Source organism: Watersipora subatra, chromosome 7, assembly GCF_963576615.1.
Source record: "Watersipora subatra chromosome 7, tzWatSuba1.1, whole genome shotgun sequence".
Taxonomy (NCBI): Eukaryota; Metazoa; Bryozoa; class Gymnolaemata; order Cheilostomatida; family Watersiporidae; genus Watersipora; species Watersipora subatra.
This window is the reverse complement of record NC_088714.1, coordinates 19697765-19769853: the sequence shown is the minus strand read 5'-3', so window position 1 is coordinate 19769853 and position 72089 is coordinate 19697765. Positions and strand designations below refer to the sequence as shown.

Sequence of the window (72089 nt, the reverse complement as noted above, 5' to 3'; positions counted from 1 at the left end):
TATTGAGCTTTTTATTGGCCTTTCAATTCACGTGAGAACATCATGTGACAAGACAATAACCAAACTGTCATGGCTACGTCAGAGAAATAAATAGATTCCAATCTACGGCGGCTTTTCGTTTTTGAGCTTTTAAGAGCTTGTAATCACTTTTCCACACATTTGGCACCTAAAACACAACAGAGTAAGGCATGGTTAATCTTTTGATACCAAATAACTGTAATGTGAATTTTGTTGCAAGTCAACCTTTAAAAAACTTGATTGCGGTGTAGCTGGCTTACCGACAAATTTGTGCATGATTCAAACCACGACCTGAGCTCAACTCCTTTTTAAAGCTGCTTACAGTGTTGCTAATAAAACTGAATTTAGAAATTTAAATTTCCTTTTTAATCAACTTGAAGATTGAATATTTTTTTCATTGACATCATGGCTTGTACTCCAACCGCTTTTTAGACATTAATTGATGGCTTGAGATAAGATAATTCCCGCGGAAAAATAGGCCAAAAAGATTTTGCTGTGTGATGGAGTTGGCCCCAACCGTGATCGCAGCATAAACAGTGTTTGTTAGGGCAAAGAAGCACTTTAAAACCTTATTTTTGTTGTGATATCTTGTCATCAGGATTGACCCCTGAGCTGCCAGTTGGCAATCCGAAGTGCCAATCTGACAACCTCTTGACCATGGGTGGGCACCCTTTTTGGGCATAAGACCACTTTTAGATGGTAATTTGATAGAAGGCCACCATCACCTATGTCCTCCAACTTTTAACGACCAGCGCAGGTAAAAGAGTGTTAAGTTTCTTATGTCACCATTTTTCAGAATTTTAATGCTCATAGCATGAATTTTCAGCTATTGCTTCAACATTATGAAATTTTAGAAACATGGAAATCTGAAAAAACTCAACTTTGTTCAGTTATTGCAATGACTGTATTATTCACCTTTATTTCTCCTTAAATGCTCATAAATATAAATAAGTATATATAATGTAATATATTATATATACTAATATATATACTATATATATTATAGTATAGAAAACCAAAATAAGATACTGCTAGCATGGTAACAGCAATTTATGTTTACACATGACATGGAATGTCATCCATGACATGAGTGTACCGTGGCGTAATGTCTGTAGCAGGGAGGTGAAGAATGTCATTGATGTGCTCATCTGTGAATTTTGTTCTGTATATACTTTTGACATAATGTGGTCGAGAGAAGAGTTGTTTACAGTTGTATGTGCTCTGCACATGCTCATGATTTGTGCCGCAAAGGCCTTCAGTTGGGGGTATTTCAAACAGAGAAGCATACGATAGGCGCGAGTAAGATCTTGGCTAGAGTTAAACAGCGGTGAGTAGAGGAGATCATTTCTAAGATCAATCACTTTGAGTTGAAAATAAGGTAGAATGTCTTCCGCATGTAGCATCGCTGAGAAAAACAAAGATCGCTTTTAATATTTTTGAAGTAAAAAAATCTGGCTTCAAATTCTTGCTTTAGATCACACACAACATCAGCGTACCTTTCTAGCTGTGGTTCACTTGGCTGATCACAAAGAGTTGGAAAGCTTTGTACATCGACATTGTCCTCTCTCAACTAGGATTCTCACATTTCAAGTCGACAGTGAAACAACCAACAGCATGATATATGTCACTAATCAGCTGATTTTCACCTTACAGTTTAGTGTTGAGCTCATAAAGGTGCAGCATCATATCCACAAGAAAGGCAGAGTCATTCAAAAACTGAACATCATGAAACTCAGGCAGCTGTTTTACTTGCAATCTATAGAATTTTTCATCTCAGTTTGCAGGTTGAAGGCTTGGTGGAGTAACATCTTTCCCTTTGATAACCAGTGGACATGAGGAAATTATGGAACATCTTCAAATTCTGATTTGATATTATTGGTAAACTGGCAAAACTGATGATGTCTCAACTGTTTCTGCCGCAGATAGATGACATCTTAGTCTTAGCAGCCTTAGCCTTATTACTTTGACAGACAGTTTTTGCTGATGTAGAATGCAGTGGAATTGTCAGAGTAGTGGATTAACTCACTTCTTCTTGAGCTCCTCCATTATCAAACTGCCGCACCTATAGACACAGCCAAACATAGCAGGAGTTCCATCTGTTGCTATGGAACATAACTTGTTGAAATCACGATTTTTCTGCTCTACCACTTTTTTTATTTTGGCCAACACATATTTTCCTGTTGTACGGCCATGCATGTTGTCCAGTGCAAGCAAGTCTTCAGCAATCATGAGCTTTTTGTCTACTCCACGAATAAAGACAGTTGACTGGGCTATATCTGTTGCATCTGTCATTTCATTAAGTGCAATGGAATGTGTTGTAAAACCTTGATATTTATCTTGTAGCTGTGGCCGCACATCTTGACTCAAAACCTCAGTTTGACAGCTACTGAACGACAGGAGACCTTTAAAACTTTTTTAATTTTCTCATCAAAGCATATAACACCTTCAAAACACTCCTTGATTAATTTCCCATCCATAAATGTCTTTCTGCACCTGCTGATTTAGTAAACTATTTTTATGCTTGCTAAAGTGGCCTTTTGACTGCTCTCAGTAAGAGTCTTCATCATACTCTGCTGCGTTCTTCTTTTGCTGAACCGCGCCGCAATTCTTGTCTTTTTAGCATCATTAGACATCTGTCCGTATACTGTTCCTTGTTTAGAGCTGACATGCGTCTTTGCATTGCTTTCATCATTATCTTTAGGTCTTCAAACATTTTAACATGACATTTCATTTTGATGAAATGTTACTGGCAATCGATTTCTGTGGTACTAAGATAAAAAAAACTCTTTCAATTTTTTTTATATTTAGCCAGCAACAAAAAGGCCGCATTGAAGCAGCAAAAAGGCCACAGTGGCCTGAAGGCCGCATGTTGCCCATGCCTGCTCTAGACCAAAGCTGCTCCTTACTTGAAAACAACCTTTGGCAATGTGTGCAAAATATCTTTGATAAAGTTTTATCAACAAGTTATTGCTACTGGGTGTAAATAACATGCAGGCATTACTAGCAACATTTTACAGCAAAAAATCCTTCAATATTAAAAGCCACCCTTAGATCTTGATGCTCAGAAAAAAAACTTTGGTTCTTTAGAGGTTATGCAGTCCACACCTTTTCATCATCGCTTGGTCTTTGATTATGCCTGATGAGTAAAGTTTATTTGAGAGGGCATGTTATTCATTGCTGTGGTCTTCTATTTGCAGTTTTGCGCGTTGAAGCAGACATATCATGTCACCGATCAGCGCCACAGGCAATTAACCGACTTCTTTTTTGCTCGGCCTCATTTGACATGTCAAATGATAAAGCGATGTTCTGCTACTTAGCTTGTGCTTGTAGAAGTCAAGTGTAAACTCTCGTCGACTTTATTTTGTAAAATTAGAGCTTAAAATAAATAAAAAAATTAAATAAAAACTTATTTAGAATTTTTGTAGAATTTATTGGAAACATTTTAGAAGTATTGTGTTTATTTTGCAGAAACTAATTGTGCTAAACTGAAAGAGCTACTGCCTTACTTATTTAAAACAGTTTGGTTGGATATAGGTAAATATGAGCTTCATTTATACTGGTCAAAGCTGTTCAAAGCAAATTAGACCATAAAACAGAAAATAAAAAGTTTAACAAAAAAACTCTTTTTGCATAACTAGTTTTATAATATGGAATAGCACTCTGCCAGTTCCGTGTGCCATGAGAGATCATCTTATGTAATAAGTATGTGCACAATTATTCTATTGCGTCGCAAGGTGGTTGAGTGATGCAGTTGGTAGCCTGCCAGACTAAAATGGAATATTTGCGTTTGATTCCTGTGTTCAATTCCTGTGTGAATCAATCTTTTTCCTAACACTCCTGGCATGGCTTTGGACTATATAGTATTTAGTATTAGCTTTGGATTATAGTAACAACTAGTGAATGCCCAACATTGTCCAGGTAATAAAAAAATCTTTGCAAAAAAATTTATTTTTGTTTAACATATAACAACAGTTACAATTCTATGAACCCTATTATGTTGGACTCAATTTGCATTCTTAATGCAAATGCATAAAGTCTACGGAAGAAATTTCAGAAAAATGGACATTATGACTTCTTTACTCCCCAAACCCTTTGATGTTTTATGTTTAACTGAAACTTTTATTTATGGCAATGAAACACCTTACTTTCACCTACTTAAATATTCTTTTACAGGTGTTCAGAGACCTGATCGAGCTGGAGAAGTTGAAGCCTACATACACAGCGGAGTGGCTGACAACATTGCAAGCCGCAAAATAGAATTTACAGGCTCTGAAGCCTTACAGATAACTTTAAACGAGAACATGTTCGGGCAACTTAAAATTGGCCTCACTCTCTTAATCATCTATCGACAACCATCCTCAAACAAATTAGAATTCTTAGATGAGCTGGATAAATTTCTTGAAAATGAAGGTGGAATAAAACAGATCGCACTATGAGATGTCAATATTGACATTTTAATATCTGCTCAGGTGAGTAGATTGTATAATATCATTTTAGCCCATTCCAACTATCTCCATACCGTCACTATTCCTACTCTCATAACAACCTGTCTTGACTACATTATCATAAACCTTGAAAATATTTCATAGAAAGAGATACCATTCATACTGACATCAGTAACCATTTGCCAACTTTTATTGCTCTGCACCCCATCAACTTCAGACCACATTCCTCAGACAATAATTCATATCATCACTCTTTCTAAACCAAAGACAAACAAGCTTCTACTTCAGATCTTTTTAACACCAGCTGGCACTCAATATATGAAACAAACTCTACTGAAACAAAGTATAACACTTTCTTATACATCTTCGAAGCGATTTCCAGCAAACATGCTCCTTTCATTAATACCCCTTCATCACCCAATCACACAACTAACAGAAAACCTTGGATTTCAGCCCGTTCAAATAAACTTATTTTCAAACGAGACTACCTCTTCTCTCAACTCAACTCATCACTTAACTTAAAGTTAAAAACTCGATATAAAAATTAAGGAATCAAGTAACCATGGAGCTCTGCAATACTAAATCAGGCTATTTTGAATCCCTAATAAAAAGTGTCTCTAGGCCTAAACACATCTGGCAAATCTTAAATAATTGGATTGGCAAAACTAAATCACCATCATCAGTCCCACAATCTATAATATACGATGAAAAATAACTGACTACAGAGATTGATATAGCCAACACCTTTATAACTATTTCACTTCCATCGGTCTGTTCCTAGCACAAAATTTTGAAAAGTCTAATCATAACCCAGAAGAGCTAACACAAAGGATGTCAACTAAAAGTTTAACTTTCAAATTATTACAAGTCGGTGTCAATGATGTCACTAAGTTTCCAAAAAGGTTAACTCAGCCAAAGCAATTGGATTTGACAAAATTTCCATCAAACTTAGTTAATGATGCGGCAGAAGCTATTGCTCCTGCAATAAATGACATTATAAACTCCAGCTTAACAACTTCTCAAGTACTAAGTAAAATGAAAATAGCTAAAGTAAAACCCTTGTTTACAAAAGGCTCAAATTAAATTTACTCTAATTATAGACCCATTAGTTTGCTACCAGTGTTAAGTAAGATAATTAAAAAAGCTGTGAATAAACAAATTATGAAATACCTTGACAGTAATTTACTGTCTAACGGTGGACAATATGATTTTAGGAGAAAGCACAACACCAAGGAGGAACTAATTAAATTGACTAACAATGTTTTAAAATCCTTAAACGATGGCAAATATGTTCTTGGCATCTTTGTAAATTTTAGCAAAGTCTTTGACACAATAGATTATAATATATTGTACAGAAAACTTTACAATCTTAATTTTGACATCACCACAATTAACTGGATCAAAAGCTATCTAACCCAACGTAAAGCACACACTATTATTGGTAACACTTTATCTTCCATACTAGATTTAATATGGGGTGTACCTCAAGGTACCATCCTTAAGCCAACCCTTTTTTTAATTTACATAAAATGATTTAACACATGTAACTAACCTTTTCACACCTTTGATCTATGCAGATGACACTAATCTCTTTTTCGAATCTTCTAACATCAACGAGCCCACAGGTTGTTTAAATAACAAACTTCTTGCTATTCAAAACTGGTGCACTTCTAACAAACTCACCTTAAATGTGGATAAGACTAATTTCATATTACTAAAAAAAACCAAAATAAATTTTATTTAGTTAACACTCAGCCCTTTTTCATTTTCAACAAACCAATTTGTCATACAGATCACACTAAATTCTTAGGTATTTTCATTGATTCTAATCTCTCTTGAAAAAAAAAACATCAAATGTTTACTAAAACATCTGAGACCCTTATCAGGCTTACTCTACTGCACATCTGAATATTTACCCCACAAAGCTCTGCTTTTATTATACCATTCTATGGTTAATTCCAAACTTTCATACTGCATTGAGGCATGGGGCAATGCACCGCCCAACCATCTTACGAATTTAATAACACTCCAATAGCACATGATAAGAAACATTCACCAAAAACTCTGCCTCACCCACACCAAACCTCAAATCATCATCCATACTACTTATCAGTTCACTATATTCATACCGCATTATACTTTTAGCCCATCATTAATTTTATTATAATCTCATCCATCGCACAATATATCAAACTCGATTCTCAAACTTCTGTCTAAATCTCCCACAATCTTCTTTTTGTGCAGGCCATTGCAGGGTAAGATTACCAACAGGACCTTTTTTGGAAATACTATAAAAACATGAAGAAGGTGGGCAGTTTCAAGAAAAAACTTGAATCACATCTTTTAACAAGTGAATAAAACCTACTCATAAAAATTGATCTTGATTACGGGATGCCGACAAGCCCGACGCCACGACTAGCTATGCTAATGCTTATTATGGGCTTCATTATTCTTCCAGTTTTTCTTTTTTATTTAATTACTATTGTTGATGAAAATAAATCAAATTTAACTTTCAACTTCATATCCTGAAAAAAGTGTTTTGGGCAATTCAAATAAATTAAGAGAAAAATAAAACAACTGTAACGGTTTTCGAACTTTTTTAAACAACTGTAACTTAAAAATTTTATGTCATGAAAAAAGGGTTTTGTTGAAAAAAATTCTAAGAAAAGAATAAAACAACTGTAAAACTGTTTAAATTTAAATGTGAAATAATTAGCAAGTAATGGCTAAATGAAGTCTGTTCTGCTAGGATTACAATGAAACATTATTTGGTATACACTTATACGATTTTAATTTGTTTCAAAGTTGGCATCGTGAGGCGAAAATGCTGTATAAAGTAGTATAAAAACCCATAATTATTATCTACTGCAAACACCTCCTGGTAAAAATCATCAAAATTTTATATGCATACTCTATATATTAAAATTTAGTAACAAAGCATTATGTTGACCTTAGTAATCATATTTACCTACAATAACTTTAATGTATTTAGTGGTTAAGATCTGTCACCTGAAAGAAAATGTAACACTACAATGCTACAATGCACTACAGACAATCCTTTGCTTTTTTGTGACGTCATTCTATCGTTGTTTGCCATCTTTATGGACAATTTTTATTGTTAAAAACACAAAGCTTCCGGAATTAATTATTGCAAACAATGCTTTTGTTTACAAAGTTTTTAATTTAGTATCACAACAACACCGAAAAATACTATTAATCAAGAGAATGGCGATCGTTTTCTATAAAGATGGCGGCTTTTTTGTGAACGAGCGCATGCGCAAACAGGGTGATGACGTAAAAAAATGATGGATACGTGCCGTTGAGAGTTCTTACCTGCAAGACTGACGTGTAACATAAACATTGAATTTAAATGTGTGTATAGTAAGCTAAATTCCTTTAAGTTAAAGCTAAGCTCTACAATGTATAATAAAATATTTTACTAAACTAACATTCAATTTTGTCGTAGGCTAAAATTTTATCACATATTTGTTTTCGGTTTCATTTTTACTATAACTAATAGGTATACCTAACTTATAACGAGTAACGCTGAATTGAGGTAGCGAGCATTGTATCTCTTTTAGGCGTTGCGGGGGAGATTTCGGCAAATAGCATATCGGCGTTTTCATTACTTCTTCTTAATCAGTAAACCAACTGCCAAACTTGAATTTCGAAAAAAAACTTTGCCTGTATCGTATGGCGGAAAAAAAGTCGAAACAATTTCATTCTCATAAGACGAGGATGAAAAACATCATATTCCATATAGCATGGCAAAAGAGATCTTATATAATATGAGCATCGTGACCTGAGGGTGCACTGTATTAATTAATAATTTATACAATATCATATACAGTATATGCTAAGAGTGATAAGAATGGTATGAATGATTTAGCCTTGAGGTTAGGTGCGTGTGTTTACAAACTTGTGGTTGCAATTTTCATGAGTTCAAATCATGTACAATGTGTATTTTTCATTTCCAGATTTTAATTTATATATCTATTACCTGTGTAATCATTTATTAGTGATTACACACGATCTCTAATGACACAAGGGACTGCTAGCCTACTACATGCAGCTCAATGCAATAATAACATTCATAAGAAGTCAATACCGCTATAGCAACTTCCACTTGTATCTCAAAACAAAGTAGCTATGAACCCTGATTAAAACTATATAAATACTTACACTATTTAAAACAATAAAAACATTTGCAATACTTTTTATTTAAGTATTTACATTCTGCGCATGGTTTCAACAGTTACAATCGGTTCCATAGCGACAGTTTTTGCAAAATTAATAACCCCCGATGATGCGTTTCAAGGTCTACCAGTGCCAGTACCACAGACTGATCTGTAATAAAACCTTAACCGGCTTTGATTACATAGACCAGACAATGATGCTGTTCATTATTTATGGTTAGGCAATTAGTTAAAAGCTAAAATATATTTTTCAATATATTGATTATGTCATATTGTTAGCTAATTCTAAAATGATTGTTTGAAAATATTTCTGACATAAAAATGAACAACATAAAAATATGCAATAATGGAACTCATACAACAGTACACTGGAGACGTTGAATCAAATTAAAGCAGTAAATAGTATGGAAAGATCAACGACAACTAGACTTTGTGATGAGAAGCTAATGCTAAAATATCAATATTGTACCATGAATAGCTTAAAATTGACGCCTAACTATACTTTTGATAAATGTGGCTATGTATTATGCCTTGTTTATATAACAACCAATCCATTACGTTATTTGTAAATACTGATTTTTTACTATTTTCATGGTTGCTAAAAGTGTTATTTTTTTCTCTAGTAGGTTTTTGTTGGCTCGCTTGAATAGCTAAGCATTACGGGATGATGGTGTGTCTGAAGTAGTGCTGGGCACGGGTAGTAATACTCGTTGAACTTGCGGGTTTATCTTCTCTCGAGTATCGGGTAATAGAGATTTCGGGTATTACGGTCTTTCGGGTTCGGGTTTTGACTTTCGAGATCGGGTTTTAGTACACGGATCCGTCGGGTAGTGTGAACAAAAACTCGGTCTATTGCACCCTGCGCTCTCAGTCTGAGGCCACAGGGCATTTCTGTGTCATTTTTGCTAAGAAGGCACGACAATGGGGTATAACGAGTCTATAATTTAATAGATAAAATAAAGCATCTCATACCTTATTTACCATACCTACCGGAGATATTGTAGTCAAGCAGTGATTACTTGTCATTAAAAGGTGAGTAGAAATACTTGAATCAAATTTTATTTGTGCAATTAGCCAAATCGGCTTCGTAAACAAATCTATGCCTTTTTTAATACGGCACGTGTTTGCTTTCACCGATAACACATACGTCCTTAGTCTGTTTCCACTATCGCCTTGTTAGAAACTGCCATCAGCGTTGGTAGTAGCAGTAAAAATTTAATAACTCTGTTTAACCCTTTTACAGGGGGTGCGACATTAATGTCGTTTTGTGATATCGATCCTAGTGGGTAGTGCGACATTAATGTCGATATCGTACGAACTACGTATTAAGACTTACTACTGGTCTGTGTTCATTTTTCTATTCAATTAAATACTTTATAAAGTAAAAGAACACGTGTGACGACTTGAATAACTACATTTTAGACATGTATCTTTTCATTTCAACTTGTTTTGGGGCGATCGTTATCAAGCGTCCTTCAATGTTTTTTTTACTCAGTAAGATACTAAGCCTTTTTCCCCGAATCGAATTTTATGCTTTTATGTGAACAAAAGAACTTGCTATTGGTCTGTGTTCGTTTTCTATCAACTTAAATACTTTTAAAGTAAAAGAACACATGTGAGGACTTGAATAACTACATTTTAGACATGTATCTTTTCATTTCAACTCGTTTTGGGCGATCGCTATCAATATCGATATGTTTTTTTACTCAGTAAGATACTAAGCCTTTTTCCTCGAAATGATTTTTATGCTTTGCGATCATTGTCGATGCTCTTTCTTTGTGCCTTTTTTACTTAGTGAGATCCAAGCATTGATCTTTTGAGAACACAAAAAATATTTTATAATCATGGCTTCATCTTCCCAACGACCTGCTAGATCAACTCGAAAGGCCCAGTTTGTTTTGGCAGATTCTATAGTTGATGACTCAGACAATGACTCAAATTTTTCTGATGTCAATCTAATGGATTTTGATATAAGTGATGAGTCTAGTGATGACGATGCTCCTGTTGTCACTTATCACAATTAGACAATATGGACTATAGACCTCAAATAGACTGCATGGACTATGGATATGTGCTATGGACGAAGTCTAAACAGTGGCTAATATGCATTACAAAGTGTGGTTCTACTTGTAAAATGCTTTATTTGTGATATAAATACAGAATATGTTTTATTCAACAATATAACATTATCGCAACAACAATCAAATTTTTCAATTTTCTTAAAAATTTACATGTGTAAGGGTAGTTTAAATAGCTCAAATAAGCACAAAGGGTGTAAAACTGTTTGTACAATGCCTTGTTATATGATACAAACTTATCATACAACCATAGTGTAGCAAAAAAATATCATTTTAATGAAGTTTCAAAATTTTCATATTTTTGAAAAATTAATTCACCCAGGACGATCTGAAATAGGCTCAAAAACTCACCTGTGAAAGGGTTAAATTGATTACCACAGCTCGCTATTATGGATTACATAATTCATTATAACCAAGTTTTACTAAGCCAACAAGCTTTACTAACAAAAAAAACCGATAATTTAAAGCTTTTATGAGATTTGGAGCACCATCTACAAAAAATCAGAGAGGTCCATAGAACATGCTTAAGTATTAAGCTACCATAGACCCTATCTTCTGCCACCTGTTGACACGAAAATTCCCTGTGGCCCCAGACTATCTTGACTGTTAACGCTGCGAGTACAAATGTCAGTCGATAAAAACTGTGAAAAATGATAAATAAATTGAAAAGAAATATAATTGCTTTGTAAATTTTAAGATATATCTGTTTAGAAAATTTAAACATAAAATCCACATCAACAAACCCGATACCCGAAAAACCCGTAGGCAAAGAAATACTCGAGCCTAGCACTACTAGCTACCCGATACTCGAAAAACCTGAACAGAAGGGGGCGGGTTTAAACCCATTGACCAAGAAGTACTCGTGCCCAGCACTAGTCTGAGGAGTTGAGGGTTGGGCAGTAGTGATAAATACATGCGATCACATGCTGATATAACTGCCATAAACTATTTCGACCATAAAAACAGTATTTATAAATAATAAAATGAGCGCTATATAAACAAGGCATAAGCCACAGCCACAATAAATAAGTTGCAGGTGCATAAGGTTTTAGTGGAACCTCTAAATATGGCCAGTAAAACTATTCTCTACACATCTATATATATTTCTTAAAGTTGGTAGTGTGTATGTGTGTGGTTCCAGCTATAGCTATTACAATTTCGAAATAAAGAGTCCACATCGCAGAAGATTTGATCTCTTACCTTCTCATCCACCTCCTCCTTCATTCAATTCGACACCTTACCAATTCAGCCACACGAGCTTAATATATTCATTAGGCAATATATGTTGTTATATGGAGGCAAATGCGCTACCACTCTCCGTCACAGCGTAATGTGATGGCGTAACGTCATGAGAAGCGATAGCTCTTAATTATTAGTAAGCTTACTCAAATTATCCATTAGCACTGGGTCAGGCTAATAGCAAGTGATAGCCAACTCTCATTATTTCTCATTGCTTACAAGCTAGTTTTTAATACCCGGACAATGCCGGGTAGCGCAGCTAGTATTATGATATTGGTGCTTAAAATGAACTCAATAAATAAAATAATATAATAAAATATATATAAAATAAATCTATATGTTGTCACACCAGTTCACCATTATAAGATCATTGCTAACAGATGCAGGGAGAGTGATTTGCAAAAGGCCACTTTTTGATTAAGGAGTCTTTAGCTGAAATTGAACCTCATATGGGCTCTCAACCGTGAGCCATCTGATCATCGGTTAAATTTTACGCTCACTACTAAACTGTCACAATGTTATGACATTTAATTTGCTCAACATTAAATACTTCAATGCATTGATTTGCTTGAACACATTCATTTAGAAGTTGAAATTTTAAGTGTTTTTAATTGCGCAACACTGGGCATTCATCTTGTACTTATGACGTGCCACACTTAAATATTTGGCGTTGTACATTATTACTTGTGTGAGTTCTAGAACAGTTGGTTTGAATTTGGCGCTATCACTGTTAACATAGTTGTCACTTTATCTTAAAGAGTAGACAGTTTCCAATCAATTCACGTTTCATATAATTTATTTCAACAATAACCTTACTCTATCAAAAAACATGAGCAGACAAATTTTATTTTTACCGTAGCTGTAGCAAAACAGACTTGATGGCATTTAATTTGCTCAACATTTGACCTGGTCGATGGATATCAGTCTGCCACCAGTTACGGTTTGTTGAGATTAGTTAAAATTCATCCCTTACAATTAAGCCGACATATCTTGGAACAAGCCGGCTTAATTCCAAGAATCCCTACGTGTAATTATAGCTATTAGTTACGGTAATAGCTATTCGTTAAGATATCATCTGCCTCGCCCAACTAAAACATTTCAGCGTCAATCACTTTTACTAGTTGTAGATGGACAATAGTGGCCCTAGATATTACAGCATAGAATGAGACTATATTATAAAGGTACGCTGACTTAAATACTGGCAAGTCTTGGTTTTCTAACATGATAGCGTTCGAGCAAATCACCATCTTTATTATGCATTATTATTATTAGTATTATAATTAAAATTATCATGCATCTTTATATGCTGATAAAGCACAGAAATAAGTACTTGCGTAATTATTCCTAGGAATTAGAGTGTGGTTAAGTGGAACCGGTTTAGGGCTTTTTGGCGCAGAACTTTCAGACGTAGAAGTTTTGGCAAAGGACTTTGGTGACAGACCTTTTTGCAGTGTTATTTTTATATCAAAGGAATTATTTATGTTTATATATAATAAATAAATATCATGATGATAGGAAAAATGCAAAACCTATTATTTTATTCATCAAACTTCACGCATAAGAGGATACATAAGAAGTACATTATTTCTACTTTCTATTTCTTATTATTTCTATTTCTACTTTATACTGAAATTTTATTTTGGTTTGGCGTATTTTGCTCATTCAGCTCAGTATTTCACTTGGCTTTTTATTGCACATTCAACGAGAGCAGCTTCAACTGGTGCAGCTGATGACCAGTTGCACCAGTTGAAGTTGGATGACCTTGGATAATCAGCTGATGATCCAAGGTCATGTTGGTTTATTTCATTAATCACTTCAATATCTTTACTGTGAATTCTTCCTTTACAAACTTTATGCCCACAGCAGTGTCCATGCTTGAGTTATCTATAATGTTTTAGGTTTTGATTGAGCTTAGTAGCTTGACTAGAGCGGAACACAAATCTTATCATAATTTATATGATAATCCGTTATTTTTGAGGTCGTAGTCGTATATTTATGATGACAAGCTTCAGGGCTAGCCTAATGAGTCTTTCCTTCGTATTACACTTATTAATCCTGATTATGGATTTTACAAGAGCAGAATGTAAACAGATTCTAGTCATATACAGAGGTGATTCTATGGAAGCCTAATCAAAAGCTAATACCAAAATCTCGGTCCTAAATTTAATACTTTTGAAATTTTATAATTTGAAAAGCTTTAACTTTGGTTAAACATCTCATCTTACCTGATAATAGAGACTATGTATATTTATTTCTTTTATTATTTAGTTTATTTATTTATTCTCACAGTGTCAAACAAACAAAGGAATAAACTCAGTAATGATTGGCAGGATATACATCTGAGATATTGCCACAACAGAGACCATCTGCAACTGGTTTAACCTATTCAACCATGCCAATCAAAATTAAAAAAATCCTTTTAAAACTTCATACCTGAAACCATTTTGATTTGTAGCGCATAGTGGTAGATACTCTACAAGTCTATATATCAATCTTAAGCGTTATCTATTGGTTTGTGTTCCGTATGCCCAGTTGTAGCGATTAGGTTTTAAGAATGAAAAAAAAACACTTTGTACTAACAATGAGCTTGGAAACAATGGTTCATCAGACAGGCAGCTACAAACTGCATCACACAAGTCTGCTTGCAGTAATGGAATAATTAGCAATTTTGCATAGCTCTATCTCGCTTGAAGATCATGATTGCTGAAGAGATCTTGACGCGTAATGAATATAAGTACAATTCTTCCAAACCATGGCAAGCTACAGTAGCTGTGTGGTTTAGTGTTAGCTTGCTTAGTTTAATGTCCATGCATCCGCAGAATGTACGGTTCACTTCCTGTTAGTTGGAATTTTCTCCCTAACACCCAGATGGGAGCGCGATCCCGTCTCTTATTTTAGTGAAGATTATAGTAGCTTAAGCTACTCAATTTCATTGGGTGAAAAACTTAGGCAATGGCAACTATATTATTCGCCTCTGTTTATATAAGTTGTTATAAATCTTGAACGCAAGTGCAGTATAAGAAGTAAGAAACGTTTTTCAACAATCAAGTAATGCCTTGAGCTTTCAAATATTTTAATTATGCATTTGTTGGACATACACAGAAACACCTTCATTTAAAAGTTAGAATTATATATGTATGTTATTGTGCAATGCCGAGCATTTTATCGTACTTTATGAAGTACAGCCCTCAAATATTTGACATTGTACATCATTATTTGTGTGAGCTCTAGAACAATTAGTTTGGGTTATGCACTATTGCTGTCAACATAGTTATTGCTTTATCTTAAAAGGGTAGACAATTCCAATCAATTCATGTTTCGAGTACTTTATTAACAATAACCTTGCTCTATTTACAAACATGAGTAGATCAATTTTATTTTTTGTTTTAATCATATCAAAACAGACTTTATATAGGCATTACTTGCTAATTATTTCATATTTAAACACTTACTTGTTTTATCTTTTCTCTTAATTTAGTTGAACTGCACAAATAACTTTTCTCGTGATATGAAGTTTAAAAGTTAGAATAGTAACTGTTGTACATGTTAAATGAAAATATATCTTCTGTACTAACAATTTTTTAATCCTCCAGCGACGCCGAACATTCAGTAGTGCTTCATATAATTTATTTCAACAATAACAGTACATAATGTAACCGTATCTAAAAACAAGAGTAGACAAATGACAAATTTGAAACATGCATAACTAACATGTCAAGCTTTAACCAAAATATAATTCGCAATTTAAATTTTATTACCTAAATTACTCCTGTGAACATGTAAATCCTAGTTCATTTCATAAATTTATGTAAATAAGTAGATTTCGATGTAAGAAACAATCCTATTCTGATTTGATAAAGGGATTGTATGCTCATTGTGCTAGTTCTGTTCCTAATGTTTGATAAAGAGTGGTATTTATACACACCTTTACTGCGCAATCATAGAGTCCTTCTATTTTGTTATGAGTGTATCCCCTACCCTAATTGGTATAAAAAAGGATGTTTGTTTTTAAACTGCTCCTTTTGACAAATCATTGCAAACTCCTAACCTGCAGTTGCTGTTTTAGCAATAGCAATGCTAAAAGGCATCTGTAAAGTTGCGGCTACCTCGGATAGGGGCCTGACGAGTAGGATAAAGTTGCATAATAAAACACGGTGTGGCAAACTCTTGTAATAAAACATACTTGTCTTAAACTAAAGTGTTTGATAAACATTATGAAGTAGAAACTGAATATAGTTTTTTTTAAAAATTCTAATATTCAATATTTTTAAAAATCCTAATGAACTTCAATAGAATTACTATTTCTGATTTGTAACTGCGAGCTGCAAATATCAACTACAGTGCTTTAGGAGAAAAACGAAAGTTGACTACACGTTTTTTGATTAACAACACATTACCTCATTTAATTTTTATTATCGGTAAATCCTGAGCCCAGTTTTCAGTAAATTGGAGTTACTCTCTCCTGCTGGACATGTATTTAGAAGTACCTATTAGAACTTACATGTATTTTATGTAAAACACTGATTGTGCAGATAATTCGGATTAAATTGGTTTGAATTAGCTTTTGCTAGTAGACCTACAACTATTATAGCAGACCCAAAAGCGCTGTCAACTGACTATGTGGGGAGTTCTAAAGTTGCTCTGATTTACCATGTTGAGAAATGCGCTGACTTTCATATAAAAACAGGAAAGCAGCTTTATAGAAACAATAAATCTATGGCATCATAAAATAAGGTTCAATCGTACATTGAATTGGAGCCGCGTTTAAATTTTTCGAGCTATAGTAAAACAAATTTAGAAAGATGGTCATAAGATAATGGAAGACTCAAGACGCTGTGCTGTAATATTGCACTTGCCGGTCGATTAGATTAGAATTCTAGCTGGAGACAAATCTAAGAATCAATTAATATGCTAATTAGCTGTGAGTGGCAAATATTGGATAGATATGCTACAAGTTGGCACATGCCAATCAACCAACTGTGATCATCAAGAAATCTGATCCTGTTGCATGTGGCATGTTATCAAAGCTGCAAGAAAACAGGTAATTTAAAATGCTAGTTATATATATACAAGCCGGAAATGATAAGCACTGTTTATTGTAAATGTTAGAGTTGATAAATTGTACATTAATTAAAAAAACAGAAAACACAAAGAAACCGAACACATCTTGTAAATAAATTTGTACAAAGTATAACATATCAGCATATGACCCATTGAGATTGATAATTTGTTAGAAAATATTTGAAGTAAATACCATGCAGTCTACCATGAGTGTAAACTGCGTTTCGGATGTACTGTCTGATGCAAGTTTACAACAGCTTTGCTACTATCGGCGTTACGCATAGGCATAGACCAAACTGTAGCTCACATAAATCAAAATACTGCCATCAAAACTACTTCAATTTTACACATTGAAGTTATGGAGCAAGAGTCTAAAACACATATAGTTAAAATGACATAATATTTGAGATAGCTGAATATGTATGTTAAAAAGCAATATAAGCTCACAGTAAAAATATATATCATGAAGTTTGGCTACAGAGTAGCACAACTACCCGCAATAAAAAGCTGGAAAGCAGACTCTAGCTCGAGACTCGTCTGATAGCTAATCTCTATACACTCCATAAGGTCAATAATTGGCTGATTAACTTTTGACATACAAACTTAGTTCGAACGTTTCTATGCGTTTAGCAATTTTGCTTCATGGTTTGTTCAGGTTCTTTGACGCAATAAGAATAAGGAAATGCAGATCAATTATTGACACTTAACAAAAGTAAAAATAGGTCTCTTCATACGTGTTAAGTATACCTTGTGAAAACTGGCCATCTTGAATGACTATATCAAGATTGAACGAATGATCAAACCATTTTAGGGCATGGTTTGGGTTTTAAAATTCTCCTTGCAAATTTTGGTGGCAAGAGTTTTGGACAGAGCAAACTTCACTTTTACAGTATACTCGATGCTGACCACTACCAACGGCAAGAACTTGTGAATTTTTCAGAGATATAAAAGTTTCATAAGGGTTGTGCGGTAGAAGCCTTAGTGGTGGCTTGAATCTGAACTGCTGGAACTGCTGCTCGAGGACCCCGAGTCTCTTCTTTTCTTTTTACTCCTGCAACAGATTAGTATCAGTCAAACACAAGCTATATTAGCGATATCCAAAATAACACCGATGCCAAAAGATGACCAACGGGTGGTTAAGTTTGAGAAAGTACCAAGCTGACTGCTGACAAACTGGAAAAAGATTTTCACGATCGACTCTATGACTATCTCTATGACTATCGTCTCAAACACGCTACACATCAGCATGCAGGTACACAATAAGTCATTTGTAATGATTTGCTGGTGTATTTAACAGATTGATTTTTTGGGAGCAGAGCTATAGTTTCAGTGACCGAACAACCATTTAAAACTGAACCGTCTTCAATTTAAACAAAGTTTCGTACCGTGTCAGGTTACTCCTACATAGCATTGCATTCCATTAAAACGGTACGAAATTAAAATGTTTTTATTGTAAAAATAATAAGTAGATAGATATATTTAATACAAAAGCCTGCACTACGTAAAGAATATAGGAAATTATTTGCTTGAGTTGAGATTTTATTTTACAAATGACGGACACAAATGTTTTTAACTTGGAACCCAAATGTAAGCTAACGACATTTTTAATTAAATGAGACAAGCGTGTTTGTTAATCTTTCATTTGTTCAAAGAAATGAAGGAAATAAGCAGAAGAAATAAGCAAGAATAACAGAAATTATTTCAATCTCTATATAATTAGTGCCTAACCTAGTGAATCCAAGTAATTTTCCAGTTGGTGTTCATAACTAATCTAGGAAAGACATCTCGTTTGCCAGTAAGGATAGATTCCTCATGACTCGAAGACAAAGTTAATGATTTGATAAATTGTCCCAATGTCATTAGCAGTTGGCTGATGAGCTTGCACTAGCAAAAAGGATTTTTGTTCCATGAGCAGTTAAGCCAATATTGATAGCAGGCATGACAAAAACAGGCTGTGCCACATGGCATTCCGGTTTGCTTACTTTGCAAATTAAGCAGAACAATTGAAAGATTATTTTTTACGGTTATTTAAAGTGTGTTAGTAGTTTTCTACTCCTGCATGTTTACTCAAAAATAATCACTAAGTCAAATTACAGAAAATACTATCAATGCATGTTTTATTTATTAAAAACAAACCGATTTCAATATGCATCACACAAAATGTGCATGTATCTGAGCTGAAGCTGTTACTTATCACAATCCAGCGCCAACCCTATCAGGTCTGATATGCTAAAGCTATAGGTTCTGTTAGAATAACTTTCCTTGCGTGTTATAATACGATGTGATGTGTTCAATTTTTATGTCTGAACCAGTTTGAGCCAGCTACAGGATATTGGATTATTCGATCTGTCAAAACCAAGCAACCGATTAAGGCAAACACATATTGACAAGGTTGACAAGGTCGACTGGCAATTGTGATTGATAGAATCCTTATTAATAAGAACTACCTTTGGAATCTGGCTTGTTATGACTAGTAACGTGGTACAGAACTAATGTTGGATAGACTCACTATAGACATGTATTAGTTGCAAACACATGAGTTTTCCAAGTGAAAATGGTAAAAGACAACTATTTACATTTCTACATGTATAAATCCCACATTGTCATTGTGTCTGTCTGTTAGTCCACATAAATGTTATGCGTTTTACAGGAATGCGTTGTTATGCGCTCTATATGTCTTCTACAGGAACGCTAAAATATTTGGTTTAAAAACTTCATCTGATTCCTGAGAACCAGCTTCATAAACACCCACTCATATATCTTATTGAGAATGAAGAAATCCTAGGTATCACCTGGCTTACTGTTAGTGTTATATAAAGAGATAGTGATGAGTGTATGATAATATAAATGATAGCAATGCCACATATTGACATGTAGTTCATTTTTTGCCAAGTCACTAAAATATTGGGTTTTAACTTCATCCGGTTCCTGAGAACCAGCCTCTTGAACACCTACCTGCAGACTATCTGATTGAGAACGAAGGAAATTCTGGGCTTATTCTTATTTTGGGTATAGATGCCTTTGCACATAGTTTATAATTGATGTCAACAACTGAATTCCAAGATTTGATTAGTAGATTTGACTTGTAGGAAGTATTAAATCTTGAGAAATAATATTTCCCTTTGAATTGGTTTAAATTTAGAGCCACAAAAAATTAGTATTCGATGATAAGAAACTTGTATGAATGACTGAGTTTTGTTTCGGCTTGGTCTCATCGTCTAGTCGTAATCTGATCATGTGACCAATACTTCCTGCCAAACAGTGCAAATAATTTCTGAAACACTTTTCGATTATCACAGGTGACCAACAGGCTCGTCATGTTTATCAGAGAATGATATGTACTCCTTCAAGCTAAGGTTAAAAAATTAAACAAATTTTTAGGGTAGGTTTTGAGATGCCAGTGCTCAAAATGACAGCATTACAATGATGAAATAGACGCGTGAGAACAATAGACATGGTTTTATTGAATGCGTGAAGTATACTTGTGAAAATATTTCGACGAATGAAGTTGCATCAAAGTGTAAACAGAAGCCATCTTGTTCAATTACGTCTCATTTGAGCCATTTTGGAAAGAGATTCTAATCTACGGCAGTTTCGTGATGGCGACAATTAACTGTTCGTTTTTGAGCTTTTAAGAGCTTGTAATCACATTTCCACATAGGCCTACTTTGCACCTACAACACGGCAGAGTAAAACATAGTGAATTTTTTGATACCAAGTAACTGTAATGTGAATTTTGTTGCAAGTCAAAACTTTTGTAGATTTTAACAGAAAGCAGCCTATAGATATTTTCCTATCATTTGCGATTGTTTTTGATGTTTGAGGTGATCTGATTGGCAGGACGTTTCAAGAATGAAATCAATAAAATTTGATCGCAGTTAAAATGCTCAGATCAATCGAAACTGCGATTATGACGTCTATTATTGCAAAGAGACTAAAATAATAGAGGCACCAAATGTAATAATCAGATGTAATGACAATGACAGTGAAATAAATTGATTCCAATCTACGGCGATTTTGTGATGGCTGTAATTAACTGTTCGTTTTTGAGCTTTTAAGAGCTTGTAATCACATTTCCACATATTTTGCACCTACAACACAGCAGAGTAAGACATAGTGAAACTTTTGGTACCAAGTAACTGTAATGTGAATTTTTTGCAAGTCAACCTTTAAGGAATGCTTGTAAACACTTCAGTACCTCTGGAAGCCTTTAGCTTCGCAGAATTTAAACAAAGACTTGAAAGACTTTATTGGAACCTTTAGTGAATCATGCGCATCTACTAGGCACTAACAGTCAACGAATGGGTGTTGAAATGCGCGCAGCTAGTCTAGTCAGGTGATTGATGGTGGAAATGCCAGAACATGGAGAGGGCTCGGTTGTGAGATTAAAGAGAATACGACCTACTTTAGGTAAAGTGAGACCCGATTGAAACTGTTATATAGATGTGAAATTTTTTTCAAGCGATAGACCGATAATAATTTATGATAACTTGTAAAAACAATTGAACTTGAGTGCTCAAATTTATATCACTGACAACATCTGCCTGAAAGTTTGCTTACATTCCAGAAGAGCTGCATCAACTCTTTTCAATAAAAATGTTCAAATACCAAAAAACCCTAACAGCACCTCATGAGTTAACCAGGTCAAAATTATTATCGTAAAATGATGATGGTTAGCAGTTTAATATAAATAAAAAGCTCTGAATGCAATGTAAACCAGAGACAAAAAGTTATGTCCCACTCATTCTAAGACAACTGAAAGTAACAACAATTTTTATTGGTGGTCCTAACCAACAATTTTGATGTTTACTTTCTGAGAAAAGTCTCACTCGTCGCAAGCACTTTAGCGCAAATTCGGTAGCCTTGGCACACCTTTTGACCTGAAGTTATAATAGTCATTACAAGTGTCTGCTAAAAATGAACTATATCTTGAACTAAACCTGTGATGCTGTCAGAAGATCAGTGACTAACAAAGGCAGCGAAGGCTAATTATGATATGGTAATAAGTACGACAGCAAATGAGTAAGTGGACTAGTATGGCAAACTGTTGAATGCATGAAAGCTATTTAGGCAATAAGTGACTCATACGTGATACTCTACCTTCATGGCAAAGGTCAGGTCTTTAATTTAGCGAGTTCTGTACTTTATTTAACAGAGTTCTGTACTTTATTTAACAAATGAACTTGTTTATTGGTTCCTGAACCTACCTACATGCATGTTAAACTGACTAACATTCTAACAAACAGTAAACATTTAAACATCCTATACTTCTGGACTGCTTATAAAACACTTGTAAGCTTCACCATTCCAGCAACTGGCCACCCAAATTGAACACCCCAACAATTGGCCTGTACATATCATCACTTGCATACTTGAACACCCCAACAACTGGCTTGTACATATCATCACTTGCATACATCAATACTCCAGCCACTGGCCTGTACATATCATCACTTGCGTACTGTACTTGAACATCCCAACAACTGACCTGTGCATACTATCTCTTGCGTATATGAACATCCAAACAGCTGGCTTGTACATATCACCACTCGCATGCTTCCACACCCCAACAACTAGATGATCATATGAAGATATTTCCACAATATACATATACATATATGTTTTTGCTGAGTTTGATGTCTGCTTAGCTTCCTGCCAGCTAGGGGCGGTGTGTTTTAAAAGCAATGCTGTACGGACAATGGCTCTTTGATCATGGCTGGACATGTCTAAATCCAGTGGCAAGGGGACATCGACGACTGGAGATATGTTCAGTTGCAGAAAGCAATTAAAGGTTGGTTGCCATTGCCATTTTTGTTATCACAGATCATCGGTTAATGGGAATCGAACCCCAACCTGATGGTTGCAGGTGAGGCTTTCTAGACCACTAGGCCACGGCTGGCTGATCTACACGTAAGGACGGTGATGAATGACTCAGTCTATGGGCTAATAGTATCTGCGCTCTCCAATATGGCTACAGGTATGGAGAAGTGATAAATGACTCAGTCTATGCGCTAATAGTATTTGCGCTCTCCGATATGGCTACAGGTGTGGAGAGGTGATGAATGACTCAGTGTATAGACCTATACTATAAGTGCTCTCTAATGACATGTGTAGACAGGTGATCACGAGATGGGGATTAGTTAGCCATAGTAGTTATGAGGTTACCGACAATGGTCTATATATTATGGAATAAAGATTTTATTGCAAAGGCTTACTGATATATATCAAGAGAATTAAAATATTTGGCTCACCGCTTTGATATGCCATAAAACATTGACCTGTTCATATTTTGATAGTAAAAATAGCACCGGCAAGAAATCCTGCCGATCAAAATGAACTTTGTGAATGATCTTTACAGCAAAAACCTTAAAGAAAGAATCTATCAGTCTCCGCCAAACATGTTTCCTGAAGCTACTCCTAAATTTAAGAAATTAGATATAAATGTATGAACCAATATATCCAAAAAAATTGGCGAGTCCATTTCAGACTTTCATACAACAAAATTAAATGTCTTGCTACATGTCACCTAAGGAACACAGTTACACGAAACAGTTTTGCAGTGACTATTAGCTAAGTATTTTTTTCTTTTGCCTAAATTATTATTTTACTCCAGGGAAATTTTATTTTCAGTTAGTCTTTTTTGTTAGCGCTTTAGTAAAATTAAATGTATAAATACATATACTATTCGCTTTTACTTCTAGAAACCAGAGATGCAAATGAATAAAACCATAATTTAGTTTGGTTGTGACAACTACTTTCTGTATAAGAACCATTTGGTATCACAGGGTTTTTAGTAGTCAACAAGTTTATTGAAACTATTTCAAAAGGTGAGGGTAATCTAAGTCTACAGAGAGACAAATGAATAAACATAATAATAGGAAGTACTCACTTTACTAGTAATACTTTGTCAACTCCAGCCGCAGGTGAAAGAGGTGATGGTGAGCCTAGGGATGAACCGCTGTTTCGTTTTATTTGAAATACAGACCTTCCGGATTTGCCGCCTTTTCGTTTTGAAGGGGTGGCACCAGCTTCGTTTTCCTACAATCAGTTTGAGGACTTTCTAAACTCTACAACCGACCTTGTGTTGCCGATTAGGTCAAAACTGTTTTTACAACAATTTTTTGTTTTACACGAAACAGACTTTGTCAGTGGAGAAGCGACGGCTATAAATTATCCTGGTGTAAAACAGTAAATGTTATAAGTTTACTTAAAGAAATGATGGTAATACACAAATAGCTATACTGTTTAGCATACTCAAAATATTATAAAAATGTCATAATCTGAAACTATGCCAAGATGACCTAATATGACGGAATATTTCACTATAGTTTTTGGTCATATTAGATTGTAAAAGCCTTCAAACAAAACAAATGTACAATATGTAATCAAAAATTAAATTCAATTTTACAATATTTCACATGAAAAGTTATAGTGAAGGTTATACTTTACCGAAATGTTATTTTGATGTATAACAATCTACCGCTTTGGTCTAAAAAGTTGCATCAAATAGTAACATATATAGCTCTCCTGGAGATCATTGCAGATGCATCACCTTGCTCCCCAAGGATACATGTAGTGCAACAGTAACTATACTCCGTTTAGTTTAATTGTTCGACTAAATATTTATCATTGTCAAAAGACTATCATGCAGCTCTAATCATAACTGTTGGTTCACACCATTATGAGAATGCAAATTGTAGGGCTTCTCCAGCTAAAACTAAAGGTCACACCAGTCTTCAAACTAACAACTGTCTTATATGCCTATCTTAAAAGCAAAGCACGACCTTTCTGCTAGTTCGCTAGCATTGTCAAAGAAGCTTCCACTAATGGTCACATGCTAGCCCTAGTTCCCTACCGCTAGCTTTAGTTCACTACCACTAGCCTTAGTTCACTACCTCTACCCCTAGTTCACTACCACTAGCCTTAGTTTACTACAGCTAGCCTTAGTTCACTACCACTAGCCTTAGTTTACAACCTCTACCCCTAGTTCACTACCACTAGCCTTAGTTCACTACCACTAGCCTTAGTTCACTACCGCTAGCCTTAGTTCACTACCGCTAGCCTTAGTTCACTACCGCTAGCCTTAGTTCGCTACCGCTAGCCTTAGTTCACTACCGCTAGCCTTAGTTCACTACCTCTAGCCTTAGTTCACTACCACTAGCCCTAGTTCCTTACCGCTAGCTTTAGTTCACTACCACTAGCCCTAGTTCCTTACCGCTAGCTTTAGTTCACTACCACTAGCCCTAGTTCCTTACCGCTAACTTTAGTTCACTACCACTAGCTTTAGTTTACAACCTCTACCCCTAGTTCACTACCACTAGCCTTAGTTCACTACCACTAGCCTTAGTTCACTACCACTAGCCTTAGTTCACTACCACTAGCCTTACTTTACTACCACTAGCCTTACTTTACTACCACTAGCCTTAGTTCACTACCACTAGCCTTAGTTTACAACCTCTACCCCTAGTTCACTACCACTAGCTTTAGTTCACTACCACTAGCCTTAGTTTACAACCTCTACCCCTAGTTCACTACCACTAGCCTTAGTTCACTACCACTAGCCTTAGTTCACTACCACTAGCCTTAGTTCACTACCACTAGCCTTACTTTACTACCACTAGCCTTACTTTACTACCACTAGCCTTAGTTCACTACCACTAGCCTTAGTTCACTACCGCTAGCCTTAGTTCACTACCACTAGCCTTAGTTCACTAACTCAATGAGTATCCAACATTTTGGAACTTCATTAAATAAAATAATTTAAAAACCGAGGTCAGGTTACTTTTTAAACCATAAAAATCAACCTGAGATAATCTTGAAATCTTGTTTATTTATCATTAGAACATCGAGTGAGTCAGCCGTATTTCTAATTGAAAGCAAAGGTCTTTACCTTCTATCAGTAAGCGTGGTTGGTTAAAAGGCTGGTTCTCAGGAACCTTGTAGAGTTTGACAACCAAATATTTTTATCAACCTTGCGGAAAGCGCAGAGCATTAAGTTTCGACGGAATCGGGCAAAACAACTGTAAATGCATAGCGTTCACACAACTAACAAACACAATGACAAAATGTGATTTATTAAGTCTGCATAAAACTGCTAAATATAGTAATTGTAGATAATAAGTAGAATGATTAATTTGTTTATCATGTGACCTAGAAACTATTCCTGGCAAAATACACCCTTTGTAGTTTTGTGTAACAAGTACACAGGAAACCCAATTTTGATTTTTTGCTTACAGAAAATTCAACTGAAATGATCATCTGTTGTAAATTATAATAATGTGATCAAAAGCCTATGGAACTAATTAGTTCCTTGTTATGTGAAACAATTGTTGTCTTGACAGAGATGTCTCTATAATGCTTTATATATAAATCTTAGTGTTTGTCTGTCTGTACATTCGTCTGTCCGGTTATAGCGATAAAGTTTTAGGAGTGAAAAATCCACCGCTTACTGGATTTGAACTCGGTGCCTCCAGTTCTGCATACAGGCATTTATTCAATACACTATGCTTACTATGCGTATGCGATAGGCCTACACTAGGCTTACTCAATACGGTGTCCAACTGGCTATACTATGGAAGAAATTGGACACATGCTTATTACACATGCCAATCTTTCATGGCTTCACGCGCAACACTGCAGCTAGCGTTATGCGTAAAGCTATAGCGGAAGAAAAATGTGTGCTTATATGTGAAGAAAAATGCTTAAACTTACATGGTCAAGACTATTGCAATCAGTATAGAGTCGTAGTAGGCCCAGCTGCCGGTGGAGTATGAATTAAACAAAACTCCATGCAACGCCAGTCATTCAGTAGTACATTATATAACGGTGACAAAACAAGCTGACAAGTAACAAATGTTGTAGACCAGATTATATAACACCAACAAATAATAATTTTCATCACATTTCTTCACAGAAATAGAAGATTTGGTAAGACGCAGCCGTGGTTGTCTAGATTGATTAGTTGAATCAGAGCATAGTAAGTAAATTATGTGGTCCAACGGGTAAACAACCTTGGAACTGCTGTAATAGCCGATTCTGTGGTCTGTGCCCACTTAATACAGATTAGGTAGAATAAAAATGCTCAGCATTCAACCGTGACATTTTATCTTGCAAGTATAAACTGAATGACTTAACAAGTAATAAGACACATGCAGTATTAACATGATCTCGCACCAGTGTAATGTGTTAATGCAACAGATGGAGAAGTCATGTGAGCTGCAGGTGACCTAGGAATGCGTCTCACATGGGTGTGATAAAGATCAGATTATAGTAGCCGGAATCTAGTGGCGACAGGCTAGCTGGCACCACAACTTGGCAAGAAAAACCGCATGGAATGGAGGTTACCAAAAAATTGAGGCAACTTAAAAAATAATGCGCTAAATTCTTGTTTTCAGTATTGCTATACTTGAGTCTGATACAAATCCCGAGAGTAGTTATAATAAGTTAGTGCATGATTTCTCAACAATCCATCATTTTTTTGACGTCATCAAGCCGTTTCCACATGCGCTCGTTCATGAAAAAGCCACCATATTTGTAGAAAACGATCGTTAATCTTTGTTTTGGTACTATAATAAAAACATTGCAAACAAAAGCATCGTTTTCGAAAATTCATTGCAAAAGCTTCATGTTTTTAACGATAAAATTGTCTATAAAGATGGCCGACAATGATAAAATGATGTCACAAAAAACAAAGGATTAATAATATTTTAACTATTATTAAAAAGCTTTTCAAAATATGTAAACTGTTTGCATTAGCTCTACTGCTCATGCAACCAACTTATCAAAATGAAATTTATTGACAACATTGACTTCAGGCTAAGATATATTAACTATATGATTCATGTTAGGATATAAGCTACTTGAAAAACTTTTGCAACAAAGACGATCGCTTTTTAATGTTCTATGGACGATGCCAATGCCGCTCGTAACTCTTGGGAGGAACCAGAAAGGGTTTGATTAACTTCCATTACTTTATGATTTATCTATTTCCTGCATGTCAAAGTTATTTTTCATCTTCAACAAAAAATTGCAGATGCTTTAATATAATAGAAAACCTATTTAATGAAAATTCTTTTGCGAAATAAAACTATTTTATATACGTTGTGTGTGACAGGATGTCGTACACGGTTTATTGATAAATGGGTCTATTTGAGCCCATGCTAGTTATTTCTTCTTAAACTATTCTATCAAATGAATCACATGCATAAAACCAATACTGCAGTCGACAATGACTAGACTATTCAACCAAAACAAGCGTAACAACTATAGTACGTTTGGTGAAAAAAGCCAATATTGTGCCTCTGCACATACAAGTTTTGTGTTCATGTGCTGTCTGTCATCGCCCAAACAACATGCCTAAATATCTAAATCCCTTTTCACATAAACATACTCTCAAACGGTTCCTTACAATTGAAATAAGTCAACGGCGAACTGTTGTTTAGGTTAGCTGGCTAGAAATGAAGAATTTTATAATACCAGCAGCTCTGAAAAAGCAAGCCAACATCGCAACATAACAAAAAAACCATCAACACATACCAAAACGGCTGACCCTGTTGTACGAGCAATGTTAACTGTTAACGAGCAAACTATTAATGTTGAAAAGTGCTACCTGAAAAAAATGTAGCGCATATTATCAGTAAGCTCAAAGTGCATTAAAGTATTGCAATTCTTCACGAGTATAAAGGTATGCCTACACCGGGACTATTTATTGGAGTTGCTTTCAAATCGGCGAATAATGTTTTTGGTGTAAAACTAAACGTGGTTGTGAAAACGGCTTTGTTCTAGTTGTCTACACAGGATCGATGAAATGCTGGAGTATGACAGAGTACAGTATGGAACTGATCAATTTGATCTCGCAATAGTGTAGAAAATACAAGCATAACGGAGGTGTATTCTGTTCTCACAAAGGATCAGTTATGAGTAGCGTTAAAATCAATAGATACACATACATGTACATGTAGCAATGAAGTGACTCTCTTCTGTGTTTCTAGTGACAAGCATCCAAAGTGGAATGGTTGGTTTAGTGTAGTCTTTGCAAAAACGTATTTAAAATCGTAAACAGACAAGAAGCCATTCCGACTCCACTCTCTCAGTAGAAATACAACTCCGACAAACCGTCCTGATGTAAATACACCATAATATCAACATACCTGAGTCGCAGCGTCGCCTGAGACAGGCAATGGCTTGTTGACAACCAAGGTAAGGCCAACTGTTGCGACCGATGTTGAAGATCCACTATCCTCAGCATCTGGAGTGGCCTCTAGCTTGACATCGACATTTTCTGGTTCGACAACGGTGTGCTCTTTATCTCTGCTGGATTTCTCAACATCAGAACTTTCTGTAGTTTCTATTTCACCATCGACATTGTGTGAAATCACTACGTCTGGCTGATTATCTTTTGCTTCATCGTCAGTCTTTTTTCCTTTGGCATCCTGCCATTCTCCTTTTTCGTCCTGACGCTTTGCCGCAGAGCTAACTGCATTGACATGAGGCCGAGCAATCTTTTTCAGATCAGTTACATCACCACCTCCGGCGCCTAATAGATAGAGGAATATTTATGAGCTACGACCATACTTGGAGCTAAATAAAGATATCTGAAACATTCATTGTATAGCATAGAGTTATGTACTTACAGCAGCAAAGCAACCTTCTAAACGTCGACATAGCTTTTAATCTGTATTTGAAACTTTGAGGATGCACTCGGGCCTCTTACACGGCGAGCAAACCGAACTAGAATGCTTATGTAAAAGACCGAGTTCATACCAATTGACTGCTTACTATTTAAAGCTCAGCGATGCGTGGCCAGCCGATAACAAAGCAAGCGAATGCCATATTGATATTCCATAGCTGCAGCCTCAACACAATCCTCTCCCCCATTTTTGCAAACATTATTCAGGTAATTGAAGATGCCATCTAGGTATTTGTCCCAAATAGTCACTCTACCTCATGGCTCATGACTACCCACTGCTTAGCCTGTAAGCTCAGTGACTGGACATGCATTATACAACATGCTTTCGTCAGCCTGTGTTCCTAGAATGCTGTTAGACCATAAACCCATGCATACAAATATGGCACCGCAATATGTAAGTTTATATAAAGCTACATTCCCTCACTACATAGTGTCTGAGAAATTCAATGAAAACCGATTTAATAAAATGCAACACGCTGAATTCACACAGAAATCAAGCCATCATGGTTTCTTTGAAAAGGGTGTCTATGTGGATGGAATGGCTTTTGCAACAAAACAGACTATGATCACTATATCGATGAGAATGGAAGCTTAAAATCAACTCAATCCAGATTGAGCGGAGTGAAATCCAACTTTTATGGAAAAAAGAGTGAAAAACCAGGTTTATAACCAACTTGCTATATTGCTGTCCCAATCTAGACCATTTTAATAAAAAATACAACAATGGCGGAAGTGCAGGGGCACATAAACACAAAACCTAGCGTGGACACTTCAAGAAATATATTATAGCCTATATACATAATCAAAGACTAACAGTCAAACAGCTTGAAACACAACATAACTTTCAGTTTGGCCAGTGGCACCGCCAAATTTGAATGTTGGAGCGGGTATATCTTCCACAAAAATAAATTTACCAGAAAAAACGAAATGAGATTGGAGTTCATGACTGGTCCAGTTACAAGAGGTAATAAAAAAGAAACCTCCGGAAGTCAGCAAACGATGCACATTCGTGATGTAATTGAGGCGATCAGGCTGAGCTGTCTCTGGAGTTAAACTAATAGCATCATAAGTGCCTTTGTCCATAGCAAGGCAGAATTTCTGAGAAAATATCGGCGAGGAGTCCGAGAGCAGAATGTTAGCAACCTAGAAAACCAAATATAATTCTCAAAGATCTTACTGATAAACTAATCTATCAATGGATGACAAATTCTGATTGATCAGATAAACAGGTTGATGACTTTATAACCAATTATGGCTGAATCAACAGCTGCAAGCCAAGTATAAACAAATGCAAATACAGTCAAACCTTGGCATAGAAAGCTATTTCATTGTGATGTTTGCTTTATATGTTGAAGTAGTCATATGTTGGAGCAAATAGCCCTATATGAATGCATTGCATTTTGTTTGATTCACTCCGGAGCCCAAAAACAAAGAAAATACCTTAATTACAGACAGTATATAAACCAGTATATTACATAAACACGTGTAGAACTAATTGCAAGAGCTTGAATTATATGTAAAAACCAAATTAAGGAAGTGTTAATTAGTAAAAAAGGTTTTTATTGTTACAGTGCACCCCGGGTTACAATTACTCTGTTATGCGGTTTTTTCGCCCGTCATATGACATTGTTTTCACCATACGGTATCAACAAAAATTTCGCTCAAAATTCAAATTTGGCAGTCGGTGTGCTGAATCCGTCGGAATATAAAGATGCCAATATGCTATTCGACGAAATCATTTTGCAACGCCTGAAAGTGATATATGATGCTCCCTTCCGTCCTCTCTCCCCCTCCCTCCCTCTCTTTCAGTTCATCGTTATAAGTTATAGTTGAAACGAACCCAGAAATAGATGGGTAATCAAAGTTTATACGATGTCACAATTGCAGTTTAATAACATACATACTAGAATTTAGCGTTGAGTGTGTGTCTAGTAAGCTTAATTCATTTAAGTTGAATTCAAGGTTTATTTTATACAATCAGTCTCAAAGGCAAGAGCTCCCTACAGTTTATACTGCACATGTATATTATATTGTACAATATTACATTACAACATTACATAATGTTACATCTTATTGCAGATCATTAACACTATAGATGAAATAAACTGAGGTAGTTACCTACAGTAACTATAGTTACCTACAGCAACTATAGTTACCTACAGTAACTATAGTTACTGTAGGTAACTATAGTTACTGTAGGTAACTATAGTTACTGTAGGTAACTATAATTACTGTAGGTAACTATAATTACTGTCGATAATTATAGTTACTGTAGGTGACTATAGTTACTGTAGGCAGCTATAGTTAGTGTAAGTAACTATAGTCACCTACAGTAATTATAATCACCTACAGTAACTATAGTTACCTACACTGACTATAGCTACCTACAGTAACTATAGTTACTGTAGGTAACTATAGTTACTGTAGGTAACTATAATTACTGTAGGTAACTATAGTTACTGTCGGTAACTATAAAGGTAACTATAATTACTGTGGGTAACTATGATTACTGTAGGTAACTAGAGTTACTGTAGGTAACTATAGTCACCTACAGTAACTATAGTCACCTACAGTAACTATAGTCACCTACAGTAACTATAGTCACCTACAGTAACTATAGTCACCTACAGTAACTATAGTCACCTACAGTAACTATAGTCACCTACAGTAACTATAGTTACTGTAATACCTACACCTCTATACCTATACCACCTACCTCTATACCTACAGTAACTATAGTTACTGTAGGTAACTATAGTAACTGCAGTAACTATAGTTACTGTAGGTGACTATAGTTACTGTAGGTGACTATAGTTACTGTAGGTGACTATAGTTACTGTAGGTGACTATAGTTACAAATTAAAATTATAAAAATACAAAAAAAATACAAATACATTTCAACAAAATACAAAAATACAAAAATTAGTAACAAAATAGTACGTTCACCTTACAAATACATAAAATACAAAAATTAGTAACAAAATAGTACGTTCACCTTACTAACTATAGTTACTGTAGGTAACTATAGTTAGTAAGGTGAACGTACTATTTTGTTGCTAATTTTTAATATGCACAGAATGTATATAAAATATTGATGTTTTCACCAGGTTTGTCTGCGCTATACAATTACTATGGGTTTCTATACCCCTCTAGACGAAATTTTCCCCATACGATACCAATACTGGAATGAATTAATGTCGTATGGCGAAGGCCCACTGTACTTTATTGCAGAGGCATGTGAAGGAAAGCTTATGCTCAGCAATTACTAGGTTAGAAGAGAAAATCACGAGGTGTAATTTACTGTAACTTACACTATATATAGCTTTTAATACTCTTATTTTATACACTTTCAAGTAGTTTTGTGTTTTTTTACAATCTCGAAAAGTTTATTTGCTGCGACTTACGAAATGTTTGACAAATTTTGGTCATTGCATGTTAGAAATTACGGTAACGGTGCATCATAAGTCGGTAAAACGCGCATACAAGGCACTTGCAAGGCGCATACATTGTGGATACAATGCCGACACAAGTAATTAACAATGCATTACCAACAGAATATTTATATTTATAGTCTATTAATAAGATAGGTCTAAAACATTACACAAGGTATTCTATTTATATTATCTGTTTTAAAACAGGTCTAAAACATTACAACGCCTTCATTAATGGCAACCCTGAGCTCCTTGTTGCGTTTTCTTTTCGTTGCGATGCTAGTGTATGCGAGCTGTATCCACAATGTTTGTGCGTTGCTAGTGCCTTGTATGCGCGTTGCGTATGCGTTGCATGCGTGTTTTACCGACCTAAGATGCACCGTTACCGAAATTACTTCGTATGTCAAACAATATATGCCAACAATACATGACAACGATATGACAATGATATATGCCAACAACATGTGACAAAAGTACAGTGAAACATGGATAACTCGCCCTCGGATATAGCGAACACATGGTTAACTCGAATGGATTTGCTTGGTCCGTTCCCACGCAATGATAAATGGCTCTATATAACTCGAACTCAACACTGTTATAACGAACTGTTTTTTGCCCAACGGCTACCGAGACGGTTGCTATCGCTTTAGAAAATCACTTTATTCCAAGCCATAGAGGTAAACCTCAACTTTTCGTAATTCATAAGCGTCGTTATTACCTCCATCGGCAAAATATTTTTGTCAACGACTTTTCTAAAGGTTTGGTGAAATTTGATTTATCCTGCTATACGATGAATAGCACGGGCTAGCCGGGTCACGCGCGCAAGGATTTTCGCCACGCACATACAAAACAAAAACAGCATGTTGTTTTTGTTTTGTATTTGCGTGGCGAAAATCTTTGAGTGCGTGACCCAGCTAGCCCGTGATGAATAGTTGTCCGACGTTGATTCCATGTTGAATCAACGTCGGAATGTTGAATGTTTAAAACGTCTTAAAAATTGTTGTAAGTAATTAAACGTATACGTTGTCTTAGCTAAAAAAACTATTCATCGTTTGACCTAAACACAGAATACGTGGGTACATTCAATAAGTATCCATTCAAAAAGCGTGAGTGATATACAATGTACTTTTACACAAATAATCTCAAACTAAATATGAATTGTTCACTACTATCTTGCATTCAGGATTCTTCTACAGTTTCCGTTTTATTGGATAATATGCCTGCAAATAGAGGCTTTTTGTTATCAGCAAAATAAAAGATTACTAACATACAATGTACCGTAAAACCTCGTAAAACTTTTAATTGAACTGCCTCGGAGTGTTGCTCTTAACAAATCCCAGGTAAAGTAAGGTAATCTTTGCATAAACTTCAAGAAAAATCGGCAAAATTGATCACAGGGTAAAACGCTAAAAAAAAAAGATGTCTTTTCTTTTGAGCATTTCAGCAACGATCAAGTTTTGCCAATATCAATCTAAAAAACGTCCTGGCAATAACATCACCTCAAACAACAAACCAATCTCAAGTGATAGAAAAATCTTTATACTTTTTGATAAAAACGTTTTAAGCTTTACATTAGAAGCATTAAATTTGAAACAAGTCATTTGTGCTTTTGATTTATATTATAGTTTGTATATGTACATGTATCTACTAATAAATAAGTAAATACATGGACTTGTGACAGTGCTCTGATAACTTGAACGCTCTGATAATTCGAACACTTTTGCTCGGTCCCTTGAAGTTTGAGTTATCCGAGTTTCACTGTATATGACAACAATCAATATATGCAAAGGTTTAATTTCAAAGAAACCAATATAAAATTCACAGTAATGAGCGAGTTTGAACAATTTTCAAAACCAATAAAATAGTACAAGCTAAAAAAATTTTTGTTCCAGCTTTAGGTATGTTATTATTTCTGATAATTCTAACATTTAAAAACAAATAATTTCTTGTAACTAGGAAAGGTAAGTAAATTGTGACAAGTAGAGAGATGTGACTTATCAGCACCTCACCGTATGAATTTTTCGACACACAACGTAAAGGTGGAGCAAATATTTGTCTCAATAGAGAAAATAATTTTTAACATACGGTGCCAAAAGTTTCAATAAACGTTGCAGTTTTGTGCACTAGGACACATGTACACATATGCATGTACACATGCTTTTCAGATCGCTTAGTTCTGTGGTGCTCTAATAATAGTATTTATTTGAGTATCACTGCGTTTTATACTAGGGATGGCATTTGTTGTTTGAAAAGGTGTTATCGACTATCGTTGGAGTTGTCCCATCGATAGCATCGAATTATCAATGAGCAGACAGAGTTCACCGATAGTTATCGAGTGACTTGGCAGCTGGTAAAACTATCGAATTATCGTGCCTGAAAAGATTGAGGATTGTGGGAAGGAATAGGAAAAGGTGTTCGAGTTATCAGAGCGTTCAATTTACCAGAGCACTGTCACAAGTCCGTGTATTGTAGATACATGTACATATACAAACTATAGATAAATCAAACGCATAGATGGCTTGTTGCAAATTAAAAGGCTTCTAGTGTAAAGTTTAAAAAAATTTCATCAGAAAGAATAGAGACTTTTCTTGAGATTGGTTTGTTGTTTGAGGTGATGTGATTGCCAGGACATTTTCAGATTAAAATTAGCCAAAGTTGATCGCTGTTGAAATGCTCAGAAGAAAAGTCATTTTTTTTAGCGTTTTAACCAATGATATACAGCCCACAGGAATGATATACAGGGGGCTGTATATCATTGTTTTAACAAAGATCAAGTTTGCCGATTTTTCTTAAGTTTATTCGAAGGTTAGCTCACTTTTCTTAGCTTTCGGAGGGCCATTGCTAAGCGGATGATTGGCAAAATTTGATTTTTGCAAACCTTTAGAAAAGTCGTTAACGAAAATATTTTGCTAATGATGGTAATAACGACGTCTAAGAACTACTAAGAGTTGAGGTTTGTCTCTATGGCTTGGAATAAAGTGATATTCTAAAGCGATAACAACCGTCATAGTAGCCGTTGGGCAAAAAACTGTTCGAGTTAACCAAGTTGAGGTCGAGTTATTTAAAGCAATCTCTCATTGCGAGGGAACGGACCAAACAAATCCGTTCGAGTTAACAATGTGTTCGAGCTATCTGAGGGCAATAACTATCGAGTTATATTATTTTTTATTATTCGATAACGATATATTTGGATGTTTTGATAGGCTAAAAATAGGCAACATATTCATATCGAGAAAGACAACTATCGACTATCGAAATCGACTATCGAGCTATCGTGCAACCCTATTTTATACATCTTAAATTTTAGAAATTATGAACCTCAAGAAGACAAGTACGAGTGGTAGTAATGGCAAAAATAGCAATACATTTTGAGAAATAAAACAGTATTTAATAGAAAAATTTAACCATTTTTGGATCAATGTTTTAAAAATTCATCAATAGAAATAAATTGAAATGATGGTAATAAAACAAGCTAGAAGCTTGTGAGTATGAAGAAACGGGTGATGATAATTGATAATAAAATGTAATAAGTTTAAATACAAAAAGGTCATGTTGTTATAAAATTCACGTAGACTAAGGTAAACGGGCCTTGGACATTTATCCGCACTTATGCAATGTCTGTCTCTTAGTTAGCGTCGCATCACTCGAATTTAACAACTTAAAACAATAAGAATAACAATGATAATAACTTTATCATTGTTAAAGTTATTTACTTTAACAATGACCTCCCTTTACTGATTATCACTTTATCCATTTAGTTTAGCTTTTCGTAATTTGTTTTAATGTTAAATAAAATTAGCTGGTGCATTGATCGTGAAGTTTAAATTAAACCAAATACTATCCATACGAAAGTGTGCTCCTACATAAGATGGTTTCGAAATTGGAAGATGGTATCAGAGAAGACTAGATTTGTACATTAAGGCTTGACCATATAAGCAGCAAACCTAATGTGATTGATTTTTATATAATATTACCAGCTACAAAAAAATGATGAGCTCAAAAGGTTTTCACATGATCTAAGCATTGAGGTACGGGAACTTGTAAAAGGCTGAGCCAAATAGGAAATTATTCAATCTAAACTTCGAAAATTAAAATACAGGAAATAAATGATACATTTTAAAAGGCTACTAAACAAAATAACGTTTAATGAAAATTTGTCTTTACTAAAACTGAGAAGATTGTAGAACACAAATGCATAGCTAAGTAGATATAGGGTAACAATAACCTACAAATTCATTATTTCAAACTTTAAATTTAAAAAGAAATAAGCCTTTGGCTTTGCATCTAAAGTATTTAAGCTACTAAACATTTTAAAGACTTAAATTTTTGCCAAGGTGTTTCTAAAAAAATTTTCTTACAACTATTAAATAAACATCAACAGCAGCGCATGGTGTTCACTCTAATTTTTATGACTGATTTAAATAGAGGAAACTTAATGGAGTTGTCTGCTTTCCTATGGTTAAACAATGGAGTCCACTAAATGAGATAAGTTTCATGTATTATTTACAGTATATGACTGCTAATAAGAGTTAGCTGGCACCGTTAAAAGTGCACATTAAACTGCAAAACAGTCAAAACGTCATGTTTGATAGCATGAAGACTTGAGTGTAATTGAAAATACATACAATAATCTGAAACAAACCTTCATGTTCCGCTAAATATACAGGAGTGCACAATAATAAATTTTAAATAAAAAATTAACACAAAATTTGTCATAATTTGCAGATTTAGTTAAACTGATTGTACGTAAACTCTGCAACTATTACCTAATCACAATAAAATCTGCGATGATGAGATTATTACCTCATAATTTATTGCCTTGTCTTTTGCTAATGACACAGCAAGATCAATAGCTGGTTGGGAGTAATCCACTCCTGTTAGCTGAGTGTATTCAGCTTCAGCCTGCAACAACCAACCATATCGAACATTTCAAGTCAGTCATATAGAGTTGTAGAGATAATAAACCTCTAAATATACTCTGAAAGCATATAAAATAATCTACTTGAGTCGTCTACAACAACTGCACAGTAACGATTGCCTTGACACATGACTTAACCAATGGATAGCATAAAACAAAAAAACATGCATACTCATGCACCCGCGCCACCCACCACGCCACACGAAACCCCATACCACACACAGACTACACACATAAATGCACAGACACACACACAAATGCACAGGCACACACACAAATGCACAGGCACACACACAAATGCACAGGCACATACACAAATGCAATAGAGAACATTTACAATAAAAATATTAACATTCATATTTCTTTAATTATTCAACAATACATAAATGAAGTCAAACAAATTATGATACTGTAATATGCATGTACATACAGAAACACAGGCAACTAAACTGCATTAACATTAATATAGAATAACTACACTAGTAGTTACTTTTATCAATATCAAAGCACATCATGAAGATGTATAGGTCAAGGTATAAACTTATGTGCCATGACTAGTAGGTCTATACCAGCTACCCTAGGACACTCATGTATTCGCCTCATCTAACTTTCACATTTTCGCGGAGTCATCCTCTCATGAAAATTTCATGTGCGAAACAAATGGCAGCGAGCGGTCAAATTGCATTATCGACCTCGCCCTCACCATTCTACTTGCGGTTCACAATTACAAACTAATCCCAAATTGAATTTTTTCTTATCGGTGAACCAGGCCCGTATTCCCTGGAGTAGCTGGCCGGCTGAGCCATCCCAACTTTTTAGGAACTTTCCGCGGCTAAGTACAGTCAAACTCAGATAACTCGCCCTCGGATAAAATGTAACATTTCATCTCAAACACAAGGTTAACTCAAACGGATTTGTTTGGTCCGTTCCCACGCAATGATAAATCGCTTCAGATAACTCGACCTCAACATCATTTATTCGAAAAGTAATTTGCCCAACGGCTAGGGAGACGGTTTTTATCGCTGTAGAATATCACTTTATTCGAAGCCATAGAGACAAACATCAACTTTTAGTAGTTCTTAGGCGTCATTATTATCATCATCAGTGGCAAAATATTCTTGTTAACAACCTTTATAAAGGTTTGCGAAATATCAAGTTGTACCAAACATCCGCTTGGCCATGTCCCAGCGAAAGTGCGGAAACTTCCGTATGAACCTAAAATAAAATCGGCAAAATTGATCTTTGTTAAAACGCTCAAAAGAAAAAGATGTCTTTTTTCTGAGCGTTTTAACGGCGGTCAAGTTTTGCCTATTTTAATTTAAAAATGTCTCGTCAGTCACATCACCTGAAACAAAACAAATCTCAAAAAATAGAAAAATGTTGATGCTTTCCAATAAAATTTTTTTAAACTTCACACGAGAGGCCCGGCTAAGGCCCTACATAAGAAAAACCTGTTGGGGGCTTACACCACCCCCCTCAACACCCCCAACTTGCAACCAGTGAATACAGGCCTGCGGTGAACTGAACCTAATTCTAATTATGTTTGTCCCACTGCATTTATTTTCCCATCACTATATTTTTGCACTCATCAGAGCTGCGAAATTAAGGTGCAGTTAAATTTTACTCTGTACGCTACTCACAAAACTAAATACTAGCGAAATATAAATGTCTTAGGGTAGGTGCATGTTCCTTCGAATGTAGAACACCTAAGAACGATTCAGTTTTACAAGTCTTTTAGTGACACTTCCTGCGATAAAGTCGCCACAGCTATTTTAGTGACCACTTTTTATTTTCGCCATCATCCTCATTTACTAAAACACAATTATTGTCTCTAGACAATATATATTATAATTATTCTTTATTCAACAACCATAGGTCTTACTGGCTGAGATAACTCCCGATATTATATTTGTAGCAGTGACTGAAGCTATCATCAAGCCTTTTGCAAAGCTAGTTGCCACACAACTGGGGAAAAATCATTTGCCACTAGTCTTTAGTTGGCATACAACTAGTGACAAAATATTATACAATGTACAAATGAAATTATAGCTTTCCAAAAGGCAACAATTTCATTGGCTGCATTAAACCCGCAACAGAACAAATAAGAGTAGTTTTTAATGTGAACTTTCCAAAAAATGCAAGCAAACATACATTTACATGTGTTATTTGCAAAACTATTCTTACTTCTTCTGCGAGTTTAGCTAGCAGGCCATTGGTTCATAGAGGAGCTTCTCTGCCCTTAGTCAGGATTTGTTTTTAATCGTGCAGGGTTGCTAGCCGCCCTTCTCATCCAAAGTGGAGCGTGGATGGGGGGAGGAGACGGTTTGGTCATCGATGACCCGATCAGAATTGGCACAGGAGCAATTGCGATTGGAAACATTTCCTAATGCTACCAACGGTACTTATGTGCCTTGCACCACTGACCTAGTCATCATAATTGGCAGCACCTTAACCACTTAGCCACTGCTGCTCACTAATAACTGAAAACTTGCTTTAAAACAAAACTGTTTGGTGCATGCAGAGATGTTTCAATATATATGCTTACACATCGTCGACAGAATAATTAGCATGTCACATGCACATGCTAAAGATTACTTTGTGGTTATAGATTTGGGTAGGATAAAACAAATGCTTATTGCATCCGTCATTTCGCAATAGATAATTTTTATATTCCGTCAAGTGTACCCTCTAGGACAGGGGTAGGGAACCTATAGCTCTCAAGCCATATGTGGGTCTTTTGACGATTTTGATTTGATGATTCCGATCTGGTTCTTTGCTAAATCAGTGGAAAAATAATCCATAATTTTGCTATTAATTTAGTTAGCATAATAATAATAAAAACAATGCTGAAATTACAGTAATAATAAGCAAAATAGAAAACAACGTCTATTTAATAAAAATATAATTTCATTTGCAAATTTTTGTTGTGGCGCCTGCAGCAAAGAGCTTTCTGTATTCTGCTGCACGTTTTGACAATGTTTGGCTCTACATAGTATGCATGCGACCAGTCATCCTTGCACACGAGGAATATTAAGACGAACGTGCGGTCACGTTTAATAGATGGAAGCCTAAATGCCTGCATAAAGCTGAACCTCACCACGTATCAACCGAACTACAAAGCCATCAGCAAATCATTAGAAGTTCTTAAAAGTACTTTTTTCATAATACCTTTGATACAACGTCAATGTTCAAAATGAATCGAGTATTTTTATACTCTAAAATTGCTCAAACATACTACATTTGTCGACCTTCCTTTTCCATTTTCGAGATTTAAAATATACGTATGGCTCTCCTAAATCAAATTTTGAAACATGGGGGTTTTGCAGCTCTCTCCGCCAAAAAGGTTCTTGACCCCTGCTCTAGAGTATGCATGGAAAATCCCAAAATGCCATGGCAATTCCTTTGTTGAAAATAATGGATTAAAAATAGGGAAGAATTTCATCCTAGCGAGAATCTGATGGGAGTAAATATAACCTCAAACAAGATAAAAAAGACAGAGCAAATATACTGAGGTAGTAGGGTTAAATTACCACTACTATGACCAGTAAAATGTTGGTTATGACAGAGCATAGCTGCAGACGAATGCATTGTCTAACGAGCTGGACTCAATAGCTTGCATCTACATATCCCTATGCTATATAATGTACTTTGTGTGTGCAAGGCTTGAAATTTATAAACAAATCTGTGGCACAAATGGATAAATACATACTAGTTTCAGTAGTAACATGCCGTTCCCACATCCAATGTCTAATATTGATGAAGATCGGTCAGGAAGCATTCGTTTAACCCATTCGACCATTCTTCTAACACTCGCCATTCCAAACCTAATATACATTGAAGGCGAACTTTGATTTTACCTTATACATCAAGTGAAATGAACAAAGCTGTCACCTACATGTTTCCAGGTGCAAATTTATTGCAATGATAAAGCAATATGTAATTGTCTTCCCTTACCATACTTCTCCTGTCTCCTCATGATCATGGTAATTGGTCAGCTCAGTTTTATAAAACTCGTCCCAGCTGTAAGACAACATGAACAATATAATTGTAATGACTAAAGTTTAAACAATCTTAAACAAGTTTTACAAATTATGTTTCATCCGTTATATCCGAACTACACCAACTATAGGCCTATAGTCTGACTAGCTGTGCTACCCGGCGTTCCCAGGGTATTAAAATCAGCTTATAAATAATGAGAGGGAATGAGATTTGCCTACCAATCGCTATTAGCCTGGCACATTGCCAATGGATACTTTGGGTGAACTTGCTAATAAGAGCTACTCCTCTTTGCGCCATCACTTTGCATCCAATACCGAAAGCGTATTTGCTTCCATATAGCGACATATATCGCCTAGCAAATCTATCAAGCTCGTGTGGCTGAATTGGTAAGGCATTGGACCCGCAAATGGGAGGTTTTCAGATTAAATATTCTGCTTTACAGATTCTTTATTACAAGATTTTAATAGCTTTAGCTGGATATACACAACGATGGATATGCATAACTTTATCAGTCCTTATCATAACTTTTGTACAGCTACACATCAACACATACTTCATGCTTTCTTATTAATATTGGCAAATCAAACTGTTTAGGCGCTTGTCACTATGCACTTGTTACTTCACTGTCGATGATATTACATAAATACTATGCGTATTCACTGTCTATGCGATTGTACGTTTTCATCACCTAGAATTATAAACACCCGGCCGGCCTCTTGCAGCAGCATGGCCACAGTCATTAAACATAAATATTATCTGGACTATATTACTTAATAATAAAATGTGTAACTCTTACTAGAAACATGAGCTTGATGCCACGAGTGAGGAAAATATTCATGAACACTCAGAGAACCAGAATTATCTAAACTCAAGAGTCTATGAATGGATTTTCTTGCCCCTAAGCCAATCGAAGATAGAGGCGACCTACCTATGCAATGGGTAAGATTCAGAGAGGAATATATTTCTCTTTGAAAGAGAGGAGATCTTTCTCGAGGCCACAGAGAAAACAACCAGTGACGATAAAGTCAAGGTAGCTCAGCTTCTAAGATGCATTGGGCCACGGGGTGTGGAGATATTCAAAACATTCAAATATGAAACTGGAAAATCTAAAGATGTTCTAAATAATGCGCTAGACAAATTTGAGGGGTTTTGTCAGTAAACTTCCAACAAAATTGTGAAACGCCATCAACTGTTATCAATGAAAGAGAAAGCCCAATCTATTGATGACTTTGTGACAAGTCTTCACAAAGTAGCTAAAGAAGGACAACTTGAAGATATGTTTGATGATTTTATGCAACAAGCTCTGTTATTGGGCATCAATGACGAGCGTACAAGACACAAATTATTAGAAATTGATTATCTAGATTTAGCCACCGCAATAAAGCGATGTAAGCTTAGTGAATTGTCTAGCAACGATTTCAAACTACTCAACCCTGAGGAAGCAGTACATGCAGTGGGATATAGGAATGTCAGTTCGGAACCCAGCAATAGCCAGCAGTTCAATAGAAGAACTCTGAGACCAGAATCCCGTAACTCCATTGCATGAGCACAATGTGGAAATTGTGGAACAAGCCACACCCCCAGAAAATGTCCAGCATATGGCAACATACATGTATGTCATGGATGTAATAAATATAATCACTGTAACATTCTATGTATATTCTACGCATCAGGGCCTTCTAACTCTACTAATCACGTGGCTCTCATTATAATACTATGTGTTAGCTTTATCAGCTTTGTATAATATTATGTGTTAGCTTTATCAGCTTTATATTATGTGTTAGCTTTATCAGCTTTGCTTCATCAGCTTTGTTCATAACTACGTGTCTTGTACTGAAACTTGCTTTCTGGTCTAGACCTCCAAACAATAAACTGTGTTTCAATTCTTCAAGCAATATTCCTAACTTGAGCAACTTACAACCAACATATTACATGGTGTCAGGAGTAGGATTTAAACCGCCCGATATGTAGGGCACGTACTAACTGATCAGGGACTGAAACCTGACTCTGCTAAGGTCAAGGCAATCACCGACACGCCAAGCCCAACTAATCTAGATGAACTACAGAAATTCATGGGCATGGTCAAGTATCTCGCCAAGTTTATACCGCACCTGAGCGAGAAGACTGCCGTACTAAATGACCTACTCCATAAAGACACAGCGTGGACCTGAGGGTCACAGCAGGCACAAGCGATGAAGGCCATAAAAGACAAGATCGCTAACGCAATGACTCTTACCTACTATGACGTCAATAAGCCAGTGACACTTACCTGCGATGCCTTGCAATTTGGGCTGGGGGCAGCCTGCCTTCAGAACGACAGAGTTGTCAGTTTCGCCTCTCGAGTTATGATGAATACCGAAAAACGCTACTCTCGAATAGAAAAAGAACTGCTGGCTGTAAGATTCGCCTGCAGCCGATTTAGAGACTATGTGTTCAGAGACTTTACCATAGAAACCGACTATCAGCCGCTCGTATCGATTATGAATAAGCCGTTATCCGCAGCACCTAGGAGACTTCAGAGTATGTTACTACAGCTGAAGCCGTATCGTCTGAACATCGCATACAAGAAGGGCAAAACACTATACCTCGCTGATACAATGTCTCGCGACTATCTACCAGACAGTGACAATAACGAACAGATAGACTTTGACATACCATAACGCCGATAACCAACCAGAAGTATCCAGAGCTACAGCAAGCCACAACCAGTGATCCCGTACTCAGTAAGATAAGTGAACTCATACTGACTGGATGGCCCAGAAAGGAGGCCAGTGTAGCCGAAGATATCAAGCCGTATTTCGTGATGAACTCACTGTTGAGAATGGTGTAGTCTACAGAGGTGAGCGTGCTACCGTACCTCAATCGCTTAAAGACGACTATATCCAGCAGCTCCATTGAGGACATATTGGCATTGAAGCAACCAAGCGACATGCCAACGATATAGTATTCTGGCCAGGCATAAGTAGTGACATCGACAAAGCACTAGCTCTCTGCAGTATATGCCAGACATCCAGAAATCACCAGCCGAGAAAACCGTTACTATCGTATCCTGTACCGTCGCAACCGTGGGGCATCGTAGCCACTGACATGTTCTACTGGAGATCGATTACGTATTTGATGACTGTAGACTCATTCTCAGGCTGATATGAAATTGACACATTTCGCGACACCTCTGCAGCGACCGTGCTTAAGAAACTGAAAGCCATTTCGCAAGATTTGGTAGACCAGTGACTCTAATATCAGATTGTGGTCAGCCGTATAGCTCAGAGGAGTTCAGAAAATTCATGCAAGCGTGGAATATCAAACACATAAGATCTAGCACCTACCACGCATCCAACAATGGACTGGCAGAGGAATCTGTTCAGACAGCCAAATGCCTGCTTGAGAAGACGTTCAAGGAGGGTGGAGACATCTACATGGCTCTACTTAACCAATGCAACACGCCGAGAAAGGATATGGGCTCGTCTGCTCAGAGAAACATATCCCGCCGCACTCGCACACCAATACCGACCGCTGAGACGCTCCTACGACCCACAATCATGGACTCTGAGGCAGTGCAACATAAGCTGTCACAAGAGCGTGCTCGTCAGAAATCATACGCTGATCACTTTGCTGTTTCACTCCCAACACTCACACCAGGTGATACCGTGCGTATGCAGACCGACAAAGGCTTCTGTGACACCACCATTGTCGGAACAGCCAATCCCTGATCGTATGTTGTGCAGCAGAATGGCAAAACATACAGACGTAACCGTCGCCACCTGCTACACGTACCGACTCCTGATCTCGCTGATACTGTGGTTCCGCCACCACCTACTATGTCTACCACCTCAGATGACAAGCCAGGTGACCCGCCAGCTCGCTGACTCCGCCGCCACAACTGACACTCCTGTGACAGTGACTAAATCAGGGCGTGCGGTTGTTGAACCAGTTCGATATCGCAACTAGGGGAAGGATGTAACATTCTATGTATATTATACGCATCAGCGCCTTCTAACTCTACTAATCACGTGGCTCTCATTATAATATTATGAGTTAGCTTCATCAGCTTTGTATTATATTATGTGTTAGCTTTATCAGCTTTGTTCATAACTACGTGTCTTGTACTGAAACTTTCTTTCTGGTCTAGAGCTCCGAAGAATAAACTGCGTTTCAATTCTTCAAGCAATATTCCTTACTTGAGCAACTTACAACCAACATATTACAATCACTATCAGCTATGTAGGTCTAAAAATGTGCATCAGTTAGCAGAAGAAGACAACAAATGAGAATCATATGAGTCGATAATGGTGGTCAAGGTAACAAAACGACATAAGAAGTTACTAGAATCAATAGAAACCAGAAGTGGAAGCAGGAAAAAAGTGATTGAATCTCAGCTAGACACTGGAGCCTCATGCAACATCCTAAGCTATCAAGATTACAAGAGAGTTGGGGAACCGAGTCTCAAACCTGACCACACTTATCTGCACTATCAAGTCACTAGACACTCCTGAAGTTCGGGTTGAGAAAATAAACCCCACATTCTTTGAACTAAGAACACACAACCCGAGCTTGTTATTAATTAATGCTTGCCTGGATTTGGGACTTTTTGCAGTCAACAATGAGTTGGTAAATCTGGTATTTGATGCACGCTGGATGTTGTTATCAAGGATCACGATGATGTGTTCAATGACATAGGTTGCCTCCCTGGAGAGTGCGACATCGAGATCAAAGGAGCCAAATCACAAAAGAAAAGTGCCACAATCGATGAAAAATGACCTGAAAGCCAAGCTAGAGTCACTGCAGCAAAAGAAATACCTAATAGCTAAATTAGCTAAAGTGGACTACCCTACCGATTGGATAAGCAATCTGGTAGTGGTGAGAAAACCCAACAAAACATAGAGGCTTTGCCTGGATCCATCTAACCTCAACAAGGTCATCAAGAGGAATCATTATCATCAAGAGGAATCATTATCCGATGTCAACTTTAGACGATGCCCTGTGTGAACTAGACGGAGCTATGGTCTTCTCACTGAATGATGTCAAAGACGGATTCTTACAGGTAAAGCTATCACATTCAACAATTGACTTAATAACCTTCTGGACTATTTTTGGCAAATACAAGTGGCTGAGGATGGCTTTTGGATTATCCCCAGCACCTGAGGAGTTCCAACGAAGGCTAGCAGAAGCTCTAGACAGTCTAGAATATGTCACGGTAGTTGCTGAGAATATTCTCATCTATGGAAAATGAAAAACCAAAGAAGAAGCAATCATGGACCGCAATCTCAAGCTGGATAAGCTTTTAGCCAGGGCAAGGAAGGTAAACCTGAAGTTAAACAAAGATAAATGCAGATTCCTACTAGAAGAACTGCCATATATTGGTCACCTGGTCAGCAAGGACGATGTTCAGCCGGATCCACAAAAGATAAGTTTTATCTAAGAAATGACACCTTCAACAGACAGCGACGAGGTGAGCCAGTTTTTGGCACATGTAAACTACCTGAGCAAGTTCATTCCCAAGTGTTCGGCAGAATGTTAATCACTAAGAAGAATGATTGGCATCACAGGCACCCTAAAATTGATTACAACATAGCCAAACAAACCAGATGACGTTCCTGAATCATGCCATATTCCTCCTACAGATATGAACTAGCAGTAGCCGATGGTAATATATATAGGGGTCATGGAGTAAATATTCTCACAAAGTGTCGACCAGAGATACTCAAGAAACTACACACAAGTCATCAAGGAACAGCGGCTACCTTGAGACGAGCAAGATCAGCTGTATACAGGCCTAAAATGGCCAGAGATATACAAGTACACACAGACAACTGCGTAATATGCGCCATAGATGCTCCCCAACAACAGAGGGAGCAATTCTTAACCACGACATATTTGACCTGAATATTCTTACATATGACAGACAGGACTACCTTATTTTGGTAGACTTCTCAGATTCTTTCAAGGTGGAGCGTCTAAACAAATCTGACTCGCAGTGATACAAAGCATGTAAAAAGACTTTCTCCGGATATGGAATACCACATCAGGTTCAATCAAAAAATGGACCTCAATTCATGTCAGCAGAGTTTGCCTCTTTAAGTCGAGAGTGGGGTGTCATCCACACAACCAATTTTCCGGGTCATCAACAGTCGAATGACAAGGCCGAATTAGCAGTCAAAATAGTTAAGAGGCTGATGAGAAGATCTCAAAGCCCTTACCTGGCACTGCTAAAGTACAAGAATACCAACAGCAGCTATGTTAACATCACCAGTTGAGAGGATGCTGGGCAGATCCAAAAGGTCTAACTACTAACAGGAATTGACAATGAGAACAGGGAGAAAAATGAGACAGTGCTACAAGAGAAACAGAAAAAAGAAATTGGTTACCTAAACAAGTCATGACAAGTGAGCCAAAAACCTGCGCACCTTAAACCTTGGTGATCCAGTACTACTGGAAGACTTCAAAGCCTCCAAATGGTGTCATGGAAAGATACTGGACCAGCTATCAGACAGATCATACACTATCTAGAATGAGAATACAGATGCCATAGTTAGTGGAAATAGAGTGGACGTCAATATAGCCCCTACTACTTCTGAGATACCAGCCTTCACGGCACCTATACCAGATAAATTGATCCCTGCTACAGATGAGGAGCCAGCAGTGACACATGTACCAGCATCTGATGACACAAGTAGCACAATAGAAGTTATGCCAGTACCACGCACCAGAACACAACCAGCTAGAGAATCCAAACTCCAAATCCAAGCAGATTCAAAGACTTTGTTATGACTCACAACAACTAGACACCCATGTCCCAGCACAGGCTGACGGGGGCCCACTGGTCTTTGAGAGCAGCTAACCCACACTCCACGGGCCAGCACCTAGGAAGTGTAGCAATCCAAGAGATCAGGAGCAGTGATACCACAAAACATATACTTTTATTTGACATCATTCAATTCTTTACTCACAAACTCATTTAGTTAGTACAACTCCACTTGATAATGAAAGGGATGTTAATGACATTATGTTTATATATATACTATGCGTTTTTGTTGTCTATACGATTACATGCTTCATTACCTACAATAAAAACACCGGGCTGGCCTCTTGCAGCAGCGTGGCCATGGTCATAAAACATAAATACTATCTCGACCATATTACTAAATCCTAAAGCAGGCCTGCCAACTCTCACGCATTGGGCGTGAAACTCACGCAATCACACAAAAGAAAAAATGAAAATGAGTGAGAAATGCGTGAGATTTTTGCCCCAATTTCCACAATTTTATATATACATTACTATCATTGATACATCAATTGCCTTAAAAACAAATCTCAAGCATTGCCCCCTCTTGGGTTGGCAGGCCCATCCTAAAGTGTGTAAGTCATTCTAGAAACATGAACACTCATTACAACATAGCACTTAATCTTATTGACTTTGTTGGATTGTCCTTGACTTTTACTTCATTGCAGTAAAATTTGCCTAATTGAATGCAGCAGTAGTCTAGCAACTTCAGCCCACAAACAATTAGCTAATCGATATTTATAGCCTATAGTTAGAGACCAGAGCGTTTTACATTAACGATAAGACAAATTGTAATCATAAAAACCGTAACCATACTGTCCTCTTAATTAAGGAAGCTTGAGATTAAATGAAGAGTTGCGAGAGAAAAGTAATGAAAAAAGGCTAGGTAGAAACTATGACATAAATCCTTCTGAGCTTTGCACTAATGGCACTATTTACGGCGCAATAAATGGCGCTCATACCTGCCAACTCTCACGCATTGGGCGTGAGACTCACGCAATCACCCCAAAGAAAAAATGAAAATGCGTGAGATTTTTGCCCCGATTTCCAAAATTTTATATATACTATGTGTAATGGTATTAATTAAGTGCACGTGACATTTTAATGCTCGGTAATTGCCATCTCGCCAGACCGCCAAAGACAGCCGCAGTGGAAGCGCGTGCAATAAACAAGTAGACTACAAACATGAACTAAATTGAGATTCTGATCACGCTTTTTAGTTAGTACCTTTCCCCCTGGCCGGCCAGTCCCTGTCCTTCCGATAAGCTCTGACCTTTACTACGATACCGGTACACAGGTAATTTGACTACAATACATATTATTACATGGTGGCAGCCGGAGTTTTTGGATCCAGCTCTGTTAATTGTTTTTTTTCTGTTTCGCTTTTTGTTTCTGTAGTTTGCTTCTGTGACTGATTGGGATTTTCATGATGAGCAGTGGCTTGAAAGCCCCTGGAGAGCTCTCTTTTGAGGGAAATGTTTCTGACAACTGGAGAAAGTGGCGGATTTCTCTTGAAAATTATTTGCTAGCAATTGATTTAGTATTGAAGCCAGACGTGAAGGGTGTTACCCCGGTTAAGAATGCTCTGATTAACAGACGTCAAGTAGCTATACTGCTTAATCAGGCCGGTGAGGAGGCTACAGAGATATTTAGTCAGTTTGAGTATGAAGTTGGCAAAAGCAGAGATGTATTAACTGATGTATTAGAAAAATTCGAGGCATATTGTAACCCTAAACAAAACATGCTGTATGAATGGTATGTATTTTGGTCAATGAAGCAAACTGATGGCGAGTCTATTGACATGTTTGTTAAACGATTGAAAACACAAACTGCCAAGTGTGACTTTGGGACGCTGCGTGATCAAATGCTGCTATGTCGTATTGTATTTGGGTTATCTGATGCTAAACTGAAAGAACGTTTTTTTAGGGACCGGGCCATCAACCTACAGAATGCTTTAGATGACATACGCGCTGTAGAAATCACAAAACAGCAAATGTCCAGATTATGTACCAGTGACACAGCTGTAAATACTCTACAGAATGAGCCCCTTGAATCTTGTGTTAATTATGTTCAACGGGACTCGGGTGCTATACCTAAAAAGTCCAAACCTAGCAAAGAATGCAAGTATTGTGGATATAGCCATGCTAAAGGCCGATGCCCTGCCTATGGAAAGACCTGTAACAACTGTGGGCTAAAAATCATTTTGAAAAGGTATGCCACAAACCCAAGAGCAATGCTGAGAGACAGATGAATAGTTTGTTTGTTGGCTCGGTAAACGCTATCCCAAGCAAATTGAATCTCAAGTCTGTTAAATCTTGGATTTTGTCTATGAATGTAAGCCACAAGCAGAAAGTCTTGAAGATTCCATTCAAGATTGATACGGGGGCTGAAACAAACTGTATCACATTAAACACCATCCGCTCTCTGGAAGCTAAACTTTTACCCACTGCTGTAAAACTTTATGGATACAACCGTTCGAAAATCAACAACATTGGTGCGGTACAGCTTACTGTGAACTATAACGGTATCAGCAATGGAGTCCACTTTGAAGTAGTTGATGAGAATCTGCCCCCCATTTTAGGTCTAAAAGCAGCTGAACTCTTTGGATTGATCTGTCGTATAGATAAGGTGACTTGTGATCCCTCAATCTTGGATGAGTTCCCTGATGTGTTCAATGGTATAGTATGTCTAGAAGGAGAGCATGAGATATGCATCAATGAGAAAGTAGAGCCTGTTGTGCACCATCCTCGTCGTGTACCTCTGAGCATGATGGATAGAGTGAAGAAGGAACTGGATAGTATGGAAGCTTCTGGGGTTATTTCAAAAGTTGACAAACCAACAAACTGGGTCAGTAGCATTGTATGTGTAGAGAAGAAAGATCGTTCTGTGAGAATATGCTTGGATCCAAAAGATGTTAACAAAGCTGTAAAGCGTGAACACCACAGAATACCAACACTGGATGACATTGCTTTCCGGTTTAATGGAATGCGGCATTACACTATTATGGACATGAAACATGGATACTGGCATGTGACACTCACAAAAGAGAGTAGTCTGCTGACTACTTTCAACACTCCATTTGGCTGGTACTGCTTTAACAGGCTTCCATTTGGGCTCCATTCAAGTGCTGAGGTCTTTGAAAAGAAAATTGAACAGATATTTGTAGACTTGCCCAGTGTATCAGCATATTTTGATGACATTATTGTAGCTGGAAAGACGCAACAAGAGCATGATAATAATCTCCGTAAGTTACTCGGAAAAGCTAAAGCAGCCAATGTAAAGTTCAATCGTCAGAAAATCCAATTCAATCTGTCTGAGGTGCGATATCTTGGCCATGTAGTATCGAAAGATGGTTTACAACCTGATCCCGAGAAAGTGACTGCAATCAATGCCATGTCAGATCCTATTGATCGAGAAGGAATACAGAGGTTGATTGGTACCCTAAATTTTCTCAGAGCTCATATACCTAACATGTCAGCCTGCATAGAACCGCTGAGGGTACTATTGAGAACTGATAGCCAATGGACATGGTCAAATAAGCAACAAGAAAGCTTTCGAATTATTAAACGCCTATTCATGTCTGAACCAGTCTTGCAGTACTTCGATGTAACTAAGGATGCTCATCTGCAGGTTGATGCCTGAAAGAGTGGTCTTGGAGCTGTGCTGCTACAGGAGGGTAAACCTGTTGCCTATGCATTGAGAAGCCTAACCGAGACTGAGTGCAATTACCCCCAGATCGACAAAGAACTGCTCGCTGTTGTTTTTGGCTGTGAACGCTTTCACAGCTATATATATGGACGCAAGGTACATGCGCAAACTGATCACAAACCTCTGGTTCATATACTGAATAAACCTCTTCACAAAGTGTCCCCTAGACTATAGAGATTATTACTGAGACTTCAGCGATACAATATACTGTATCTGAGCTGACTTATGTTCCAGGGAAATACCTTTATATTGCTGACACATTGTCGCGTGCTTATCTCCAAAGAATTACTAACGACCAAGCTAACCTTGAAAAGGAGATTGTAATGGTTCACAGCTTGGAAGCCGATTCTGGCACAGTTGACACAATGAGGCATGCTTATGCTGAAGATGATGCAATGCTACTGTTAAGGACTGTCCTAAAGGATGGCTGGAACTGAGCAGTGCGAAGTCAGGCTCTGACACTTCTACAGCCTTATTGGAAAATAAGAGCTGATATATATGAACTGGATGGCTTTCTCTACTTTGAAGAATGCCTGATTGTTCCCAGCTCCCTGAGAAAATCAATGTTAAAATCTCTTCATGCTGGACACCTGGGCATTGTGAAGTGTTGGGAGCGTGCTAAAAAGTCATTCCTCTGGCCTGGAGTATCTGCTGACATAAAGAATGAGATTATGGGCTGTTACATTTGTGCAAGAGTTGCTAGACGCCAACAGAAAGAGCCACTCATGTCGCATGAGGTACCTAGCCTTCCTTGGAACAAGGTTGCTATGGATATCATGGAGTATGAAAGCAAAGACTAACTGGTACTTGTTGACTGCTACTCTCATTTCCCTGAGCTGAGACTACTCAAGAGAAAGACTGTCATGGATGTGGTACTCGTGCTAAAGTCTGTGTTTTCCATATATGGTGTGCCTGTATCGATCTTGGCTGACAACATGCCTTTCAGCAGTCGAATCATGCAAAGGTTTGCATCCGAATGGTCCTTCACCATTGTCACCTCAAGTCCTCACTATCCGAAGTCCAATAGGATGGCTGAGCGTTATGTGCAGACAATGAAAAACTTTTTAAAGAAGTGTGAAGAAGAGGGGGAGGATGTATATCAGTCACTACTGAGATATCGAGAATCGCCAGTGACAGGATGTTCACTCAGTCCGGCATAAATGTTGTTCAACAGATCAATAAGAAGTGACCTACCAATCACAACTGAGCTACTCAAACCCGTACTTGTTGAACCAGCTAAGGCTTTGGCTGCTAACCAAGAAATGAGAAAGGCATATTATGATCGCCATGCACGGACTCTAACTGAAATGCAACCTGGTGCCTCTGCTTTCATAAGGACTGATGCAAAAAAAGAATGGTCTCCGGATGTAATCATAGATCATCACGACTCTCCCAAGTCTTATCTTGTAGATAATACCACTCCATAGTCTGGAGAAACCGTGTTCACTTGAAACCTGATCATGCTCACATGACTACTGTAACAGTTCCTGCTAGGAATGCTGATGCACAGTATTTTCCCACAGATAATAGTGATGTTGCAGGCTCCTGCAAAACCACACCTGAAATACTGCCTCAACCCCCGACATCTCCCAGAGGTCCTGCATCTGTTTCTGAGCGTCAGCCTCGAGCTAATCGCGGAGTCCTTCCATCTAGGTACAAGGACTTCCACATGGAGTAGGCGTTTGGCCCACTCCAAGGGAGTCGGCCTTGGCCACTCCTTACCCCTGTAAATAGTTGTTAAGCTACTAATCATTTGTTATCTTTTTAACCCATACCTATTAATATGTCCCAAGGCTACACTTAAACTATTAATACTCAATTAAGAAAAATACTCATTCTGTCAATCATGCTTAGGAAGGAAGATGTAATGGTATTAATTAAGTACACGTGACATTTTAATGCTCGGTAATTGCCATTTTCGCCAGACCACCAAAGACAGCCGCAGTGGAAGCGCGCGCAATAAACAAGTAGACTACAAGCACGAACTAAATTGAGATTCTGATCACGCTTTTGAGTTAGTACCCCTCCCCTGGCCGGCCAGTCCCTGTCCTTCCGATAAGCTCTGACCTTTACTACGATACCAGTACACAGGTAATTTGACTACAATACATATTATTACACTATCATTGATGCATCAATTGCCCCAAAACTAAATCTCACGCATTGCCCCACTCTTGGGTTGGTAGGCCTGATGGCGCTGTATACCCTTAATTTATGTCTTATCGTCTCAGATGTGTTAATTTATGAAAGCAGCAGTATTACAAATCCCATACTAATTTGAGCATCACGTTGGATTGCTGTCTATTACTATTTGCCTATTACTTATTTGCAGCAACACCTGTCTAGTAGAAAAAAATAACTACTGAGCTTCTTAGACAACCAGTCAATCTATTTGCAGCAATTATAGTTAGAACACAAGCTGACAGCATAACCTATTTGCGAGTGACCAGTGATGACAGACTTCCACATCAATAATATATATATAGCACTATATATTGTTGTATAGCGCTATTTATTTATCTAATTTACATCGTGTAGATAGGAGTTTGGAAAATTATACGGAACAATTTTGCTTATTAATAAAAAAGATGGATGGTTCTAGATCAGAAAGTCCTCAATAGTGAATAAATTCTTAAAATCCAGTTGCCAGTAACCCTGGTGAATATAATCAAAGAACAAACACATCCACAGTAAACAAAAATCAGTTTGAGATGTAACAGCTCACTGGTGTTTTGTTCCTAACTCCGACGGGTCTAATTCACTGCAAGCCATTGCTGAAAGCATGAATTTCAACACGTTGCAGTCGGGTATCCAGTGATCTGCCTATATCTACACGTCTATTGTGATACCATGAAAAGTTAACGTGTTAACGCCTCATCATGTTAGCAAAACTAATCGCGTAGTAGCAATACGGCCTGGGCTTTAACCGGAAACGCATGATTTATTTTCTGAAATTGTCGCCCTTGCATGATAAATTCTTATTTAAAATTGAATGAAATAAGGCAAACTAGAAGTTGTACTTACTTGTTATTAAAAATATAAAACAAAATATAATGGTTTTATTGAATTATTATGATTGCAAGTAATTTATAAGATCTTTACAGATTTTAATGTTCGCACTAGATTATGAAAAATACAGAAATAATTAGGTTAAACTAAAATGACCAGCAGTCAGAGCGAGCTGGGTGAGGCAAGCGATTGTGATATAATTATCACGATTACACATAATCTTTTCAATATTCATACAATATCTGAGCGGATTCTTTGCGTAATGAATCAAGTTTTGGAAAAAAAAACAATTCAAGCTAAATTAACCAGCAAAAGTAACCCTCTAAATTCACAAATATTGTATGGTTCAAGCCCCCACGCGAACGGTTGTGGTTGCGATATTTGTCAATCCCAAAAAGTAATTGAAAAATCCAAGGTTTCAAACGATAACAAGTTAACTGCCAGGTTGTCATTACAGCTCCACTACCCGTGTAATTATTTGGTGAATGATATAGTTTTTGACCATCACTGTATCGTAAATAATATACATAATCAATAACGAATATTCCCTGCCTGTAACAATCTTTCCATTGTATTTGTATTGTAAAGGTTTTGTGCGCTGCCTCTTAAATACAATGATGTTGTTACCGTCAAAAGTGTGCTACAAACGATGTATTATGTGGTAAGGAGGCTGGGCTCGGTCCTGACTGAGCCTGGCCTAGTATAACTGGAACATTCAATCACACACCCTCCCCATTGGCGACCAAGGTCTTCAATCAACGTGTTGGGGAGAGTCAGTTGGGCAGGCCTCTTGGTGGAGGTGTTCTAACTCCTCTCGAATGAGTTGTTGTTCTCTGTCCTCCAACTTTTTGTTACGCAGCGCGGCCCGCATATCCTCAGCCGCCTGCTCCAGTCTTTAGAAGGAGGGGATGAAGACAGTCTCAGCGATGGTGGCTCTATGCGTTTTCGTGCAGTGCCTACGGCAGCCACTCGGCAGACTTCTTCTACTTCTTCGATCAGAGTATCATCTAATAGAGCCTCTACATCATGGTCGTTGATTTCCAAAGCAATTGGCTTGTGCTGGCCTCGTTAGTGGCCACCTCCCATCTTCTATCTCCTTTATACGCTACCACATTTGCCGGCTTTGGTTCACACAACGTTCCCTCAGCTTCTTCCAAGCTTTGTGTGACCGAAGTCAGTAATTCTTGCCGAGAAGTTTTGCAGCCGTTGTCCATGTTTTCTAATAAACTGATAGCGTCGGCGTGAGCGAGTGCTGTAATAAGAAGGCCTTGATAGCGACCGTGAGAGTCGTTTTGCTGTTTTTCTTTTCAGCCTCCCGACCGTCTTTCAGTGATTCTATGGAGTAACATATTCCATCTCGATACCAATCTGGCCTCTTAGTGGCTCGGGCCAGCCTTGAGTTATGCCGGACTGATTCTGATGGGGCTGTTTTAGTCTAAGCCCTTTCGGGTACGGCCGGAGATATCTTGGGTTCAGCCGGAGCCTTTTCGGGTCCGGTCGGATCGTCTGCCGAGCTTGGCTCTTGATTATTTTTTTACCCAGTCCGGCTGAACTTTCTGTACAAGTTGTTCTCTGCTCACGATTTCTTGCGGCTTTCATGAGCAGCTTCTTCCAGTCGGTGGGCTGTAGCATTGGCAGAGGTTCTTTTGGAGCTTCTACCGGATTCTTTCTTGGTCCGCCTGATTTGGCTCCCTTCATTTTGGGGCCTCCTTCTTGACTCCAAGGTGGCTGGGGCCTGTCTTAACCTTTCTGGGCAGGTGTGGTAAGGCTTCCGTCTTGCCTTGCTTTGTATTGATGATTGGACCTGCCTCTTCACCAGGTATGTGTGGTTGTTCCAGGCCCTCAAAACCTGGTATGGTCCCAAGAACTTTGCCTGCAACTTGGGGCTTTCTCGCCGTCGCCTGCGCTTGTTTGTGAGCTATACCCAGTCGCTGGGTGTGTATAGCGAGGATTCCTCTCTGTCTTCTTGCCAGATTTCCATTTTGCTCTGCTGCATGGCTTCGTGTACCATTTCCAGTCTCCTTTGTACTTCTAGTATGTGCTCCTGAGTCGAAAAGAACTCAGTCAGTGGGGGTGACTTTCCAGCTGATCTGGCAGCATTAGCTCTCGTCTCAGCATCAGCATGTTAGCTGTTTCTCTGGTTGCGGAATAGAGTGCCTCGGTATGCTCTCATCAGCTGGGGAAGCAGCACATCCCATTTGTCCTGTCTACGGACTAGCAATAATGCCCGTAATGAGTCTCCCAGTTCACGATTATTTTTTTCCATTATTTCATTTGCCTGTGGGTGGTATGGGGTGGTGTGAATCTTCCCCACATTCCAGAGTTGGCCCAGTTCGGCCATCAGGTAATTTTGTAACTGCGCACCCTGGTCTGTGTGAAGCTGTTATTTGGGGCTGCTTGGGCAGCCCCAAATAACAGAACACCCACTCATCCAGAGCGTTTGCAACCACCGGTGCTGGGGCGTCAGGTACTGCCAGTGCATCTTGCCACCGGGTGAAATGGTCTGTGAGGACCAGCACCCATTTGTTTCCTTTTGTAGTAGTAGGGTGAGGGCCGACTAGGTTGATGGCTAATTTTTGCCAAGGTGTGCTTGCGTATAGCCTCTGTCTTCCTCCAGTTGTCCTGGTTCCTCCGTTCTTTGCGGCCTAGCACACCTCACAACCTTTTACTAGCCGTCTGACAGTAGAGGTAGGGCCTGGCCAGTACCAGGTTAACTGGAGGCGGCTTGTCATTCTTCCCACATCAGAGTAAGCCAGGGCATGTGTTTGTCACACGGCAGGCTCCTGCATGGCAGGCGGACAGACGGCCCATCATCTGGCGTGGTTTTGAGGGGCCACATGTGACTGCAACACACCGTCTTGCTGAATGCAGAGAGAACCTCGCATGCGGTTCTGTATGTCCAGCTATTTGCTTCCTACTTCCTGGCACTCTGTTTCCTGTGGTGATGATCTGGTACATGACGGCCACTGAACATTGTCCAGCGGCCTGCAGTTTTGCTAACTTGCGTTTTTGGCTAGGTTATCCAGAGGTCATTTGCGCTGCCATGAGCGCCAGGCTTCCTTGTGCCCGGGTTGGTGGCAGGTAGCCTGCCAGAACCGTCATCGGTACCCAGATTCAATCCCCCATGGTCGGGGTGAAAGTTCTTTTCGAGGTACCAATCAGCGTTTTGGGTATGTGATGTTGCCCAGGCTCAATTCCACCTTGTCAAGGGCAGAAGTCCCATTCAGGCAACTGGTTGGTACCCGCGTAGCTGGCAGCCCCCGTTCTTTAGCCAGTTATTTTCCCAAAGGGCCTTCGCCTTTCTGCTCAATGCTTGTGCACTGCCGACAGTCCTCGCAGGTTTGCCTACTTAGGCCATTCGCGTTGCCATGCCTTGGACCTGACCTGTGTTCTATCATGTACGGAAACTCTGCCAAGATCTCGAGCCATCGAGCTACTTGCTTCGAGAGTTCCTTCCTTTTGCGTTGCTAGTGAAAGAAGGTGTGGTCAGTTTGGAGGATGAATTCCTGGCTGTACAGGTAAGGAATGCTTTACGGTTTTGATGACCGCTAGCAGCTCTCGTCCTTGCGTTCCGAGGGGAGGTTAGAGTCGTACTATAGATTGCAATGGCTCTCTCAGCCCTTTTGCATCTGAGACAGCCTGACCCCTATCCCGTGTTCACTTGCGTCAATGTCCAGAATGTACTGCTTTTGGAGATTCGAACAGCTTAAGACCAGTGCAGAATTGATGCTATCCTTCAGCTGGTCAACAGCGGTCTGTTCCTCGCCTGCCTATCTCCATGTTTTTCCCTTGCCTGTCAACCGATGCGGGGAATGGGTTATTGTTGCGAACTCTGAGATATACTTCCGGAAGTAGCCAATGGTTCCCAGAAATCCCCAGAGTTCCTTGATCTGGCATGGGTTCAACCATTCTGTGACCACCTGCACCTTTGCTGGGTCCGTAGAGACCCCATCTATGCTGACGATGTGGCCCAGGTAGCGTACCTTGGATTGCAACAGCTCACATTTCGAGAGCTTGAGTTTCAGTCCAGCTTTGTGGAGTCTCTGAAAGACCTTCTCGAGACGGTGGAGGTGCCTATCGAAGTCTGGTGCAATGACTATAATGTCATCAAGATATAACAACAGCGTTCTTCAGTAGAGGCTGTGCAGGGCGTATTCCATAAGTCTCTGGAAAGTGGCTAAAGCAGAGGTCAGCCCGAAGGGCAACACCTTCCATTTTCACAGACCAGTCTTAGTAGAGAAAGCCGAGTTTCCTTTTGCGTTTGCATCTTCTGGCACTTGCCAATATCTGCTGACCAACTTGAGTGTGCTGAAATATTGGCTGCCTGACAGGGCGTCCAGACTATCGTCGATCCTTGGGAGGGGGTATGCGTCCTGTTCAATAACGGCCTTTAGTCGCCGGTAATTAAGACATATACCTAATCGCCACTTCTCATCCTTTTTCTTAACCAGGAATACAGGGAAGCTCTAAGCTCCGGTGGCTGGCTTGATAAAGCCCTTCTCAAGTAGATCCTGTATCTGTCGGTCCGCTTCTGCCTCCTTCTCTGGCTCCAGTATGTGGGAGGCTGTCAGATTGGTCGAGTCCCTTCCTTGAGAGGTATAGAGTGCTCTACCTCAGAGGTCCTTGCTACATCCTCGTCGCCGGTGCTACTACACAGTGGCATAACGGTTCAGCAGGATGACCAGCCTTGTTGCTTGGCCTGCTTCTACACAGTTTGGTTGAGCCGTTCGGAACAATTTCTCAAGGTGAGCCAGCGCTCTATTGGTTGGAGTCATACCGGCTGTCCATAATAGAGGGTCATCCTCCTTGACCTGTGGAGTGTCTACCCCGGTATACATGCCAATGATAGCACCGGCCTTGAGAGTCAGCGGTGGTTTCATAGTGTTAAGACATCTGGCTATGACCTGGCCTTTGGAATTAGGCTGGTTCAAAGTGCTTGCCACAGGGGTCCATCGGAGAACCTTTCAATCAGTCCCACATCAGACAGTAGTTTCGCGTGGTGATACGGCAGTATTGTGCCATTTCGGTCCGAGCTGGTACCACTACCTCCCAGATAACTTGCACCTTGCTTTGGAACAACCGTCCGATCTGTCAGTGCATACCAGTGGCTTTCCGTTCACTCGAACCACTGGCTGCTCGAATTCCAGGGAATATTGCTGTCCACTAAAAACTGCATGCCCAATGTGGCGTCTTCACTTGGTCAGCTAACCACAGAGACCTCCTCAGTTTTAACTTTCCTCATTCGAATCGGCAGCCGAATAATCCTTTAGAACGGAACTCTAGTTTCATCGTCTAACATACCATTACTATCCCTTTCCTGGAGTCGTTTTCGCACAGCTCCTGGCAGTCTGTCAAACCCTTGTTTGTTCAAAATTTGGTCGTGGAACTGTACGACCGACCCTCCACTCTTCCAGGGAGAAAGAAACTAGTTGAGTGGGGTCTGCTAAGGGCTTACGCCATTGGCGGGTCTTCCAGGAGACCCCCGACGGGTTTGTGATTCCCTCCCTTTTGTGGTGAGGCAAAGTTGGTTCCTGGAGTCGCCCGGTGTCCGAGGTTGGCCTGTTGTTCCATCGAGCAGGGTTTTTGATGTAGGGGAGGTGTCGGCCCTGTTGCTTTAAGGCAGAATTCTGGCTGTTTTGCCCATTAGGGGTTGCTTCGGTAGTTCTTGGTGTCTTGGGCAAGGAGGATTCGATGGTCACTGCCCTACATTTCTGACTACATTCCTGTCATTCGCATGGAGGGGCATAGGCCGTGTCCGAGAGCAGGAAAGGATTGAGGCTGACCTCGCTCAAAAACTGACAGTAGTTTTGTGCCCTCACAGGTTCTTCTTGCGCACAAAACTCCTTCGGCCTAGTCCTTGTTGAGCGAGACCATCTGCCAGTGTTTCTTGAGTCCCGAGTGACTTTGTCTGGTTTCCAAGAATAGTTGGCCTTGGCACAGTCAGTAGCCAGAGCTACTGCTGTGGCCTTTCATCATTTCCCGAAACCGGTTTTGGTTGACCGAAGCAGTTTTTTTGGATATGCCCTTGCCTGCCACATTTTCAGCAAAATGTGGCTTGCAAGCGCTTTCCTCCCTTTCGAGGATGGATTTGCTCCACATTTTCGGCGAAAATTTGGGCTAATCTGGCTAATTGGCCAATAACCTCAGATTTAGACAAATTCACTTGGCTAAGGATGCCCTCTTCCACGGCTCGGACAGAAGAGCCGGCAGGCTGGGACTCTCCCTCTGGTGCCTGGAGGTAGTTGTTCTTGGCCAGTACGGCATCCGCTAGCACGAGTGTGGGTACCGCCAAAAGGTGTCGCTCAAGAGCAGGGTCTCCTAGTGAGCTACAGAACACTTCTATCGCTATGTTGTTTCTGTGAACATTCGGCAGGTCTCAATACGCAATGCGTACCAACCTCTCCAATTCTATGGCATGTTCTTGGAGGAACGTCTTTTTGCTTCGTCGGAGGGCGCTGAGCCGACTTAATGCCTGGCAAACAGATACTCCGAATCTAGGCTGAAGAGTGTTAAACACGGCCTCCGGGCTTTTGACCCATCTGCAGTCCTCAGTTCGTTTAACCAATGCTTTCCAGAGGTGTAGCAAGGTTGCTCCTTCTGTCCAGCAATTGGGTCAGTCACCTCTTGGAAGCAAACAATAAAATACTCCACGTCCCTTGTGCCCTTGTACAGGGAAGTCTTGATATGTGTGCTGGCTCTTGAGGTCTCAGCATTAGCAAGAATTGCTCTAGGGCCTAGACGAGTGGGTGGGTGCCTGGGTTAGTGCTCTTCAGTTAGCCATCTGGTTAGCGATGAGTTCCAAGGAGGTTTCTGCCACTCTTATGACAGTTCTTTTGCTGTTCCTCATTTTTTCGTGTCGCCATGTGAGTTTCGTGATGCTGTTTTTCAAGCAGGACTTACACCGCTCTTCCTAGGTTTTTTCTACTGCCACTGCCCCGTTGAAGGCAGCAAAAAGTTCTTCCAGTAGAGCTGTGCGGCTGTTTTTCAGGCAGGCCTTACTCCGTGCTTCCTGGGTTTTTTATTACTGCCACTTTGAAGGCAACAAAAAGTGCTTCCATTAGCAACCCTGACGTGGAGCTCGTCGCGGATCGTCTTATCCAACTGCTGTCACCAGTGTAAAGGTTTTGTGCAATGCCTTTACTACTCCACCAAAACAAGACTAAGTGCAAAGAGTATATACATATATTTCTGTTTTGTTCATAAGTAGTTACAGTCAAAACCATGCAACAAGTAATGAAACAGGCACAGAACAGCTCTGCTTTCCAATCGTGATGTGTGCTTTTAAAAAGTAGGAGGCCCCGCCTCTCTGTTCCACTTGGCTAGGCTTGGCTGAAATCGGCTCGGCTTGGCTCTGCCAATATCACAATATCTGGTGATGACAATATCATCAACAGAGATACTAGCAGCCAACTGTAATTATCTAGTCGGCGTAGTAGCCGATTATCTGTCATGCAAGTAGTATATATTTTGTTGTGAGGTGTGTCACTCTAGACAATCCTTTGGCCTCCAGCCCAGCTAGTGATTTACAACTGGTACTGGCATAATGTACAATCAAAATATACAAGACAATAGTAAGTAAATGTTATGGTGTATTGAAGAAGAGCTGTAGGCAAACTTAGGGCAGATCAACTCGCAAATCCGACTTTGTAAAGAATATGGCTAATCTTCACCATAACATGAACTGTCCGAAGCCACTGTGTTATAGATGAAAAGGAACATAAGATGTATTCTATATATTTGGAACAATAGGTAGTAGCTGAGGTTGACAACATTTGTAGGAAGAGTAACCGTCAAGCACACTGATATATTGGTACTCAATAGTGCCTTATCGGTACCAAGCGTAGACAGACACGAACAGTAATTTATGGGAGCAACATCGTTAATGTGCATTGTGTGATCTAGCTAAAGTTATAAAGCGGAGATCAGCCTAGAGTCTCAATATTTTACAAATGACTCCATCAATCTTAGGTATCATCTTTTGAACTCTTTTTTTCAGGCTAGAACTTCTAGGTTTCAGGAAAAGGTTCAGTAAGATTACTACACGCGACCAGAGCATCACTAACAAACCTGAGGTGAGATATCTAGAGGACACAAATATATTTTCTTGGAGTCCGGATTTTCAACCTTTTGGACGCACTGGAATCGAGATCAACTCAAGAACACTACAACAGGTATTTTGAATTATTACATTCATCAGTAATTGTGATTGATTGCAATAGTTACGCTAGATTTGATATAGTGTCATTATTGCATTGCCTTAGTTGTAAAAGCAGAAAAAGGAGTTATAACAACTGGTCTAAATTGCAAAAAAGATCGCGTCATTTAGGATATGAACTCACAACATAGGCCACTATTATTTGCTCTAACACTTCGCTTTCCAGAATTTTAGAACAGCTATGCACATATTCTCTGTGATTTATTGCCAAACCTATCATGGTACACTAAACTGCCTGGGTACCAGTTGAATATAAGTAGTAGTAGATCATCATTTAGCATAGAACATATTGAATAAATGATATATATATATAAAAAGAATGAATTGCAAACCCTGACACAGATGTTGAAAGGCTTCATTTTAATTCTTGAAAATATTTCATATTATGTAGTTCATTGAAACTTTATATCTTCACTGAGTAAATCGCAGTCTCAGCAAACTAATATTTTCAGTTTTCTTTTTGTTTGTAGTAGTAGTATTGCCAAACTAATGTAGTTTAACTTAATAGTCACGGTCTTTACAATGCTCTTCAGTTTAGGACAGAAAGCAGTTTATAGAAAAAAAACAAAATTTCCGATCTTATCAAATGATGCAAGGTTTCTTTTAGCATTAAAGTAAAGTTTGAGAAGCCAGAGTGCGAACAGGATATGTGGACCTAAATAGCCCTTTCCTATTATTAACATGAAGCTTTTTAAAAATCAGTTGTAGGCAGCATATTGATGCTTACACTCATGCTGTTGCACCCTTTCAAACTCCTCAATATGTTTTTAGCTCAAAACCAAACTTGCGCTGTGTTCATTCATCAGAATTCATGAGCTTGAAATGCTATGAAATACTATTTATAGCGAAAAAATTGTAAATGTAACAGAACCTTGAGGTGGCATGAATTACTTCCTAGGTGTAAATATTTTCTGGTAGTTTCTGAGATTTTCGAAGATTCTACAGGGCGGCTGACAAAAGGGCCTGTTGATTGTGTCGGTTGACAGAAAACTGATCGGTTCTCAGGCTTTTGACAAAATAATCTAATTGATCTGCTATAATAGCAAAAAACTAACTGAAGAAATCAAAGATCAATGGCCTAGTTCTCTCGCCCCGAAAGCGCGCACTGTTTCTAGTGTAATGAACTCAGATTAATATAAATAGGAGCAAAAAAGGAAAAAAAGTTGTGTGAATATTTCACTTCATTCCGATCTTACCGCATTTAATAAGATATGAGAAACCTTATATGAGGGGGTACGCCTCCCGAAGAGCACCTCCACTAATTCTTCTTAGAGGTACGCCTTATCCCTGCGTACCCCCAATTTCGAACACTGCTTAAATTCTTATACAAGATCAGCTGTCTGTTTAAATTTATGCACATAAAGCTTAGTGTAGGTCTGGTGCACTTACCCTTAAAATTACCTAATCCAATGAACTATGACAGGATTACCTCAAAATTTTCTGTAGACGTTGTATTTGGCAGTTTTATCATCAAATGGCATAGTACTAAGTCTACAACATACTTAAAGGAGAAAAACTTCCTAGTTTGAAGAAAGTAAGTAGTTTTTCATTATTGTGGAATAACAATAGATTTACCATTAGTTTGCAAAATGCTGATAACTAGCTTGCATGCCGAGTTTGTGACAAAAGTCGGAATTATCATTTCAGAAAATCTAAATTTGACCCTTGTTTCAACGAGCATCAATCCAAATGAGAAAAAAAAACTTGCGTAAGGTTTTAGAGAGCACAATTCCTAAAATAAGCCTTGTTAGTTTTCTACTGGCTAAATCTGTAGCTGACATTAAAATATTTTGTTTATTTAGAAAAACTGCGAAAGATCAAGGTAACTGCACCGCACACAAAAAAGCTAGTTAAATACTAAACAAATAAAAAGACTATACTTTAATTATTAACCCTCACTATAACAAGAGCTGTGTCTGTCCATCTGTCCAAAGCCATGGTTGGAGGTTGAGAAAAAAATTGCATCATGCAGGATTTGAACTCACAACAATCAGTTTTGCAACCTTTCGCTTTAACACTTTTGCCAATCAACTGCTCTTGGGCATTGTGAAATAATTTTACCGATGGTCAAGCTCTGTGCTTTATCGGCATACCTGGTGATCTCCTACAGCACACCGGACGGCTAGAATATTAGTCTAACTAACTTAGAACTAAGTTAGTTCTAATTAGAACTAACTTGCCACAAGCTTACTCTTGGAACTGAAAGTTTCATATTTCTTTTTCTTAGAATAACTTAGCAACACTTTATATAGACTTCACTGTGAAACTTATCCCAGAAAGTTATGACAAGAGCTGGAGAGACCTGTACTGAAATTCGAATGAGGTAAAAACTTCCAACAACCCACCAAAGACTCTCCAATTTAACCGCAAAACCAAATCAAGATTCCCTCTCAGCAATACTCAATTTTCAATAGACGTAAATTTCAATGTCAAATTATGCACAATACATTAAGAGCCTTGATCAATGAGAGAGCTCAGTATAGAAACTTGCAAATAGTGCAGAGGAGTACAGGATTCTAATAAAAATAGAAAACGCTTAATATTTTGTCTCTAAAACTATTTGCTATTAGAAGAAAAATATTGGAAAAGACAAAGATTTAAGTAGGTGATAAAATTAGATTCCCTGGATCTTTAAAAAAGTACCGACATTATATACGACGTCTGTGCTATGAGGAAGCCACACAGCCGCATATTTGTATGCCGAGGTATACAAAGTATTTAAGCATGGAGTAAGGATAACGATCAGGTGTTCTCATAGCCCATATAGTGCATGCACAATTTCAACATTTTCAGCAAACTCCGATGACAATAATCCGCTTAAAACTGCCAGCATCTGAACTCATTCGCAACCGACTAATTTCCAGGCGATCAGCCCAAATTACCGTTCATTTTTCAGAAAGTTTCCATGGTTCAAATTACTACTACAAAAGACAGATTTGAGATAATTTTCTCATTCAAGTTTCACAAGAACTAGCCAAATCTCCTCTTTCAAATGATATTACATTCATATAGACAACTCATATACCTTTCATGTAGATCTGTGTCTCAAAGAAGGTATTTTCAGAAAAATTCTAATTTAAAAAAAATTGTTATTCGCTGAAACAAGGTTAGACTTGCACCATAAAAACTGCAAAATATACAAAGTTTGAATAAAATTACTTATTTATTACATACAATACATAGTTATGAATATTATATATACATATACAGTTTGTCATGAAAATGAAAATCACGAAACTCTTATTTCTAAGTTTTCCTCGCAAGTATCATCCTTCAAACCAAAGCATAGCAAATCTACATGCCAATATATCTCAAATAAACTGTCATAAACATGCTTCAAATAATAAAAATATGTTCAATAACTTTGTTCTTGGCTTTTCAAACTTTATAGACAGCTCTAAGAATCAATATGATCATATCGAAGCTGAATGATAACTTTAATCTGGCAACGGCTGACAGCCTAAAAAGTGCATTTTTATTCGAGCATAATGATTCAAACTGGTACAATTAAAAGGTAATAAAAACTTTGAAACATTAAAAATAATGTTTTGATTTGATTTATGCAGTCTTTTACTGTCTTACAACTTTTGAATCAGCATATTTACTTCTGGAGTTGAAAAAATTGATTGCAAACGATTAAATTTTAAGTCGGCATGATGAATTCCGGTTTAGGTAGATGTCGATAAGGGTGTACTATTTTGGTTATAACTTTTGCCAGAGACATCATTGAGACATATTTGTATGATTGTCTGATTGTTGAGAAATTTTTTTTCCAACTAATTAAAGATTTTCTTTTATAATTAAAAAAATAGCGTTACAATGAGTAGGTAAATTTCAGAGATGAGATAACTCTTGTCGGGTGCACAGCAACGTTATAAATACGCGAATTTACTCCTGTCGGCTGCGAATGAGTTAAGACAGCCATTAATAGGTAATTCACATAAGCTAGCAAACAATGACAAAAAGCGATTGGTGGAAAGTCCTCATAGAGTTTTAGACACACGAGTAGTAAATCTTTTAAGTTACAATAACTATGTTATTGAAGACCCAAAAATATTTGAATAAAAAAATGAAATTAAAAACCACAAAAAATTTTGGTTACACAAACTCCTGTCCGAATGCGCCCAGATGAGCCTTTGCACAATCGGTTGGCAAATACTAGTATTATTTGCTGTATGATGGGATTCGTGAGACTCAGGCTACATTGATGTCCGAGGTCAAGGCAGTTGCGGGTAATCATGGCAGTTGAGGTTAGTAATGGCAGGTACAATAAGTGGATAAAGCTAAAGGATTATGTAGGAATATACACTACAAAAGCTAGTTGAAGAAAACAGAATGCCTTCTTCTTTGCTACAACCCATGTAAGTACCAAATTTCATACAACTCATCACAGCTGACGAATTTTTCATTTTTTTCAATAAGTCATTTACAAAAGAGTTCGAATACTGGTGGTGTAATAAGAGTAACAATTGACGGTATCATTTAATGGTGAGGTGGCGTGCGGGGAAGGTGAAGTGTCGAAAAAAGTGAGGGGACTTGAGGTGTTAAAGCTGTAAGGTGTTGAAGCTGTGAAGTGTTGAAGCTGTGAAGTGTTGCAGTTTTAAAGATAAAGGTGAGACGTTTAAATTTATCATTCGCGAAGAGGTAGGAGTAGCTGAACATTTAAAGGAGGAGAAAAGAGAAAAGATGTAGAGTAAGTTGCGATGAAGGTATAAAATTGAGTGTTGTAATGGTGCGAGTTGAGGTGTTAGTGTATCCGAAACTGCCTTATAGCAAGCACGGCGATGTTTCATGGGAGAGATATGTGATGATGAATTTGTGCATTGAGAGCAAGTTGAGAAGACAGTTTATGAAGGTGTTAATAGATGATCTATTATGAGGAGTAAAGTTAGGTTAATGCCGTCACTGAGAACTGTTGGGCACAATGGAAAGAAGTGTGGAGAGGTGCAGGGCTTGATTTGGAAAAGACATGAGAGCATATTTATGAAGGGGGATAAGTTTCTGACAGTTAGACAGGCATTTGGTAAAAGTGATAAATTTATTGCAACAAGTTGAGAGTTTGAGTAGATAAGCGTAAGTTGCTAATAATGCTGATAGAGTAAAGTTTGCTCTAATTATGGCAGTTAATAAGTTGTGAGATAGAGAAGTGAGTAGAGATTTGATGAAGACTGATGATTTGACATGGAATATGTTGAGGCATTGAGGGCTCGTGACAAGGCAAATAATTCAAACAGGTTCTTGAGAGTGGAGAGTAGTGTTGGTGACTTGAGAAGTGAGATTCAGAAAGAGGTTGCAAGGGTGTCAAGGAAAGGCAGTTACACGCAGTACCCTATAAGTAGTGATAGAGAGTATGGTTCGGGAAGTAGATATTCTTCTACAGGTAGTTGTAGATACAGTAGAGAGTATTATAGAGATAACAGTGATGTGATGAGCAAAAAGTTAGTAGGTATGAAGCAAAGAGTGAAAAATGTATTAAGGACAGGGATGGTAGAAGACATAGAGATAATAGTGAGGAAAGACATGTCTCTACATGTGGAACCGGTAACAGAGAACATAGAGAGATAAGTTATCCTACCACTAAATGTTTTGTGGGATATGAGATCATTTGCTCCAAGAGCGAGAGATAGGCATAGATAAGTGAATTAGGACAGAAGTTGAGGTAGCAGCAGTATAGGCAAGGAGATAGCTGTAACAGCAGTTACGAAATGTACTGCAGTCAAAATAGCACTAGAGAAAGGTATACGGGCAGAAACAGCCCTCACGATGTAAGGAATAAGAGGAATAGACCCAGATACCACAGTATGATTAAGTATGAGAGAAAAAGTTAGTATGAAAGTCAAGACACAGGTAAGCATGGTGAGAGGTACAGTGACTGTAGAAGTGGTAGAAATTCATTTTCTAAGAGTCACAACGACGACGAGGACAGTAGCAGGGTCAGAAGCGTTAGGTTTTCTGGCTCTATTGATAAGTATGAAATTCAATGAGTAGGCTAAAGACTTGTGCAAAATTGAAAAGTCAATGGAAAGTCTGTTGAGTTTAAATTTTATACTGGCGCTGAGACGTCGATAGCAACTAAAACCAATAAGTTGGAGTCGCCGTTAAAGAAGCCATCAATAGATTTAAAAAATGCTAATGGTAGTTGAAATAGCAGTAGTTTAGTTGGAAGGTGAAAAGCAGACTATGTAAGCTGAGGTTTATGTTGTAAAGGATTGAGGACAAACCTTTTGGGTATACTGAGTTGAAGCATCTAAAATTATTGGCTGTTGTTAATGTGTTATGAGAGAGCATATTTGATCCTGTTAAGTTTAGAGGTATTAAGCCAGTTAGGTTGTTTTTCACCGAGAGCCATTATTGCTGGGTTAAATTGTCATGTCTCAGATGATTTCAAATTTCAAAACCTGACAAGTATGTCTTAAGGGGTGGTCACACAAGAGCCGAAACAAACTGAACGACACAAAACGACGTTGGTATCAGTTGTAAACTGTTCGGCCGAAGACATTTCTGGCCGAAACGAACCATTTTGGTCCTGCTCGTAATGTCGTGGCCGAATCTCCGCTGTTATTAGCTTGTTAAAATTCTAGCGAGCACGCTTCACAATTCTCCTTACATACGTGAGTTAAATTAAAAAAGTGTCAATCCTCAAACTGACACCGTCTTCATCCCTAGCCATGTTCATAGAATGTACCCAACACTCTCTCTGATGCCTATCTCTTTGTTTGAGAAAAAGTAGGTGTCAACTAGCAAGCGAATCAATGTCAATGATTCGCTATATCTATATCTTCATCAATAGCATTCATTGTATCAATTTCTGACATAGACAGTAAGTGAAGTGGTTTCAGTTGCCGTGTGACATGTGAGCTGAATCGAACTAAAACAACCTCCGAACTGAGCAAATTTAAGTCGGTTCGGCCGTCGTGTGACCACGGCTTTACAGAGAAAACAATGTTGAAAAAGGTTGTACAGGTCAAAACTGGTGGACAAGTGGAACCAAGGGAGAGACGAGTAGAGAGTGAATGAATAGAAATATATATCGGAAACTAGCACAAGGGCAGTGGTGGAGAGATTAGTAGTCAATAGATGACAGCCCAAGGCACCAGAGATTTGAAAATATTTATGGCACATGATTGGGAAAGCAATTATGCTGAGATGAGTGAGAGTGCTAAGAAAGTAGCTAGACCAGTATCCATAATAGGGAGGATATGCTCTTTTAGATGAGGTCCCAACTAACAACGACATTCCTGGGATGTTCCGTAACGTTACGCTGAAATAACGTTCCAAAAAAAACATTGTCATAACGTTCTACAAACGTTATTTGATGATCATTGTGGAATTATGTTCCAACAATGTCGCAGGAACGTTGCATAGAATGTTGTGCAATAATATTATCATAACGTTCAGCAGAATGTTACAGGAATATACTTTGGAAACGTTATCATAACGTCGTTAGCGAACATTATTAATGAATGTCCCAGGAATGTCCCAGCAACGTTACTCTGGAATGTTCGAGTGAAAACATTCATATAACATTAGCTTGAAATGTAACTGGAATATTATGGGGTGATATCATATTTACATTCAAATAATTGTCCCAACAATGTTTCAGGAATGTTACTTTTGAATGTTCGAGAGTTGATGTTCATATAACATTGGCTTGTAATGTAGTTAGAACATTATGGTGTTACATCAATTTTACTTTCAAATGAATGTCCTAGCAATGTTACAGAAATGTTACTTTTGAATGTTCGAGGGTTAACATTCATATAACATTGGCTTGCAATGTAACTAGAATATTATGGCGCGACATCATATTTAACTTCAAATGAATTTTCTAGCAATTTTTCAGGAATGTTACTTTTGAATGTTTGAGTGTTAACATTCACATAACATTGGCTTGCAATGTAACTAGAATATTATGGTGTGACATCATAATTAACTTCAAACGAATGTCTTAGAAATGTCCCAGGAACGTTACTCTGGAATGTTCAAGTGAAAACATTCACATGACGTTGGCTGGCAATGTAGCTAGAATATTATGGTGTGACGTCATATTTACCTTCAAATGAATGTTCCAGGAATGTCCCAGCAACGTTACTCTGGAATGTTCGAGTGAAAACATTCATATAACATTGGCTTGAAATGTAGCTGGAATATTATGGGGTGACATCATATTTACATTCAAATAATTGTCCCAACAATGTTTCAGGAATGTTACTTTTGAATGCTCGAGAGTTAATGTTCATTTAACATTGGCTTGTAATGTAGTTAGAACATTATGGTGTTACATCAATTTTACTTTCAAATGA

At 38.0% G+C, this 72089-nt stretch overlaps 2 protein-coding genes across 2 annotated transcripts; both read right to left on the bottom strand.

The window, feature by feature from the left end:
* Positions 1 to 17054: 17054 nt before the first annotated feature.
* On the bottom strand, positions 17055 to 29792 carry LOC137399961 (uncharacterized). The gene is made up of 4 exons (XM_068086237.1): positions 29670 to 29792; positions 29187 to 29572; positions 23927 to 24075; positions 17055 to 18088 (listed from the first exon to the last, which is right to left on the bottom strand). Exons 1-4 carry the CDS (start codon positions 29698 to 29700, stop codon positions 18016 to 18018), a joined length of 639 nt encoding a protein of 212 aa, XP_067942338.1. The 5' UTR covers positions 29701 to 29792; the 3' UTR covers positions 17055 to 18015.
* Positions 29793 to 30388: 596 nt separating this feature from the next.
* LOC137399978 (EEF1A lysine methyltransferase 2-like) lies at positions 30389 to 55475 on the bottom strand. Its single transcript, XM_068086267.1, has 5 exons — positions 55288 to 55475; positions 42029 to 42094; positions 41784 to 41898; positions 37960 to 38058; positions 30389 to 30868 (listed from the first exon to the last, which is right to left on the bottom strand). Exons 1-5 carry the CDS (start codon positions 55344 to 55346, stop codon positions 30542 to 30544), a joined length of 666 nt encoding a protein of 221 aa, XP_067942368.1. The 5' UTR covers positions 55347 to 55475; the 3' UTR covers positions 30389 to 30541.
* Positions 55476 to 72089: the final 16614 nt, after the last annotated feature.

Bases quoted from the DNA above. Each gene is read 5' to 3' on its own strand.
- LOC137399961 (XM_068086237.1), bottom strand. From the start codon at position 29,700: ATGTCGACGTTTAGAAGGTTGCTTTGCTGCT. The intron at 24,076-29,186 runs GTATGTTGATAT...AACTGATTGTAG, and splicing joins CAGGCGACGCTGCGACTCAG to GAAAACGAAGCTGGTGCCAC. The intron at 18,089-23,926 runs GTGAGTACTTCC...AATCTGTTGCAG, and splicing joins GACAAAGTATTACTAGTAAA to GAGTAAAAAGAAAAGAAGAG.
- LOC137399978 (XM_068086267.1), bottom strand. From the start codon at position 55,346: ATGCTTTCAGCAATGGCTTGCAGTGAATTAGACCCGTCGGAGTTAGGA. The intron at 41,899-42,028 runs GTAAGGGAAGAC...AATGTATATTAG, and splicing joins GAGGAGACAGGAGAAGTATG to GTTTGGAATGGCGAGTGTTA. The intron at 30,869-37,959 runs GTAATAATCTCA...TTGGTTTTCTAG, and splicing joins ACAAGGCAATAAATTATGAG to GTTGCTAACATTCTGCTCTC.